Source organism: Thermobia domestica, chromosome 7 (assembly GCF_964235325.1).
Source record: "Thermobia domestica chromosome 7, izTheDome1.hap1.1, whole genome shotgun sequence".
Classification (NCBI taxonomy): Eukaryota; Metazoa; Arthropoda; class Insecta; order Zygentoma; family Lepismatidae; genus Thermobia; species Thermobia domestica.
Window position 1 is genome coordinate 125,431,591 of NC_137460.1, and position 72,089 is coordinate 125,503,679.

General features: G+C 34.8%; 1 protein-coding gene across 3 annotated transcripts; it reads left to right on the plus strand.

Annotated features, from left to right (window-relative positions):
• Window positions 1-13,003: 13,003 nt before the first annotated feature.
• On the plus strand, window positions 13,004-41,190 carry LOC145690389 (uncharacterized). Of its 3 annotated transcripts, none has more exons than XM_081765227.1 (2): window positions 13,004-13,157; window positions 40,567-41,190. In XM_081765227.1, the coding sequence occupies exon 2, from the start codon at window positions 40,586-40,588 to the stop codon at window positions 40,952-40,954; it is 369 nt and encodes a 122-aa protein (XP_081621353.1). In that variant the 5' UTR covers window positions 13,004-13,157; window positions 40,567-40,585; the 3' UTR covers window positions 40,955-41,190. The 3 variants fall into 3 exon arrangements, with proteins under 3 accessions (XP_081621353.1, XP_081621350.1, XP_081621351.1); XM_081765224.1 differs by having other exon boundaries at window positions 13,007-13,157; window positions 40,444-41,190; XM_081765225.1 differs by having other exon boundaries at window positions 13,095-13,113; window positions 40,444-41,190.
• The last annotated feature ends 30,899 nt before the right edge of the window (window positions 41,191-72,089 follow it).

Genomic DNA, 72,089 nt, shown 5'->3' on the forward strand with positions numbered 1-72,089 from the left:
AGATGAAGAAATGAATAATATCTTAAAATATCGTGAAATGAATAATATCGTGATCTTAGTGTACAACAAAAGTGGGAATTATATCAACAAGCTTTGCATCGTTATTTACAGTATACATCTTTTTCTTCAGATAAACCTATTACTTTACCTATCATTCAGGAAGAAGAAGAAGAAAAATTATCATTAAGTTCCAAACAAGATAGCAATACTTCTATTTTACCATTTGTATCAGACATTTTACAATCAGTACCGAAAACACTTCGTAGGAACACAGATCTATTATTAAAACAGTTGACAAGTTCTGATAAAATTCAGTGAGATAAGTGAGGCATTGTACGTATTCAAGGAAAAACAATACCAGGTTCAAATATTATAGATTTATTAAATGATGTTGTTCGTACAAGAAAATATTCAAGAAATCCTTTAGGTATTCATGAATTTAAAATTTTATTAGATCTTAATGTTCCTAAAGAATTTATTGGAACACCTTTTAGCACACCAGCATCAAAAGTGAATAGTAGTAGTAGACAACGGATTCGAAAAGTAAGAAAATCTACTAGTTCTGCAGTAGTTACTAATTTATTTAAACAGTGTAGAGAATATAGTATGTAAAAATGACAAAATTATCAAAAATATATTATGATTATTCAAATTCTGATTCTTTATCAAGTATACAAACATTACAAGGCAAAACAAAGTTATCTAAAAAGAAAATTGGTTAGCTTCTCAAGATGCTTACACATTACATGCACCAGCTCGTAAAGTTTTTGAACGTAAGAAGTATTATGTTAGTGCAGCAAATGAAACAATACAAATGGATTTAGCAGATATGCAAAATATTGCAAAGTATAATAATAATTATAAATATATATTATGTTGTATTGATATTTTTCACGTTATGCATATTGTGTTCCGTTAAAAACAAAGAAAGGTCCTGAAATGGTAAAAGCAATAACAAATATTTTTTAAAATTTCAATGTACCCGTGTTTAACGTACAAACAGATTTAGACGGTGAATTTTATAATCGTCATGTAAAACAATTGTTTAAAGAATATGAAATTAATCATTATAGTGTTCATTCCGAAATTAAATGCGCGTTAGTAGAACGTTTTATACGTACATTAAAAGAAAGATTGTATCCTTATTTTACTGCAAAGAATACTTATCGTTATATTAATGTATTAGATCAAATTGTAAAAAAATTATAATCATTCATACCATTCAAGTATTAAAATGGCACCTGCACAAGTAAATGATTCCAATGTGAATCAAGTGTGGGAAAAATTATACGGAAATAAAAAGAATAAAAAGAATATAACATGTAAATTTAGTCCGGGTGATTATGTACGTGTTAGTAAGTATAAACATATATTAGAAAAAGGATATTTACCTAAATGGTCACAAGAAATATTTATTGTTGACAAACGTATTAAGTCAGATCCTGTCACTTACAAATTAAAAGATTGGAACGGTGAAGAAATTAATGAATATTTTATGCACAAGAATTACAAAAAGTAATTATACATTCAAAGAAAACATATCTCATTGAAAAAGTATTAAAACGTAAAAAAGGGTGGATGTATGTAAAATGGTTAGAATATCCATCAAGTATGAATTCGTGGATTAGATCAGATTCTATTCACTCTGCAAAATGAATTCGAACTTTACACACGACTTTTACGTTACTCTTCCTTCAAATTCAAGTAGCAATCTTTTTGATAATAATACAACATCATCATTTCGAGGTAAATTGGCACAACCTATTGATTTAAGTGATGGGGAATGGGCTGTTGCATTAACACAAATTAATATTCCGTGGAGTTTTTACAATGTTGGTGAAAATGAAGAAATTATAGTTACTAGTGTTATCGATGATAAAGTTGAACGCTACCATGTTCCAATAACACCTGGATATTATTCATCAATTGAATCGATTCTACAATTAATTCCTGAAAATGTTCGTATGTTACACTATTTACAAAATAAAAATCAAGTTGTTATTAAACATTCTTTAAAATTAGAAGATCAATGTATGATTGCTGTTACACCAGGATTAGAACAGATTTTTGGATTTATTAATGAAAATACGCTTGATGTTAAAAATGTTATATACACAAAAGTTAAAAACGTTGATTTAATATTAGCATGTGCAAAATTTCCATGTGATTTAGATTATAATATTCCCAATACAATTAATGTTTGCAGTGATATTGTAAAACAACAACAAAATATAGGTCTATTAGTTCGAAAACTTAGTGTATATAATGTACAACACGATCATGTAAAATCTTTTGTGTTTCACACACCACATTATGTTAAAGTTGAAAAGAAATATTTTGATACAATAGAAGTAAACTTAAAAGATGAACACGGATTAAAATTACCATTTCGTTTTTGGAACTTCAAACCTAACACTTCACTTTAAATTAAAAGGATTTCTGAAAGTATTGATGATAGTTTTTACATTACATTAGTTTCAAATGCTAGTGCAGATGTATATCCCACAAATAGTCCAACACATTTTATTAATCAATTAAAAAATAATATTCGTTTATCAGAATCCGATTGGCATGTAGGATTAAGTGAAGTACATATTCCATTAACATGTTATAATGTTACCGCAGGTGAAAACGTTATATGGTACAAATTTAAAAATGCAGAACTTATGAAAAGTAAAATTCTTGTTGGATATTATCCATCCATTCATCATTTACTAGAAGAATTAAACGCAATATCGAGTTTTATAAAATTTAGTTTTTCAAATGTTGTACTTGTTGAATGTGATGAACATGTAGAATCAGTTACATTGTCGCCTACATGAGCTTTACAATTAGGTTTTTCTGAAAAATCAGATCTTGTAAAAGAATCTCACGGATTCAAACAACCATACATAGATATCGGATATCCACATCAAATTTTTATTTATACAGATATTATACAATATCAATTTTAGGTGATACAAAAGCACCATTATTACGTATAGCAACAATCTCTGATATTAAATACGGAAAAGTTCAAACAATTACATTGGAAGATATTCATTATATGCCACTTGCGAAATTTTGTTTAACACAATTGAAATATTACTAAAAGATCATTAGGGCGAAATTTGCCATTTCGTTCTGGGATACTGACCGTAACACTACATTTTAAACGGTCTCCTGCATCTTTTAAATAATAATAATAATAGTAAAAATGAGAGCAAGACGTGTTACTTATCATTATGGGCGCCGAATACCATATTTTTCTGGACCTGTATATCAAAGGGGACATGGTATAGGTAGTTTCTTTAAAGGATTATTTCGTTTTGCTTTACCATTTCTTAAACAAGGTGCAAAAACTGTAGGACGTCAAGCATTACAAACCGGTATGCAAGTTGCGGGTGATGTATTAGAAAATCGACCATTTAAAGAATCGGTTCGTGCACGTGTAAAAGAAGCTGGTAATAGTTTAAAGACAAAAGCAATTAATTAAGTTGGGCAGTTGCTAACTGGTAACGGGAAGAGACGGTCACGCAAGAGGAAAGCTCCGGCAATTGTAAAGTTCGGACCACCAACAAAACGTAAACATATACACGACATCTTTTCATAATGGCGCTCCTAAATTCAAGTAGTTTTGAATGTTGTACCAATGAATTTGATTTCTTTTCTATACCAATGACACAAACAGCTATTGAAGCAACTACAAATGCTGAATATCGTCCTATTTCCACATTAATCTCAGAAGGACCTATTGAATTTGTTATTCCTGGAGAAACAGGTGAATTTATTCATCCCGCATATCTATATCTTTATGTACGTTGTAAAATTACTAAAGCTGATGGTACAACTTTAGATAATGATGATATTGTTGCACCCCTAAATAATTTCTTACATTCTTTATTTAGTCAAATTGATATTTCGTTAAATGTAAAAATTAATTAGTTCTTCATCAGGAACTTATCCTTATCGTGCATACATTGAAACATTATTAAGTTATTCTTATGATGCTTCTCAAACACATTTAGCATGTGCCATGTGGCATAAGGATACTGCAAAAAATTTTAATAAATTAGATAATACAAATGGTGGTTTTCAAAAACGTGCTAATATGGTGAAAAATAGTAAATCTTTTGAAATGTATGGACGTCTTCATACTGATATTGTAAGTTTAGATCGTATGCTTCCTAACAAAGTAAGTTTGCGTGTAAAACTACACTGTAGTAAAGATAATTTTTGCTTAATATCTCCTGAAAATACAAGTTATAAAGTTGCACTTGAGGAAATTATTCTTCATGTACGACGTATTGATGTAGCTGCAGATTTAGCTATGCAATTAAATACACGAATGGGTTCGGAAACAGCCAAGTTACCTCTGACGAGAGTGGAAACAAGATCTTATACTATAACTGCACAAGTAAAGTCTTACAGCATTGATAATCTTTTCCTGGGTAATGTTCCTAAAGGCCTGATTATTGGTTTCATCTCCAACACAGCCTTCAATGGGAAATCACATCTTAATCCTTTTGAATTTCGAAACTTTAACGTTAACGAACTGCAATTACAAGTCGGTTCAAAATCATTTCCTCCCAACCCCCTCACTCCTGATTTTAATAATAATTTATACCTTTTAAGTTACTATACTTTGATTTCAGGTACTGGTATATATTATCAAAATTATTCACATACTGTTACTCTTGATGAGTATCCAAACGGATATGCTCTGTATGCTTTTATTCTATCTCCAACAGGAACTTTAGATGATAACACGTGGGATGTAGTACGCGATTCCCCTGTAAATTTAAAAGTATCATTTTCAGAAACTTTAACTGAGCCTGTTACATGCATTGTGTACGCACAATTCGATTCTTTAGCACAAGTAGAGAAAGACAGAAATATTTATACTGATAACACCTTCTAACTTATTCAGTTGAGTACAATGCGGGTTGTTGTTCACTTCTCGGCGTATCATGATAACGAAAATGACTTTATTATAAAAGAGCTAGCCATTGTAAATCCTGACGTTCCCTTTTTTCAAAATTGGGTTTTTTAAACCATCATTTCCTTTAGATAAGTTAGCTGAGCCAATCGTAAGTACAAACAAATATCTAGGTGAAAATGTGTATGGCATTACCTGGCACGAAGGGGATGTAGAATATTCACATCTTAAGGAAATACTTCAAACAAATTGTTCAAATACTACAACCATATACACATACGGAATAAACAGAAAGTGTTTTCTTCAAGAAATTCTTCAAAGAGAAGTTACAAATTTGGAAGAAATAAACTGTCCAAAGTATACTGCATTAAGTTTTCACGTTCATCGGTGTACACATAATAAGCATCGTTTCGGACAATATAGGTGTACTGTTCATGAAGTATTACTGTATAGTGAATATGTGAAAGTGTGTGATTATGTGTTACATGTGAATAACAATCATAATTACATACCTACTTCAATTAAAAATAATAATAATGATCTTCATCATGTATAGTGACGAATTATTAAAGGTGTTACTAAGTGATAAAGTGACTGGTGCAAGTGTTACTGGAATTTACCCTATTGACAAACTTCCTGTAACGGTAAAACCACTTGCGGCACGTGTGATTAATCTTGATACATCTGATTCTGCTGGTTCCCACAGGGTTGCAGTGTACATCAATGAGAAAAAGCATGGCTTCTACTTTGATAGTCTTGCTATGAACATTCCCAAGGAAATAAAAAACTTTTTGTCGAAAAATACTAAAATGTACTTTACAAATATTCAACAATATCAACATGATAATTCTGTGTTATGTGGCTTTTTGTCTTATATTTTCTCCATCATATTATTCGCACTCAATCATTTGAAAAGTGTTTAAAGTTGTTTAACAAGAAAAATTTAAAAAAGAATGATGATATCGTTTATAAACATGTAAACAAATTTTTAAAAAGAAAACACAAATATTTTTTATTATTTTCTTATTTTTATTTTTTTTAATTTACAATATTTTTTTAAACTTACACCCATGCATTTTATTTACAATTTCTCATTACAATCTTGATAATGCATTAGTTAATGCTGCTGATCTTTCATATTTCCACCAATAATTCAACTGTAGTGCATTACGATATGCACATCCTGATTTCTTTACAATAGTTGTGTAAAAAGAACAATACTCATTAAATGTATTTCCATCTAATTCATTTAATGAAGGACAATGTTTTGTTTCTAAATCAATGACATTATCTAATGCAAATATTCTTTTAATCCAAAGAGATTTCTCTAAACCTTTACAATAAAAGGTTGAATTCTTTGCGCATAATTGATAGAAGAGGTTTCGTATGCATGATACAGTATATCCAGTTTTGCTATTCCATTTCAATCCATGCAAATTTAATGTTAACCAGTCAATTTGTTTTTGACATCCTAGTGATAATAAATTATATTCTACTGGTGATTTTACCAAGCAATGGAAATTTACTGTATAATCGCATGCAGTTAAACAAAACTCACGAATAATAAATTCGTTATCAGACATTTTAAAACTTTGAATATCGATAATATACTAATTTACACATGGAGAAATTTCATTTGTATGAAAAATAAATAACGGAATTATCTGTCCAACAAATTCTGTATTTTGTAAAAGATCACAAGTTTTATGCATAAAGCATAGAAATGAGATTTCACTATGTTCTTGTTCAAACACTTCAAAGAGTTCACTAAGAGTTTTATCACGAGATAAATACTTCACGGCAAATGATCCAGTATTATGAAAATGTTTACATTCATGAGGAAGATGTAACTTGCATTCCACGCATTCCATTGGATTATTGTTGTGTAAGTATACTTTTATAGTTTTTAATACACAGTCCACATTAATGTTTTCACCAGTACATAGCACACAAGAAACACTAGCACTATTCGAATACATTTTTTTTCAATCTGAAATATTCGCTTTCCGTTTGTCTTTTCTTATGAAAATCTCTAGTAATTCCGGTAAATAGTCTGTATCACTTAATAATTCCACATAGGCATCATAAAATCTTTCTCTTGTTAATAGTCCAATAATATGCGTGTTTCTATACAAATAAAACACATCATCTTCAACACTAGGACTTGCTATAATACTCCAAGCACGGGTTTCCAATAATTCTGGACGCTTAGTCATACAATCATGAGCAAAATCATGATTAGATCCTGCCGTACATCCCTCACATATTAGTGTTTCATTAAAATTCCATTTTTCAATAGCCTTCTTTATACATTCGCGATCCACTTTTTCACTATTACAACAATCTAAAGCCCAAAATCATGATGTTCTTGATAATACAACTGGAGATGTTGGTGGCGTTGGTGAAACTGTTAGCACCGGTGAATCTATTGCGTCAAAATCAAATTCTTCATCTGACGTGATTCGTATATTTCGGTTTCAGCATCAGGTATTTCTTCAATATTGCTATTGCAAAGATCCTTCTTCTCATACGACTGCATGATATATCTTTATATATTTTGTCTCTTATAACCTGTATTTAAAGTATTTTCACAACCGCAAGGTAATCACGTGTTCAGCATTCCCAACATTAAAGTTCTTTTCTATTCTTAAATACCATACGGACATGTTTCAACATGCTCACCTACCACGTCCCCAATCTTTCTTTTAACAATGTCTTTTGTTTACCTACCGCGGCACCAAACTTATTTCTATTAGTTTTTGTCTCCAGCCTGTGACGTTTATCTTCCACGTCCCCAATCTTTCTTTCTTTTGTGTTTTTCACCGACAATGTCTTTTGTTCATCTACCGCGGCACCAAAGTTATTTCTATTAGTCTGTCTCCAACCTGTGATGTTTATCTTACACGTCCGCAATCTTTCTTTTGTTCACCTACCGCGGCACCAAAGTTATTTGTATTAGTCTGGCGGTATTTTGTAATGTTTACCAAACGTGTCAACGGTCTTCCTTTGTATTTGAATTCAAGTTTTACAACGCCCTGCAAGCACATATCATCACTTCTACCTAACCGGTTTTCCAAAAGCGCGCGAAAAGTTCAGTTCATGTCTTAAGTTCACCAGCAAAAGACGTACGGAAACCACGCAGTGTATATGTACCAGCATAGGGTATGGTACCATAGTATACGTATTCCGTACACGAACTTTTACCACGCTCACCGAGTATGCTATGCATGCGATCCGTCAAATTAAAAAGTCCCGCATGAATAAATATTTCCCTCCCATCATACAACGTTCACCTCCGAAGCTTGGGGTCCCGGGTTCATTCTCAGTACGTACCACATAAACTTTTACACACTGTAAGTGTTCTGAGCTTCTAATAAAATGGTTTCCTCCCAAAATATGTTGCTACGACTAATTTATTAGGAGAATATAAAATAAGAAGCGAAGCAATATAAAAACCGACATAATGGTGGGACTCAAATATTTCATTTTTCCAAATTATATATATATATATATATATATATATATATATATCAATGTGAGTTTCTATTAGTCAAACCCATTTGTATAATACAAGATTCGAACACCGGTATTCATCTCATTCTGAGTATCTACTAGTCAAAAAAAAACATCTGTATAATATGAGATTCAACACGGGTCTTCATCTCATTCTGAGTTTCTATTAGTCAAAATCATCTGTATAATACGAGATTCGAACACGGGTCTTCATCTCATTGTCAATAATGTAAATATATTTAATATTATTATTAATTTAATCACTGATACGGAAGTAAGTGATAGAGAATAACGTTTCATCACATCAACAGATTTAATTCAAATTCAAATTTAAATTTCCATTATTATTTTTAAAAATATCCAGCATACATTCTGTACAGTCACGTATACAGACTCGAAAAAGAGGACACGACCTTTCCAACAATACACACATGTAATCACAGCTAAAAAAAAGTATACAGCCTCGAAAAAGAGGACACGACATGTCATCAACCACTAATGACCTAACTGACCGTCTGCCAACACATCCATTAAAGGATACAGAGTTTTCTAAATTAATTTTGGAACATAACGGTACCTGGAGAGAAGTAGCTCCTCTTCTACTCTCTGCGAGACCCATCTTGATGTTGTCCTCCCATCTGCTCCTAGGTCTTCCTAATGGTCGTTTTCCAATTGCTCTTCCAGTCAAGACTTTGAAAGCGTTTCTACTTTCTTCCATTCTAGCTACATGACCTGCCTACCTAAGCCTCCTAGACTTGACGACCCCAACAATGTTGAGTAAACCGTATAACTTATGTAGTTCCTCGTTATGAAGTTTCCGCCATTCCCCATTCAAGTTCCTCTTGGGTCCGAATATTCGTCTCAGGATCTTGTTCTCAAATACTTTCAGTCTCTGTTCTTCCTTCAGAGTAACCGACCATGTTTCGCAACCAAACAGAACAGTACTCATGATTAAAGTTTTGTATATTTTAAGTTTCCAATTCCTCGACAGAATTCGCGACTACAAGAGATTTTGAACCGATTAGTAACACGAATTCCCTGCTTTTAGTCGACATTTAATTTCTACGTGAATATGATTTTCCTCTGTTAATATTGATCCTAGATATTCGAAAGTATCCACTTTATCAAATGTATTATTTAATATTTTAACGCATCCATAATTTCCTGTATTACAGTTCCGACGTACTTCCATGTATTTAGTTTTCTCTGCATTTACTTCTAAACCCATGTCCCTGCAAGCGTTTAATAGAATTTCTGCATTTCTTTCTGTTGTTTTCCTATCATCCCCTATTAAATTTACATCAGCATATGCCATAACCTGGTGAATACCATTCAACTTTAAGCCCTGGTTGCTATCTTTGATTTTCCTTATAGCGTATTCCAGAACAAAGTTAAATAATAATAGCGACGACGCATTTCCTTGTTTCAGGCCATTTTCGACGTGAAAGCTCGTGGACAAAAATTTTCTACCCGGACTTTACTTTGGGATTCATTTACACATATCTTAATTAATCTAATTAGGTTTGTCGGTATTCCAAGTTCTGTAAGAACGTTGTTGTTGATTCAAGTGTTTAATCACTTCAGCCTGTATTTTATTCAATTTTGATCCTAAATCATAAATTCTCCGTGTGAGGTACACATTTGACAATTTTGCAATCGTAGCGCACATGACTACCGAGCTGGTGCACTTACCTATTTTACCCATAATGGTCTACGATAAGACAAGAACCTTGTCAGCGTTGCCATACTCGGTACAATTGCTCCAAATTCAGCTCTTTTTCTCATTCATTGGCCTGTTGGTACCACGCTGTTATTTTCACCCCCTTCTGAGGAAAAGTTTGTACAATTCTATCTAATTCAGCACCATTTAACAAATACTTATCATATTTTCAAAAGTGTCACTAAGACTTTTCCTAAATTTCACGTACTCATACTGTTGTTGGACTCCTAAAAAAATACTGTTGAACATCATTCTGTGACATTGCATCGTATAACGCTACGAACTTTGTGTGGAAAATTTGTCGTAATTCGAACTATACCGGGAAACAAATAATGCAAGGTGCAAGGATCCGCTCCGCGCATGAAGGAGACGAGAAAGAAGCGGTATGCTGGAAATTTTAGCTTAAAAAGGGCACCTACACGTTGAATCAAGTCTTGAATATCCTGAAGAAGACCAACGGTTTACTTTGAAATATAGGCGCTTTTGATTTTCTTACAATACACACCGAAAATGACAACTGTTTTCGCTTTTAATTTGCGGTCTCTGTTATACTTCCTACGTGCGAAAAAAAAAAGTTTCATCTACTTCCACGGTTATTCGGGGTCCCTCTATTCTGGTTTTTAAAAAGAGCACTTTCTTGATTTCGACGCTTGATAGAGGGGGAGTTGTAGAACCATCTTTTTTGGCTTCATGTTATAGATCCATGTATTACACTGGTATAAAATAATGAATTCAGCCCTTTTTCTTTCAATTTGGTACTATTTTTTAGCCCACTGTCAACACTGCAGTGTTGTCAATCGTAGCGGTATTCCGCTACTCGTAGCGACTTTTCGTTGCACTGGCGACAAAGCGGCGACAGACGAAAAATGTAGCAAGTTTTGAAAACCTATTTTAAAACTTCTAATTTTCTCTCATAACTTGAAAGAAGTGAAAAAATTAGGTCAGAAAACATTTATTTCTTCCTAAAATGTCTAATATATTTTCTAGATGGTAAATACCCAAATTTCAATAAACGGGATTGTCCCGTTTTCGAGAACAATGTTGGTAGGCCTAAGAGGAGAGGAGGATTCCACAAGTATTCATGCCTGCTCCTGCTCCTGCTGACTTCATTCAAAATAGGAACTGTAATTGAGTCATAAGATTCATCTTTCATTATTGTAAATGGCAGCCAGCATCTACATTAAGCCATATAATCAACGATATCTTTAGAGTTGGATAATTTAAACCATAAGTTATTTAGGTAAAATTTTATCATGTTGAAGTAATGGAAAGCACTATGCAAACAAATACGTACGCAGGAGTGAGGGTACGAGGATGAGAGATAACCCGGAATTCCAACTTCTATGTAAATTTCATGAGTATTTTACAAGGATAATATACAATTTAAATTCAGGTTGAATTTAGACTAATTGGATTTCTACGAGGGTCACTACGAAAGTTTTAAGATGCGAAATAACTTACATACTTAAAATCAATTAAACACTTACATTTCTTCAAAGTATTCACCATTACACTCTACACACTTTTGCATCCTCGAAAACCACATTTGGAAGCAGTGCTACCAGTCTTTTTCTTCAAGTGTTGAAAGTTCATTTTCGAAAGCCACTACAGCTTCTTCAGGGCTGCAAAATCTCTTCCCACGCATACGATCTTTGATCCCGGGAAACTGAAAAAAAATCACACGGGGCCAGGTTAGGGCTATACGGCAGATGAGTCATAAGTTTGACCTCCGTAGATTCTAAAAACTGAATTGTGGTGTTGGCCGCGTGTGCGGACGCGTTGTCATAATGAAGCAGGATCCCACGCAATCCACTTCTTAGACGCCGTTCCCCGAAGCTTCTGGAACAATTTCGTTAGGAAAACAGTGGTGTACCACTGAGCAGTAACAATCCTTTGTTCTTCAAGTGGAACAGTTGCAACATGGCCAGATTTGGAGAAGAAAGTTGCGACCACCTTCTCCCCCACACTTGGCGGTCGCTTCACTTTCATAGGTGAATTTTCGTCTGGAAAGATCCAAACTGTAGACTGGCGTTTATTTGAGGGTCAAATTGATAGATCCAAGTCTCATCACCAGTAACATGTCAGAGACGCGTCGAGAATTGCCTCCATCAAATCTTGCAAGCATTTCTTTACACTATTCCACACGCATGCGCTTCTGCTGTTCAGTCTAAGTGTGAAGCACCAAACAAGATATAACCTTCCTGAGCCGAAGATGATCACGAAGAATTTTTGTTCCTACTGGCGATCCGATGTTCACTGTAGATTCAATGTCCTTGAAAGTTCTTCGAGGATTTTCTCCATTCATTTGTTCCACAGCTGCAATGTTTTCATCTGACAGAGCTGTTGCCCAACGTCCAGCTCTCTCTTCATCTTTAAGCGATGTCCGGCCTCTTCTGAATTCACCAAACCACCGGAAAATTGTAACACGGGAAGGAGCAAAGTCCCCAAATGTCCCCTACAAACGGCTAAAGCTTTGTATCTCGTTCGAAAAACTTTTGAAATCGTAAAGGATCATTGCCCGAAAATGTTCTCTTTCGAGCTCCATTCTAGACAGCCGAACACTGCTCACATCAACAAACAAGTGAAGGCGATAAGGCCGGCCGATAAGCGCAGCGAGTTGAAACTTGCTTCGCTTCTTCGCTCTGGATACCACTACCAGACGCAATTGCTGGAATTCAAATACTGTGCCACAACAATGCGTATCTCAAAACTTTCGTAGTGACTCTCGTATTAACAGCGATTTTTTTTTTTTTTTTTTACCATTAGTGTTTAATTTTAAAGTAGCGGAAAATAGCGGAATTTCATTAAGGGTAGCGGAACGTGGCAGAATTTAGACGGCATAGTAGCGAGTTTTCGAGTTGGGGTCCTGGCAACACTGCAACACTGAACCTTGGTGCACTTTTAAATCATGGCGTGCAAGAAGGTAGTAGGGATTTCATGTCTTTTCGACGATATACTTAAGGTGCTGGTCATGTTTTAGCAGAACATATTTTGGAAATTTTACAGGTAAAATTCAACACTGCATGAAAAGACAAATGGTCCAGTTTTACTATATTGATCCATAGATTGTAAAATGTAGCGAAACAATTTGGGAAGTCTTTACCCATTTTATGGACGACATTTTCATCTTCTTTGCGCGTGGATACTGCTTACTGTTGCACTACGTATAAAAATGATTTCATTTCATTTAGAAGTTGTAATAGAACACACAAGAAACTCAGATCATGTTGTATTCACACTCCAACATGACGTGTGAATACACCATGTTCTGCCTTATGTGTTCCATTACCACTTCTACATCAAATAAAATCATTTTTATACGTAGTGCAACAGTAAGAAGCATCCACGTGCACGTGACATGCGATATGTGTTTCAAATCCCCCACACATACTCATACACTACGTACAAGGGCACATTATATTCTTCGCTTACGGTACAAAAAAAACGTTCCTAGAAAAGCACCTTTAAGTACAAGGGCAAATTTCAAGAATGCAATTAAAATAAGGGAGGGAGTACCAAGCGAGAACGCGCGCACAATAACTACAAGGGCTATATTATTTTTTTAATCAAGAAATATAAAGCACTGTAAAAGATAATGCGTAGAATGACCTACTCAGCAGCATACAAGTGCTTACCGGGCAAATGACGGTTTTTAATATAATATTCAACACGTTACAAGCATGAAACCATAGCAAATGCTATTGAAATTTTCATTATCCCCAACCCAAATGTTGTCACTACCCTCTGTTACCCGTATACCCACGCTGACGCGCCTGCTCCCTCTGGGCGCACCCCCCTCAGTCCGCTCGGGCCCCCCTGCTGCGCTCCTGCTCTGACTCGGTTAGATGGCATTCGTTATTTTAGTGGCCACCTAGCACAGGTTGGTTTGTGCTTTTCAACTAGTTTTTATGCCCCTAATGTAAAGTAACGTCCTCTCACGTAACTTAATGTAATCGAAAAAAATACAACCGAATGCAGTACGTTTTGGTGCTTTTTTTTACTTTTCAAACTGGTCAGGGGATATTGCACAAATGCCTTAACTAGCATAAAAGACCTCAAAGTACCAATATACAAACACAGATAAACATCGTAGTTTTTAAAAAATTTCAGTTACACCACGTGGTTATATAACGAGCACACATTCAATTTCCTTTCCCTAAAAAAAACCGCGTCCCTAAAACATTTCTAACACAATTTACCTCAGAAAAGGACAGCATGTTCCTCAAAAAAAAAAATCCTATCTTCTTTTCTCCCTTAATCATTATTTGCACAACAGCACACTCACATATGCTCTGCTCCTCAACGTGAAGCATGCCCTTAACTAGTATAAAGCAGCCATCTTCTAGTCGTCTTTTCCTTATGCTACTGCCGCCACCTACATCAACATTGACCGCCAAACATGTCCATGGTCCGCTTTGGGCGCTGCCAAATCGCAAGCAAAGCACGTATCTATCGTATGCATGGAAATTCGTCTAATTCACACCCAAATTCAAATGAGCGATCGAGATGTAGCCTTTCCTAAAGAATACGTCAATCAACTGTCTTCAAAACCTCGGGCACAAAATTGCCATATTCTACAGAAGTTTTTAGCGGATGACTTGCTTTAGGAATACATTAAAAAGTTGAAGAAAAAAAAAACAAGATTGATACAAGAGGCCGAAGACGAAGTTAAATTAATTCAGAAGACAAAAAAAAAAAAAAAAAAAAAAAAAACAACGGGGTAAAACACTATTACCCATTTTAAGAGAGGGATAGAATTAATCAGTACAACTGTTTACAATCAGTGTGACATTTGAAGAATCGTTACGGATTTGTCAATATATGTAGGCTATATTATATGTAATTAGATATGTAATTTTAAGAGTAGTAATTTGTGACTCCTGTTGGTTACTTACCGAACAGCAGATTGTGTACAGTGAATATTTTAAAAGAGATTTGGGAAGACATCGTTTTTATTGCACCAGAAAACAGCCTTTCAAAGTAGAGATACGGTAAATGCTAATGAAGATAAATACTGTTATTAGTTTCTCAGTGTTACGAAATTTTATGTTTCGATAAAGAAAACGTCACGAAATTTCGTTTTGGAATTTTAGTAGACACCTTCCACAGTATTTTGCACTATTTCCACTTATACTAATACCCACCTTCGCTGACCCACTATCTCCCTACAGATGCAATTCTTGCGTACGCTCAGACAACCTACTGCGCTCCTGCTCGGACTCTGTTATATAAGTTTCGTGCTTTTTAATGGCCACCTACCACAGTTGGTTAGAATTTTTGCACAATACTTCTTATCGCGTACGTACACTGAAGTCTACCTAATGTAAATCTATACATAACCTAGCATAAACAAACATTAACGAAATCGTATGGGTGTTTTTTTTTTTTTTTTTTTTTAAAAAAAAACAGGATTTTGGTCGAAATCTAGGCAGACGACCAGCTTCGAGATAAATGTCCTCCTTTCCATGCATGTTTTGGCACACGACTCGAAATAATTGTTGAAAAATTATAGTTTATTCACTAATTTTCTTCTTACTGTTCTCCAACAGACTTGTCCTGTAAGACATAGCATTACCTCATTTAGCACAAATAAAATTCAAAAGGACCACTAGAAGTAATTGCCGAAAACTTTTACGATATGTGAAGTAATACGACGACCTTTGTATGCCATAAAAACTACTGTGCGAAAAACAAACCACCCTCTGATAGACGGACACTGCAAAACACGAATGTTCTCTAACCGAGTCGGGGCATCGCACAGCTAGTAACGGTTTGTTCACACGCCAGAATTAATTAGAATACATGTGTAGGTTTAGTAATCTAAATTTGTGGCAAACGTTTTACAACGGTTAAAATAAGTGAGTGCATGTAAATGCAGATTGTGTTAGATACTATTTTTCAATGTCGGAGCATTTCTGCTCATTGTACAGTGGCTGTATTTTTTGTGTTTAAAACTGTTCCATTACTAGTTGAAAATCATTGCAAATGCTATAGAAACTCTATCACTGCGAAGACCCTCACTATTTGTACTTACCATCTTATTTACCGTCGTCGATACACCTGCTCCTTCCAGATACAACTCCCACACCAAGTTCGTTCTGCCCTTACTCGGTTAGATGGCATTTGTTCTTATTTTGTAGCCACCTGGCTTAGTTCGGTTTATGTTCGCTGCAATGACATCGTTTTCATGGATCTATTTATATTTCCAGACGTTGTATTTATACCCAAATCTTGAAAGACTGTAACTTTTTTTACAACATGCTGTTAAACTACTACTATGCTAAGTTGTATTGTCGTATTGCCCATCGGAAATCTTACGGAGAGCAAAAGGAAAGAGTTATTATTTTTCAACATGTATCCCAAATGTTGTTCCTTAACTTCACCTGTTCGTTATAAGGTTGGCCTAACTTTCAGAACTATATCCCAGTAATATGGTATAAATAACGCCTTCGTGCTTCCTTTCGTCAACTGCACAAAGGACAGCTCTTCTGCCGTGATTGGTATCTCATGTTGTGTGTTCTTATTTATATTCATGAAATTCTCACAGGATTCCTACTGCCTTAGCAAATTTTGATTTTAGGAGGGCTGAAGAGCGTGATAATTATAGCATGAGAATGAATGCTAAAAGAATAAACTAACTGTGCTATATCCCTACTAAAAAGTTCGAATTATATTTCACTGAGTCGACAGAAACGGAGCAGAAAATGGGGGCGGTTGTAGGCGCCAGCTCCGTTAGCAACGGTTTAGAGTTTCATTCAGATGGAACTCGTTGCGGTGGAATGTTATCTCATTGCGGAGGGACTATATCGAGGAAATATATTTTTAGGTGTTTAATTTTATGTAGCCAAAACCAGCTTCTGCCCATGGTACTCGTATCGGTGCTTCGCTTGAATGGCCGCGCTATTTTTCTAGGCGATTTGTAGCCTTTCGACTGTTAAGTGTGTTCATTACAAGCTGGCGTTAATTAACGGAGTAAGTGCAGCGATTGTTACATGCACAAGTAAGAGTATTTGAAAAGAGTTCACATAACGAAAATTCAGGCCTTGCGTGTAGCACAGCTTTACTGCACCTATATGAACACTTTCTACACAGATTTCACGTAAATATGATATATTAAAAGCGCGCTTACAATTTTCTATTTTTACCTTATAATGCATGTGCCACGAATTGATTGCTTATACAATCATGTTGTGAAATCAAGTAACGTATTCCTTATACTTTATAACTTTATGATCCATAAGATGGATCGGAATATCGTGCAGTTTTATTATACGGTTCCATAATATACGTAGTAGTAGTAGTAGGAGTAGTACTGTGAGTAGTAGAAACGGGTTAGAAGCCCAGCACGGGTTGGTTGAGATCTGTCCTCGAGATAAAATGGACAATTAAAGACTTGCACAAATTTTTCCGTGCACTATACAATCTATGGATCCGTATAGTAAAACTGCACCCAGAACATATCTGAGAAACTGCTTATTATTATTATTAAATGAGTGATTTGAGTGTAGGATCGCATCGTGTCTGTAGGTTTTGTAGGTATTCTTTGTTTCCACTCCTATTGTCATCCCACCAGATTTTTCAAATTATTCCAGTTTCATTAATGATCTGCCTACCTTAGGCTAACTGATATAAAGGTATGATGACAAACTAATAATTTTGCTTATATGAGGATTCCCTGCTGCTCAGATTATGTACAGGTCGTCATGATTAAAATAAAATTTTCTCTCACCTGTTTGGCTATACATTTCCACTATTCAAACTATTCTACACCAGGGTTGGCTGGTTTAAGCCAAAAGACGAAAAATGTTCGTAACAGTGTAAGTGTTCATAAAATTTTGATGAACACACATTTGTGGGTTATCATGTTTCACTCCCGTATATTATTCGTATTCAGGCCAAAATTCCCTATTTATTACTCAAAGAGATTATGCTACAAAGTAACATTTTTATGTTTCTGAATGTTTCCTTTGTGATATTTTTTTTTTTTTTTTTTTTTTTTTACAGTTTGTTATTGTTGTTATGCAATTGCAATCAAAGAAAAATTCTAAATAATATTTCGTTTTAATTATGTTTACCATTGATAAAATACAGCGAAATCGTTTTTTTTTTTTTTTTTTTTTTTTTTTTTTTTTTTTTTTTTTTAGGGGGTCAGACAAACCCTACAAGAGGCATTTATTAAAACCAGAAGTATATTTTGCATCTATTTATGTATAAGTGGGTCAGAGCCAAAGTGGACTTAAATAATCCGTATCTTTATTCACTTTTCTTACTGATATCGAAATTAAGCCGTCGTGTTTCTTTAACTTGGAGTAATAAAAGTCATACTGAACAAAACTTGGACTAAATTAGTTCTTTTGTACTCTGCAGTATTTTCAAATTGTCCATATGTAATTCTGCATAATGGTTTCACTTGTGCAACTGTTCATCTTTTTGTCTTTCTGAAATAATTCTTGACAATTATATTAAGCGCCTTGGATTCCGCTTTAAGCTTATGTGACCCAGCATAAGCCGATTGTTGTATAATAACACCAAGGCGAAAAAAACTTATTTCTGTTCATATATGATATAAATATATATACAGCAAATTACACAAAAAAAAAACGTTTTTTATTTTTTCAATAAAAACCGTGGTTTTTGCCAACCCTATTTACACTATTATTTTCGTGGCACTTGTGCAAATAATTGCATACAGGATAAAGATAAGCGTGAACTTGATGCACTATAAAAACGATTCTTCATGAGGAAACACCAACAGTACAATAAAGTAAAGGACGCTAAGTTATCTTGGGGCTGGTATATTGTATTTAAAGGTATTTTAATGTAGATGTTGCTATGATAAAGAGTTTGCATAGTACTTGTCATGGTTAGATACTAGAAATATTGTTTAATTAAAATGCATTTTTTATACTGCGCGGAAATCCTCCGTTGACGGGAAATAACATCAAATATATTTCTCTTTTATATGCACTCACTCACTTTAACAGTCTGGTAACACCTGTAATGGCTTCAGGCTAGTAATAGTGCACTTGTAAATATAATATAGCTGTATTATCGTGTGCAGAAACACTCCGCCGATGTAAAGTGATACCTAATATAGCCTTCTTTCATATATAGGCCTTCATTTTAGCCTTAAAGTGGCAACTTTTGCGACAGTTTCCTCCCAACCTGCACCTCTATTCGAACGTAGCTTCATACAAATAAATATATATTTAAATCCAAGTGTCCAAATGACTCACATATTTCATTGTATAAGAACCAGAGGAACGTAAGTCCATTTGCGAAAGTTTACAGGCGAAAGAACAAAAATATTACTTTCTCCGAAAGGTGTGTTTCTAATATGATGTTAATTGATATATTTACAACAGATAATCGACAAGGAGAACAGATGGCGTCACGTTCCACTTACACCAAGTGAGGCTTTCAAAATTATATCCAAACATAAAGAACACGAAAACCACATTTTTGGTTTTACGTTCCTCTCGTTCTCGTGTGACGATTTGTAGCTTCACTTTTCTATGAGGAATAGATGTATATGAGAGGAGCCACTCTAAATGTAGCTATAAAAATTTCGTAGCGAAACTCTTAATATATTAAAATATCTTAGTCTTGTAACCGATTCGTGTTCGAGGTCTCTGTTCGGGTACACATTTATTTGTAACCACCCGGGTGTCGAGTCGCTGTTGGGGTTGACATGTATTTGTAAACAATTTGAGGTCCAGTCTCTGGTCGTGGTCCTGCCAGTAAGTATTCTGCTGAGACCTGAACTTACCTGGATAGGACGATGAAAGACCTCTCCAAGAAAGGGTTACAAATTGTTCCCAAATCGCTCGTAGGTCTCAATGATGATACAAGCATTAGGCGCCGAGGGGTTCGGATGTCTCGTCCCAAAAACCTCACGGACGATCAGACGGTCATCCAGACCATACCGCACACAAACATCATTCACACAAACAACGAAAATACACTGGATTAAGTAACAATATACTTATTTATTAGAATATTATTACATTAAAAAAAAATATCGAAGACAAATGAATACAACACTTAACACAGAATATGTATAATAACTTTCATCACTAAAATCGCACTTTGCCTTTTTAATACGCTGTAGCCCTTTATATATATATATATGTGAGATTATTATTCAGATTTCACTGCAAATGCCTCTCTTACACCATTGATGCACTTGGGGGATTAGCACTGGAGGAAAAGATGCCAGGATAATCCCACGTAGAAATCCAGTCGCTGCGCCAAACGTTCCTGAAGCGTAAAGTCTTCAGTAAATTTAAAAAGAAAGTCTCCAAGGTAGAATGCTGATGTTGGAGGGCGCGTGTATAACTTTTTGGCGCACAAGGTTTATGAACCTGGGACTTCACTAGTTTGGGCTAGCCGTAAGAAAACGTCCTTCACCGGCTAATAGCTTATGTCCCTTAACACAAAATCATACCTGATTCCCGACGCAACGTGCGTGGTTACGGCTTCTATACCTAGAGTCAAACTCTCTGAGCTCAAAAGTTCTACATACGAGCTGCAATGGTTGACTGAAGAGTGTTGGCAGTTCATTCCAAAAACTACTCAATTTAAATCACCTGCATACACATGCAAACAGAATACGGGAAAGCATTTATGTTAACTTTAGTCCACTGGCTACGATGCACGAGACACTGCGATAACTCTGGCGTGTGAAAGTACAGATAAGAAGCTGCAAAACTATGAGGTTGGTGCCATTCGGTCACTTGAATGCCGGTTCTGGTCTAGTTTGCTCTAATCTACTGCAATATTTCCATAAGCGGTTAAAGAAAGCACTTAATTCAGTTCCAAATAACTGCATAATATATACTGTGCATATAATAAGTCAGAGACAAACACTGACAAGGTTCTTGGCTCACTGAAATTTTCTCACCAAAAGTAATGTTTTAAATATATATATATATATATATATATATATATATATATATATATATATAAGCAATGAGACTTCTTTGTCCAGTTGCGTGGGAAGAAAGCAATTCCCACCGAAGAAAGAACTTATTTGCCTCCCAGAATAAAGTATAACTTAAAAATAATAATCACTGTTTTTATGAAATATACAGAGCGTCCACAAAAAATACTTCTATAACCTGGAAGCGGTTATAGTCTATTCGCAACTTTCCACATTTCTAAGCATACATGGTAACGGAAATTAAAATTGTATTAACAAGGCTTTTTGTATTAAATGTTTTAAATTTTAAGTGTAATTGCTCTAGTACTTATAAACTAATGTTATAGATTTTGACATTGTGATTGTAGATCCTTTGAAGCTTTAAAATCGGACGGAAATTATTTCTATATCGTTGAATCTGAGAGATTTATGTTAGTTTTTGAAGTGAAATCTGAATGTCCGACGATTTTCTTACGACAGATTTGAACTGGGTACTACCCATTGCCTTTGTATTTCCTTTTTCTTATTCTGTAGAAGTATTTTTTAAGTATATAAAGCAACAAAGAAAAGATCATGGCAAAATTGTATATAGAAAGCAATGGAGTAAAAGCTACAAAATTGATTATTATTATTTTCAAAACTGGTTGGGCGATTTGTTCATAATATTAAAACAAACAAAAAAAGGCAAAAACACATTGTGTAGCTTTAATTAACACGAAAACTACTAGTGTGAAATTTGTCGAGTTTAATGTTATTTATCTAGTCTTTTGTTTTAGAATGTTTGTATACTTATAGAATTTGCATAATTAAGTCCTAAGCTACAGGTAAACAATTTAATTACATTTTAACAAAAATGCTTTAGCAGTGGCTAGTAACAAATGTAACATACAGAGAATCATGAAACATATTAAAGCAGTCTCTTGTTCTGAGATATTTAAATTTTGTAGTTATGCTTCAATTTGGAAGAATAGGTTCTGATTAACAAACTTGTATTAGTATAAATCCTAGCCGCTAGCGTTGTTAAGGCGTGTAGTGCCAAAGGTGGTGAGTTTCGAAATTATTGCGTTTCTTGGTTTTGAAGTTGGATTAAAGGCGTCAGTTGTTAACAAGAATAAAACCGGTCAAGAAAAAAAAGTTTAAAGTTCCTATAAGTGTTATATATTTATTGGATGCCTACAGGTTGTCGTGAAGATTGTTGTAAAATATCTGGTGAGTTAAGTATTACTATATATATTATATCAAAGAGATTAATGCTCATTATATATAAGGTTGAAATTGATACGTAAGGCGAGCTTATATTGTAGGTCAAATGGTAATAGGATTAATTTATTGTACTCTGTCGTTGATGAGCCACATATATGGCTAATATTCATATGTGTATTTGATTCTGTTTAGATATTGATTTCAGTCAATTCACATGTTGTTAGAATTGTTCCTATCAAGTTCGGATATTTTTATCTTGCCTTTATCTTGTTACAAAAGATTTGCATATTTAGTTAATTACCATTATTTATAGATGGTTCAACTATCCCTATTTCGCTTAACTGAATTAAATGTGGGGAATATTATGCATTCTTGACCGGTAACAGTGGGGCTATTCTTATTACGGTCAACTTCATGTTACACAAGATTCTTGTTAGCAACTCATTTCGTTTAACGGGTAGCTTTTCGATTTAAGAAACTCACCAGTAGCAATAACTTGTAAAAGAGAGAATTGTGAATAGAGAGGATATAATAATAATAATAATAATAATAATAAAGAAATTAAGAGTCCGGTATATGTGGGCAGATGTGTGTAAAAGTATATACTTATTTCTCTTGCTGTAAAATTTATTGTTAATAGCGTGGCATAATGGATTCTGGCCGACCACAATTACATTTAAATCGTTTTGAAAATGGTGATCATGGAATGGTAGTAAATAGGAATTGGGATATGTCCTTCACAGATAATTTCGGATTGTGTGATTCTAGTAATCATGAAACCCAAGGTAACCCGTCTGTTTGGTCAAGTACAGACACCTGTAGCGATACGATTCGGTCGACGACCTTGAGTGCTGTAGATAATTTGCTGTTTAGTAGTGGTGTTCTGGAAGGTCATGCTCTATGCGTTCGCTTCATGATGGTCCACCTGCTTGTTCTTCAAATCAAGTAAATAAGAGATTACATAATAGCAGACCTAGCAACGTTAGTAAAGGTGTAGATGGATTAACTGCTGATGACCAGGACATACCATTTAATACGTGTTTTGATAAAATAACAGTAAATGCTGCATGTCGTAGTTTTTCTGAATATATAAGTAAAATTCCGAATTGTAATGGTTTAAATGATAGACAGTTATTTTCGTTTATGTTGGCTGTATACGAGGGTCACTACGAAAGTTTTGAGATGTGAAATAACTTACATACTTAAAATCAATTTAACACTTACGTTTTCTCAAAAGTATTCACCATTACACTATACACACTTTTGCATCCTCGAAAATCACTTTGGGAAGCAGTATTGCCAGTCTTTTTCTTCAAGTGTTGAAAGTTCATTTTCGTAAGCCACTACAGCTTTTTCAGGGCTGAAAATCTCTTCGCACGCACGCGATCTTTGATCGTGGGGAACAAAAAAAAATTACACGGGGCCAGGTCAGGGCTATACGGCGGATGAGTCATAAGTTTGACCTCCGTAGATTCTAAAAACTGAATTGTGATGTTGGCCGTATGTGCGGACTCGTTGTTATGATGAAGCAGGATCCCACGCAATCCAGTTCTTGGACGCCATTCCCAAAGCTTCTGGAACACTTTATTCAGGCAAACAATGATATACCACTGAGCAGTAACAGTCCTTTGTTCTTCAAGTGGAACAGTTGCAACATGACCAGATTTGGAAAAGAAAGTTGCGATCATCATCTTCCCCACACTTCGCGGTTGCTTTACTTTCGTAGGTGGATTTTCGTCTGGAAAGATCCAAACTGTAGACTGGCGTTTATTTTCGGGGTCAAATCGATAGATCCAAATCTCATCACCAGTAACAATATCAAACTCATCGAGAATCGCCTCCATCAAATCTTGCAATCATTTCTTCACACCATTCCACACGCATGCGCTTCTGCTGTTCAGTCAAAGTGTGAGGCAACCTTCCTGAGCCGAAGATGATCATGATGAATTTTTGTTACTACTGGCGATCCAATGGTCACTGTAGATTCAATGTCCTTGAAAGTTGTTTGAGGATTTTCTCGAATCATTTGTTCCACAGCGGCAATGTTTTCATCTGACACAGCTGTTGTCGGACGTCCAGCTCTCTCTTCATCTTTAAGCGATGTCCGGCCTCTTCTGAATTCACCAAACCCCCGAAAAATTGTAGCACAGGGAGGAGCAAGGTCCCCAAATGGCCTCTGCAAACGGTCAAGGCTTTGTGTCTCGTTAAAACCACTTTTGAAATCTTAAAGGATCATTGGCTGAAAATGTTCCCTTTCGAGTTCCCTTCTAGACAGCCGAATACTGCTCACATTAACAAACAAGTGAAAGCGATACGGCCACGCCGATAAGCGAGGCGAGTTGAAACTTGCTTCGCTTTTTTGCTCTGGATATCACTACCGAACGCAATTCTTGGAATTCAAATACTGTGCCACAAGAATGCGTATCTCAAAACTTCCGTAGTGACCCTCGTGTAGGGTTACTAAGTTAGGATTATTTTTTATAGAATGTGTATTAATAGCAGCTCTTGGTAAAACGTCAGGCGTACTTCGTAATGAATTATTGCATTTGTTTTCCTTAACGCATGATTGGATTAAAATCTGCTCTTCGTTGCTTGCGAAATTTATAACACATTTATGAAAAAGGGAAATAATAAGGTCGTTTATAGAACGAATACAGCATCCAAATGAAAATACAGTATCATTTGTAAATGACATTATTTGTATGGGTATTGATAGTTACATTATTTGTATGGGTGTTAAAGATAATACTGGTATTGTAGATAATGTAATGAACGGACTTAGACCTCATATTAGATATGAATTGTTTAAATACGAATATCCTGCAAGTTTAGGAGTGGTGTTAAGAGAAGTTAAAAAATACGACGTTTTTCACGAAATCAGTTGGTTTATGTTTCTCTGGTTCTTAATACTCAACCTTGGGAGAAGAAAAAAATAGACTTATTTTTGCGGAGATGATCATCGCATTGCCCAGTGCCGAGTACGAACAAAGACAGTGGCGATAAATACGAGAATAAACAGTGAGCTTCAACGCGAGATGCCTCTTGTGTCGAATAGTAGGGAACAAACTGGTAATAAAAATTATGTACCACAAGACGCAAGGAAAAAAGTCAGAAATTCCGTTGTTGCTTTAAGTACGCAAGAGTAACCTGTACAACATAAACAAATAATAGCTACATTTGTGCGTGCATATTTTTTGGGAAAGCATTACTTTGGGAGAATTGTCAAGTGTTTATTTCTGTGATGAATAAAGCATGTTTTGAATAGTGGAATAGTACGTTACGTCAGACAATTGAACTAATTCAAGAAATTTCCCGTGGTAGTGTTGTTGAAGAGGGTTACCTTACATTCTTGTGTGATCTTGCCTATTCGGTTTCATAGCAAGGTTTATGAATTAAGCTGCTTCCAAAAGTGGTTTTCGAGGATGCAAAAGTGTGTACAGTGTAATGGTGAGTACTTTGAATAAATGTTAGTGTTAAATTGATTTTAAGTATGTAAGTTATTTCACATCTCAAAACTTTCGTAGTGACCGTTGTATACAGCCAACATAAACGAAAATAACTGTCTATCATTTAAACTATTACAATTCGGAATTTTATTTATATAGTCAAAAAAACTACGGCATGCAGCATTTACTGTTATTTTATCAAAACACGTATTAAATGGTATGAACTGCTGATCAGCTGTTAATCCTTCTACACCTTTACTAACGTTGCTAGGTCTATAATTATGTAATCTCTTATCTACCTGATTTGTAGAACAATCAGGTGGACTATCATGAAACGAACGCATTGAGCCTTGACCTTCCAGAACACCACTAATAAACAGCACATCTACAGCACTCAAGGTAGTCGACCGAATCGTATCGTGTCTGCACTTGACCAAACAAACGGGTATATAAAACTTGGTGCTGCCATATCAGATTCCCATGCTAGCGGTTCACATACCACTGGTGAAGAAAAGAGATTTTAAATTCACGTGTAAATGCAGTAAATGGAATAGTATGTTGCTTTAAAAAGGCACTAGTGTAAGTACGAAAAGGAGCAACATAGATATTCTGACTTTTTCAAGCATCATCATCTACTAAAATTAATATTAATGTAGAAAGCCGCAACCTATAAATAACAAACTACCAGAGTTAAAGAATTACTCCAATCAGATACATGTACTTCTAAAATATTTCTAGTGCCTCTTATTTAACTAGAAACATTATATACTTGCCATCGAAAAATTAAGAATACGCACGGTCAAAAGTAATGAGTAGAAATATTCCCTAATGCGAGAAAATTGTGCATTTTATAGTCCAGTGAAAACAGCGTTTGAGGTAGACATTTAATAAGAAAAGATGAAACCTGATGGAATATGTTGTACGTACCGGTCTTATTACCCTGCAAAAAAGGTCCCAAAAAGTCCAGTTGCGGGTTTTCCGCTATTTTGAATATTCTGCCATGTTGGATTTCTCGCATGCACTTAGTTTATGCCACATGACTTCTAAACTAACTTAACGGAGATCATTTTATTATAATTTAATGTTATAAGCAATGTAACAAGTTATTCTAATTCTTTTCCTACTAGCTATTTTGGATAATTTTAGGATAAAGTGAAGAATTGTGATCTGTATTAGGGGACATATTCTTTTCATTGCCTCATACAACTTAACAGATTACAAATATATGGAAAAAATGCTCGAATAAAAATTGCTGGATATTTCATAAGCTTTAAAACGATGTGTATATATATTTTCACTATGTGCAATGTCAGAGATGCGCAATGAAGCTTTAAACGTCATCGGATTGCAGACAATTCCTGCAGAAACATACGAAGGAATCATTTAACATGTAGGAAAAAATATTTAGTGATTTCAAATGGTTTCTCAGTGCAATTTCCGGCAAGTATCAACAGGTTTGGAAGTTCGGCTAGTTTTAATAAATAGTTCGGAAACACTGGCGTCACAAGCGGGTGCAAAAGAACCATGAAAGTAAACTTTCGAAATATCTTTCGGTAAGTATATGTCCGTTGAAATTAGTGTTTGAGATAAACGATTTAAGATGATATGTGTTGAAACATGTTTTACTGATGTCGTTATCCTGCAAATAATCCAGTTGCAGGTTTTCCAACTTTTCAGTGCAATTACAACAAAAATCGATCAAACGTTATGATTTTTTTAAACAATGTTATACCTGTTAGAATACGTTTTATCTATTGATATTATACTAAAACAGTCCAAAAAGTTTAGTTGCTGGTTTCTCGCCGTTTCTAATAAACAGTCCAGCATTTTGACATTGTCTCTAGCACAGCTTTCGCGTATAACTTCTCAATCAATTAACGTAAAGTATCTTCTCTTTTTTTTTTTTTTTTTTTTTTTCATGTTTCTAATATTATAAGTTATATACTAAGTTATCACTTTTCTCCGAGTTACCAAAAGTTCAGTGTATTTTAAATCTTTATCTACTAATGGTTGGAAATATAACTTTAGAAAAAAGTGAAAATGGTGATGTAAACAAGGGATTAATTATTAAAATTCAAGGGAAATATACTTACCGGAATTATTTGAGAAGCATTTTCTATCCGATTTACAGGGAGTACCATCATATCCAGTTTCATGATTTCATCTAATTCACTAAGTGGTCGTCAGTACGTACTAAGTTTTATAATTGTTTTTATATTTTTCTGCGCATCTTGTAATCTCATACTTTAAAGTATTGTAGTCATAAATAAAAAGACAATATATATGTCACCCTAGAAGACATTGCTATGATAAATAGACTTATCAGTGTACTTTTAGACTATATTTTTCGATGGCATTTTTGTGCTGAAGGTCTACAGTTTTCGTTAACTTCCTCCTCAAAGAATTTGGTCTGGCGATAGATTCACCATCACTTCCTCCATCTGCATTTTCAGTGAAAGTAGTTCTATTATGACATCCGTGTCCACTAAATGGATCTCCAATACCTCTCTGCGGCCAACATATAAAGGTTATAAACCCTCCAAAATCCTTGAACTGGATCACTGAACTGAACTTATCACTGAGTATCCATCTTACAAGCTACGTTTACACGTATGATATATTTAGAAAACTAGCTCACGTTAGTGCAAGCTCCAAAGCGAGCGAGAATAAAGCGTTTTGCAGAGGTTCAGTTTTACAGAGTACCGAAAGAGCACGTATGCATACTATTGGAAAGTCAATGAGATTTGAAATAGAATACAACATATATAATAAATCTCAGTAGATCTGGCACTTCTTCGCACTGGAAGAATTAAGTTTATGGAAATCTTTGAATGTAAAGAAATAGGTGAAATATACAGTACAACTGCAAGCAACGAATGGATTCACGAGCCAGCCGACATGTCCATTCTTCGAAAGGAGGAAGAACAAGAACAATAGAGAAGAATTCAAAGATGTTGGCATAAAAATAAGCAACTTGTGTGACGTGAAAAACAGTTAGGTTACCTGCATCATAGGATTTACGATCCAATTCTTATAATTCCTGCATAAATTTTGAACTAATCCCCTGGAGTCGATGGTCGAAACAAATCGACTTTATATGCAATCAGACTTAACGAATATCTATTTCTGTACAAAATTTTCTGGCTCTAATTAATCTCCATGTCAAAATCTGATGACTAACACATTAAAACACGTACACACACATTCTTTTATATGTATATTAATAACTATAGGTTTATATAGTTTCTTTATGTTTTCGGGTTAAGTAATATTAGCTTGTTTGTGTTGTTCCGGTTTGTGAATGTTGAAGCCAACTTCGATGCACCTTTTCAGATTTTATTAGATTTCCTTATTCTAAGCTCATGTAAAATTTCAATGATTTGGTTGGATTGGAATTTAGCTTTCCCTTTAGTACAAATGATGAAAGAGACGTTGACCTACAAGTTAAAATGGGGTGCGAAGCACATCAGTTCCTGTGCGGAAATGAACTCCGACCATCCGAACCGTAATCAGTAATCTTCTTTCTTGAAAGTTCACGAAAATTCATAATCATCTAAGCAAAATCCGAAGTTAGGCAAAAGATGTCGAATCATTAATATAATAATATATGATACGCTACTCATTCCACTAGCAGTTACATTTTAAGAAAAGAGGGGCGTGCGTTCCTCGCAATAAAATTCATTACTCGTTTATTTATTTATTTATTTATTTTTCATTGTCAGGCAAAAAAATTATTTACTGGTATTAATAGCTTACTTAATGCTGTTGTTTTTGTCGCCATTAGCTTCCATCAACTCACATGTAATTCTCAGTTCTCACTCTCCCATCCAATACATAATACTGTGCACAGGTAAACAATGATGCGGTTAATAAACTTCATAGGGTGTGCATTCTTGCACTAAAGCACTGGAATTCCCACTGTTATAAATGAAAATTGAAAACAGAACATCTTTTTAATGTAGATAAGCAAAACGATACAAAATACTGGAAGTGTGGTATTTTCTGAAAACACCTTAAACTCATTTTAGTTTCTTAATTTCCCGTTTAAAATTATTGGGTTTCAGAGGAAGCTCAAGGCTTTAACTTAGGAATTCTGGGTGTTGCCTGTAACTTAATTACGTTACGATAGATTAACAGTTCGTACTTTGTAACTCCCAGAATTAATCAACCTCTCCAATGATGTCATACGCATGTTTCAGTATCTATAGGCTAAGCTAACTTACCATACCCTCAAATACCTGCGCGAAAATTACCATATTTCCTAGGATATATATTTGACACAACTAACTGAAATACAATTATAAGATATTGTATGATAAAAAAAAAGCAAGAAAATTTGAGCAAGCAGAAGAAATTCGGAAATTTTTCAGTGAGACATATATTTTTTTTAAGAACATATATTTTTTTTAAGAACATATATTGGGATTCAGCCTCCAACAAGAAATTTACCACGAAAAATACATATGCTAGTATATAAATTTCCAAGTATGAATTCAATGTGATTAGTCGGTAGAAATGCACAAGCAAATATTTTCGAAACCTGAAACATTAAGAAAATATCACTAGAAAGTTATATTCCAATTACCGTAGACATTTTTCAACCTATTTGTCCTTAGAATGAATTAGGGTTTTAAATGATACAGATGTGTCATGACCCATATATTTGTAATTTTTATTGAAGAAAACCTATTTTTATGTATTTGGTCACATGTATTAGGATACTCAAGTGAAAGTGCGTTGAAAAAAACTACACGTGGTAGGATATATATTTGCCAATTTTCACTGAGGTCCGATTAATATGTATGGAAATGAAAACTTTTTTTAGAACCAAGAATTTCTGGAGCTAATATCATACACGAGGAGATTATGATAGGGAGGGGGATGTTCGTAAGTCCTAACCGGAGTAAGTTCTAAAAATTGGTCACAAGTCCTGTTCGAAGTCTTCTTCAGTTTAGGATTTCCGCTGCTTAGGACTTCGTAACATTTTGGATTTGCACTTCTTTCATTTACATACTATCGTTCTAATTTTTGCCAGCATAGCACAGAACTGAAAGTGCAGAAGTTGAAACAATGCTGATACGAACGTAGTTAATCAACAGCATTAGCTATGCGTATTAATAGTACTAAAATTATTTTCCAGTTATATCTGAATTATATAAAATAGCTTAATTTATTGAAAAAATGGATTAAGACAGTTTGTTTTCTACATACATGTTAGTTTCAAATATAAACTCTGTCTATGAAATGAAATCAGACTTCGTAAAAAGGTAGTACGGTACTTTATGTACGGTATTGTAATTACTGTATGTACTGTAAAACCAATGTATGTAAAAAAGAACATACCGTACAGTATTTTTAAGCCTAGATGGTATTTTCTTGGTAATTTTCGAAAATCCGAACTCCCTGTTTTCCCAATTTGTTCGGTTTTTACTTTCTACTGTATATAGCGTTTATATGTATAATTGAACAACACAAAACACTTGAGTTTACTACGTAAAACTAGGCCTAAAGTTTGAAATTGTACAGGAAAAAGATGATGAGTCGAATGGACTGACATCATTGTGTGTTACAGAAAAGGCTCATCATTTTAAGAGTTAAGATTTTCCTCTCATCTCAAGAGTTCAACATGTGTGTGTCTCTTTACTTATTGGTGTTTTCAGTGTACTTGAAATGAGATCTTCCTACAAAGGTGCTGAGGAACGATAGAAGCTAGATAGGACTCTCCACAATTAATAAATAGTACATGTTTTCCACAATGCAAATATGACCTCCAGTTGGTTTAGTACGGAACGAGAATTTCCTTTCTCTGATAAAAAGAAAATGCGTATTTCTGATGTAGCAGATCATTGGCAAACAAAGCGGTACTATGAAATATATCCGTTCTTGGTAAGGCATTGACTACCTCTTTACGAAGTCTGATTTCATTTCATAGACAGATTTTATATTTAAAACTAACATGTATATAGAAAACAAACTGTCTTCATCCATTTTTTAAACAAAGTTAGCTATTTTATATAATTCATATATAACTGGAAAAATAATTTTAGTACTATTAATACGTATAACTAATGCTGTTGAATTAACTACGTTCGTATCAGCATTGTTTCAACTTCTGCACTTTGACAGTTCTGTGCTATGCTGGCAAAAATCAGAACGATAGTATGTAAATGAAACAAGCGCAAATCCAAAATATTACAGTCCTAAAAAGCGGGAATCCTAAACTGAAGAAGACTTCGAATAGGACTTGTGACCATATTTTTAGAACTTACTCCGGTTAGGACTTACGAACGTTCCCCCTCCCTATCATGATCTCCTTGTGTATGATATTAGCTCCAGAAATTCTGGGTTCTAAAAACGTTTTCATTTCCATACATATTAATCGGACCTTAGTGAAAATTGGCAAATATATATCCTACCACGTGTAGTATTTTTCAACCCACTTTCACGTGAGTATCCTAATACATGTGACCAAATACATAAAAATAGGTTTTCTTCAATAAAAATTCCAAATATATGGGTCATGACACATTTGTATCATTTAAAACCCTAATTCATTCTAAGGACAGATATGTTGAAACAATATGTCTACGGTAGCCTTTGGCGTGGAAGACCCGGGTTCTATTCCCGGCGGGAGCTCATGTAGTTCCGATTCCACGTTAATAAGTAGTTCAACGTCTCATATAGCCTCGCTGCTGAAAGGGACGCTAAACAAAAATCAATTCAACAATATGTCTACGGTAATTGGAATATAACTTTCTAGTGATATTTCCTCAACGTTTTAGGTTTCGAAAATATTTGCTTCTGCATTTCTACCTACAAATCATATTGAAATCATACTTGGAAATATATATACTAGCAATGCATTTTTCGTGATACATTTCTTGTTGGCAGCTGAAACCCAATACATGTTCTTAAAAAATATATATATATATCTTACTGAAAAATTTCCGAATTTCTTCTGCTTGCTTAAATTTTCTTCCTTTTTTTTATCATACAGTATCTTATAATTGTATTTCAGTTAGATGTATCAAATATATATCCTAGGAAATATAGTAATTTTCGCGCAGGTATGTGAGGGTATGGTAAGGGTGCTTAGCCTATAGATACTGAAACATGCGTATGACATCATTGGAGAGCTTGATTAATTCTGGGTGTTATAAAGTACGAACTGTTAATCTATCATAACGTAATTAAGTTACAGGCAACACCCAGAATTCCTAAGTTAAAGCCTTGAGTTTCCTCTAAAACCCAATAATTTTAAACGGGAAATTAAGAAACTAAAATGAGTTTATCAAACCGTTTTCAGAAAATACCACACTTCCAGTATTTTGTATCGCTGTGCTTATCTCCATTTAAAAGATGTTCTGTTCTCAATTTTCATTTATAACAGTGGGAATTCCAGTGCTTTAGTGCAAGAATGCACACTCTATGAAGTCTATTAACCGCATCATTGTTTACCTGTGCACAGTATTATGTATTGGATGGGAGAGTGAGAATTGAGAATTACATGTGAGTAGCTGGAATCTAATTGCTACAAAGGCAACAGCATTAAGTAAAGCATTGGAACCATTAAGTAATTTTTCTTCCTGACAATGAAAAGAACACAAGTAATGAACTTTTATTGCTAAAAACGTACGCCCATCTTTCCGTAAAATGTAACTGCTAGTGGAATGAGAAGCGTACCATATATTATTCTATTAATGATTCGACATCTTTTGCCTAACTTCGGATTTTGCTTAGATGATTATGAACTGACGTAAATTTTTTCATGAAGGAAGATTACTCATTACAGTTCGGATGGTCGGAATTTATTTCCGCACAGGAACTGATGTGCTTCATACCCCATTTTAAGTTGTAGGTCAACGTCTCTTTCATCATTTGTACTAAAGGGAAGGCCAAATTTCAATCCAACCAAATCATTGAAATTTTACAAGAGCTTAGAATAAGGAAATCTACTAAAATCTTAAAAAGGTGCATCGAAGTTGGCTTCAACATTCACAAACCGGAACAACACAAACATAAGCTAATATTACTAACCCGAAAACATGAAGAAACTATATTAACCTATAGTTACTAATATACATATAAAAGAATGTGTGTGTACGTGTTTTAATGTGTTAGTCATCGGATTTCCACGTGGAGATTAATTAGAGCCAGAAAATTTTGTACAGAAATAGATATTCGTTAAGTCTGATTGCATACAAAGTCGATTTGTTTCGACCTTCGACTCCAGGGGATTAGTTCAAAATCTATGCAGGAATTATAAGAACTGGATCGTAAATCCTGTTATGTAGGTAACCCAACCGTTTTTCATGTCACACAAGTTGCTTATTTTTATGCCAACATCTTTGAATTCTTCTCTATTGTTCTTGTTCTTCCTCCTTTCGAAGAATGGACATGTCGGCTGGCTCGTGAACCCATTCGTTGCTTGTAGATGTACTGTATATTTCACCAATTTCTTTACATTCAAAGATTTCCATAAACTTAATTCTTCCAGTGCGAACAATTGCCAGATCTGCCTCCATTTATTGAATATGTTGTATTCTATTTCAAATCTCATTGACTTTCCAATAGTATGCATACGTGCTCTCTCGGTACTCTGTAGAACACTGTATTCTCGCTCGCTTTGGGGCTTGCACTAACGTGAGCTAATTTTTTAAATATATTATATGTGTAAACATAGCTTGTAAGATGGATACTCAGTGATAAGCTTCAAGGTTTTTGGAGGGTTTATAACCTTTATATGGTGGCCGCAGAGAGGTATTGGAGATCCGTTTAGAAATATTAATCTAGAAATGAGAATTCTCTATTAATAGTCCAGTATAATTACAGCATAAATTGACCAAACCTTCACATTTAAAATCTAAAGCTCAAACCTGTTGGAATATCTAGTACGTGTCTGTCTCAGTACACTGCTTAAAATCCAAAAAAAATATCCCACTGCGGGTTTTCCGCGATTTTGAATAGTGCTCTGCCATGTAGGATTTCTCGCATGCATTTAGTTTATGCCACAACTTTTAAACTAATTAACGTACAAGGTTCATTCTTTCTTCATTATATTTATACTATTACAGGCAATGTAACAAGTTATAACCTCTTTTCTTCGAGTAACCATTTTTGCATAATTTTATGATAAAACGAAAAATTGTGATCTGTGATCATACAACTTAACGGAATAGCAAAATGAAAGAAATGTTTGAATTAAATTTATTGGAAATTTTGTAAGTTTTAAAACGATGTATATATTGTCTGGGATGCACAACGAGGCTTCAAACGTCATCGCATTGCGCACAATTTCTGTAAAAATATATGCAGGACTCATTTAACTTGAATGAGAAGTTATTTAGTGATTTTAGACTGTTTTTCATTAGAATTTCCGGTATCTATCAACAGGTTTGGAAGTGCGGCGTTGTAATAAATAGTTAATAAACAATGGTATCACCAGAGGGCAAAAGAACCCTGAAAGTAGACTTGCGCACTATTTTTCTGTATGTATGTGCCCATTGAAATTAGTGTTTGAGATAAAAGTTTTAAAAAGATGAAATCTACTGAAATATGTTTCACTGATGTTATCATCCTGCAAAAAATCGAGTTGTTGGTTTTCCAACTTCTTGAATAAATAATCCTAGGCGAGTGCGTTTACGACAAAAATTGATCAAACATAAATATATATAAATATTTTTTAAGAAAAAAAGGTTTAAAGTTAGAATATGTTATATGTATTGATATTACAGTCCCAAATCTCTAGTTGGTGGTTTTCCGCCATCTTGAAATTTTCCTCACCGCTTAGTTTTTTCTAACTTTATAACGATATATATTTTGTCACTATACATAAAGTCTGAGCTGCACAATGCAACTTCCGACGTCACCGGATTCCGCGCAGTTCCTTGAAGTGAATAAGAAACATAAAATGTAGCAGGATGTTTAATTGTGGAGTAGTTCCACATGTTTGTTTCAGCATCATTCTTCCAACGAGACCTTATCAGGAATTGTGCTCATACATTACTGGAGTTGTCGCTGATCAAGCAATAAACTGACGAAACTCTTCATGCTGGATTGGAATCCTTTGAAAGTAATGTCGAAAAGCCGTTCGGTGAAGTTCATGAGAGTGAGGCCACTCACTGGTGACCAAAGTATTAAGTTAATAATGCTGTAGTTGTTATCAAAGCAAATCAGCTGTTTCATCAAATATTGTGTATAGTGAGAAGCGATGAGAAACTTCTAAGGTACGTATAGTATGAACTGGCTGCTAAGCTCTCACCGCTTCCTGATGATATCTCTGCGAAAAGGAAAACGTCATCGTTAATCTCAGTTTTCGATGTCCCAGTTCCAAGTGAAAGAGATTTACCTTCCAATCCATGATTGACGACGGTTATATCTTACACAAAGTTGTGTGGATACGTCCAGCAACGTACGGACAAATATGTAACCAATACGTGAGTTATATCACAAAACACTATGGTAAATATCATGTATTTGATTCTTATAATGATGGACCAAGCGTAAAGAACATAAAACACTGAAAAGAGTAAAGAAACGATCAATACGCGTAATCATTGAGCATAACATCCACATTTTTTAGCAACATAGTAGCGCTAGCAACATTTGAAACTTGCATGTTTAAGCCTGCCTCGATACCACCACGTAAGATATACAGCAGTACCAAATTTCAAGGAGATTGTGAGATGTGGTGAGCTGCATTTTATTTCTGCATGGCTTCACTGGATGTGATACAAGTTCTGTCCCATACAATAAAGAGAAGAAAGTTGCGTGCAAAGTACTGGGAGAAAATGAAGAACTACGTCGAGAAATGGATAATTTCAGCAACCCAACATCATCTGCTGCTAATGTGTCAGCTGCTGGAGAAAGAATATTCTTAGCGTTACATAGATTTGCAGAGAAAGAGAACCTGGATTGTGCAAGATTCTACATGTAAAAAAGTATTGTATCCAAGCAAGCATTAGTGATAGTTTCAACTTTCAACCAACAGCAGCTTCTGCATCCCAGCATATGTGTGTTCTATCAAGTTCAGCAGTGGAGAAATCAAGAGCTCCAACTGGACACGGCTGGAGAATTTGTGGTGATTGCTTTCTTCCTGTAACAACACTTTAACAACTTACTCCAGAATATTTCTTAAAGCTTATAGCATGCAACTACAAGACGAACTGCAAGAAAACAATTGTGGGTGCAAAACAAGGTGGCTAGATTGTACATTATTTTGTGGGAGGAGTAGTGGACACGGATGTGATAAAAGGACTACTATAACTGAAAAAGCAGATGGAGGAAGTGATGATGAGACTACCACCAGACCAATCTCTATGAGGAGGAAGTTAACGAAAACAGTGGACCTTCAACACAAAAATGCCATCGAAAAATATAGTCTAAAAGTACACTGGCAAGTCCATTTATCATAGCAATGTTTTCTACGGTGCCATATATATATATATTGTCTTTTTATTTATGACTACAATATTTTAATGTATAACAGATTACAAGATGCACAGAAGAATCTAAACCCAATTATAAAACTTAGTACGTATGGACGACCACTTAGTGAAATAGTGAAAATCATGAAACAGGATATGATGGTATTTCCTGTAAATCTGATAGAAAATGCTTCTCAAATAATTCCGGTAAGTATATTTCCCTTGATTTTTAATAATTAATCCCTTGTTTACATCACCATTTTCACTTTTTTCTAAAGTTATATTTCCAACCATTAGCAGATAAAGATTTAAAATACACTGAACTTTTGGTAACTCGGAGAAAAGTGATAACTTCGTATATAACCTATAATATTAGAAGCATAGTAGAGAAAAAAAGATATTCTACGTTAATTGATTTAAGAGTTATACGACGAAAGCTATGTCAAAATGGTGGACTGCGTATTAAAAATGACGAGAAACCAGCAACTAAAGTTTTGGGGTTGTTTTAGTATAATATCAATAGATAAAACGTATTCTAACAGGCTTAACATTGTTTAAAAAATCTTAATTTTTACTCGATTTTTGTTGTGAATGCACTGAAAAGTTGTAAAACCTGCAACTGGATTATTTGCAGGATAACGACGTCAGTAAAACATGTTTCAACACATATCATCATTTTAAATCCTTTATCTCAAACACTAATTTCAACGGACATATACTTACCGAAAGATATTTCGAAAGTTTACTTCCATGGTTCTTTTGCACCCGCTTGTGACGCCAGTGTTTCCGAACTATTTATTAAAACTAGCCGAACTTCCAAACCTGTTGATACTTGCCGGAAATTGCACTGAGAAACCATTTGAAATCACTAAATATTTTTTCCTACATGTTAAATGATTCCTTCGTATGTTTCTGCAGGAATTGTCTGCAATCCGATGACGTTTAAAGCTTCATTGCGCATCTCTGACATTGCACATAGTAAAATATATACACATCGTTTTAAAGCTTGCCAATAACTTTTATTCGAGCGTTTTTTTTTTTTTTTTTCATCAGCTAAGTCGCATGAGGCAATGAAAAGAATATGTCCCTTAATACAGATCACAATTCTTCACTTTATTCTAAAATTATCCAAAATGGTTACTTGGAGAAGAGTTATAATAACTTGTTATATTGCCTTACGTTAAATTAGTTAAGAAGTTATGTGGCATAAACTGAGTGCATGCGAGAAATCCAACATGGCAGAATATTTATTCAAAATAGCGGAAAACCCGCAACTGGATTTTTTGCGACCTTTTTTTTTTCAGGGTAATAAGACCGGTACGTACAACATATTCCATCAGGTTTCATCTTTTCGTTTTAAAGGTCTACCTCAAACGCTGTTTTCACTGGACTATAAAATGCACATTTTTTTTCGCATTATGGAATATTTCTACTCATTACTTTTGACGGTGCGTATTCTTAATGTTTCGAATGGCAAGTATATAATGTTTCTAGTCAAATAAGAAGCACTAGAAGTATTTTAGAAGTACATATATTTGATTGCAGTAATTCTTTAACTCTGGTAGTTTTTCATTTACAGGTTTTGGCTTTCTACATTAATGTTAATTTTAGTAGATGATGATGCTTGTAAAAGTGAGACCATCTATGTTGCTTCTCTACGTACTTACACTAATGCTTTTTTAAAGCAACATGATATTTTATCTACAACATTTACACGTCATTTTAAAATCTCTTTTCTTCATCAGTGGTGTGTGAAACGCTAACATGGGAATCTCATATGCCAGCACCAAGTTTTATATACCAAGATTCAACTTCGTAAGTAATGATTTGTGAAGAAAAATAGAACTCTTTCACCTCATTAGAATGCTATTTACAAAGTCATTCTAATCCTGTACTTATTTTCGTGACAAAAGGAGTAATTTATCTTCTGATGGCTATAATTTCATAATTACTCAATTGTAATTGATTTATAAACAGACAAATGTTGATAATGGCACTACTATTTCTTTTCTTTGTTTGAGGAGTTTTTATGAGGTTTCTTTACACCAAAATTTATGGAAATAGTTGGAGATAGTACAGAGCACCGAAATGCTTGTAACTCTCGAAATGTATCATATTTGCACATTATTTAATTCAAAACACGCAGCAGAATGACAAACTTCCTTTAATTTCTATCGCCCTTATCGTTCAGAACTGATGTTAAATTTCATATGTAACATATAATATAGACGATTTCCTATAATTTCATTTAGAATTTCCTTTAATTTTATTTCAGCATATTTGTAACAGACAGATTTTATTTAAACATCCCTTATTGCTGGTATCCTGTATGGGCCCGAATATAAACACTTCTAAAATATTACGATGCCTCTGGTCGCGAATTAAAATATAATACGACATTGCGTCATATTGTGCGGACAATTTCTATACCATGCTGTGCAAATGTACACTCATGTCCAAAATTATTGTTGCATGTCTATAAATATATTGTAGGAATATAATTTGATAGCGAGTTCTCCTAGTATTTCTTACAATGTTAGTATGTGTATAATCGGCAGAGACATATATATGGTAAATTTCATGTCAAAATAGCACTAAATAAGAACAATAAAACAAAAATAAAACTTTCTTGTCCATTTAGAAACGTTTTGTGTTACTCGTTCTAATTTTCGTCTTTATATTTTTTTTATGAAATTTACTACAAATATACATTTTCCGATTATACACATAGTATCAGTATTTAAAGTACCCTGGAAAATCGTTATCATATTATATTCTTACAAGAAGACAGTTATAGATATGCGACAATCATTTTGGACATGAGAGTACATGTAACATGATCCAGAGAATAATAACTCTTGTATGTTATTAACAATGTGCTGACTTTCCACTTTAAATAACGACAAAACAACGCGTTTTTAGATTACGAAATTTACTGTACAAACGTATATCAATATTCATTTCTACTGAAGTGCATCTGCTGATTCGTCGCTACAATAAACAATCGTGTAGACAAGAAAGTCTCATTAAACGTAGGATAAAATAAAATGTTCCTGCCGTATTACGCTTCCTTAAATATACTGATGAATGATTACAAATTTTCGTTCTCCTGTCTGCATATTAGTGTATTATTTTCTTTTCCCTTTGTTCGAATTTTATGGTACGCCTTATTTGTAGGAATAACTTATATTCGAGTTAATCTGATACTTAAATTTAGTCTTTATAAGAGCCTACGTTCTTTTATTATGAATTATCCTTCTGTCATGCCGTTTTTCCAACTGATTTTTTTTTTCAAGGAAATGGTTTATTGACAGCTGACTTCAAGATTTGAAGCGTATAGCATAAAAAAATATGAAAACGTGAATTCATGTAGATTATTACTAAATATGTTACGAGTTACTAGAAAAATCTAATTTCAGCTCACAAGATAAATCCATAATGGAGAATGAAACTGTTTTCGTGAAATCTAGAGATGTCTTCAAATTGGAAACTGATAGTGATATTAAGAAAGAACCAGTGAAATTAATGGAGTTTGTTATACCTATGTTTGAAGAAAAGGAAGAATACAAATTACAAGAATTAATGGAAGGTCGTACGATAAAACATGAAAGCGATGAAAGTCCACCGACTATCAAGACGACAATTTGTATACCCGAACCTGTACCTCCCGGGAAAGTAGTATCAACCTGTAATGATAGTTTGAAGAAAGAACTTTCTGGTATGAAGTTATGTGAAAAATATTTGAGAGATTCTTACGGAATAGAAGATAAAGTCTGTGTTATTGATGGTCATCCACTTGAAAGGTAATACACATCTTCTCTTAACTATCTGAACAATATATCAGCTTGTCTCAAAACTGTTGACCCTTTCAAGGACAAAGTAGATAAAAATTTATTGCTATTTGAAAGTAACATCATTGAAACCAAATATGTATCATTTTATTTGATAACCTAGCCTTTTTCCAGTAACAGAATAAACCCGTCGATACAGAATGTCTTAGTTGTTTCTGGTATACAAAAAAATAAATAAATAAATAAATAAATAAATTAGAAAAGTTGTATTTACGTGCTTCGTTTGAAATTAATTTAACACCATTCTGAGAATTCTGCAGAACCCGAAACAAATAATATTCTAAGACTTCCCAGACAAATTTTCCAAATTTTGACCTGTCCTTAAAGATTTATGCGGTCTCACCTTATTAGCATGGTATACTACAACCTGTCTGTAGACAAGTTATGCCAGGTTTTTTTTTTTTTTTTGTGTGTGTGTGTGTAAATAATTGCTAGCTGCACTGAACACATTATAGAAAGTACATGTCCGACTGTAGCTCGTGATATACCGTATATTCGAAGCGAGAATCCATAGTATCACCTTCCTGGGAGTCAGTGTGTTTTACCTAAAGACTAGTGTGTCTCACTTCGACCAATAACTTTTTCGCACATTGTCGTAACTAGGCCACTCTTCATTAGTCTTAGTTAACCGCTTCAGGAACGCCTGTGTACGTTATACTTAAATTCGCAGATAGCTTGATGGAATAAATGTTTGAGTTAATCGTGTTGTGCCTAAGCGTTCAGGTTTTTTCTAGCTTTCATTAAAATGATTTAACATTGGTAGTTAATATTTTAAGTTTTTGTTGTCTTGTTTGATTTTCACCAGAATATCATCCACTTTTACTGTGATTGGTCGCTCACTGCAGTATCATGATGGACATCGAAATTTCCAGATCGAAAGCGACTGAACAGTCTTTTGGCTACTGCTTTGATAGTTTTGTTATCCCATAAACAGGACAAATTTCTTCACAGCGTTAGCGAAGCATTGTTGGCTTTTTCGAAATGAAATTAAAAAATGTAGCTGAATTTTTCGAAAGTTAACTCAGCTTCACAGCGCAATACCTACCGCTAGATTATAAGAATGCTAGCATTACTTTATGCACATCTGGGCTGGTGCGGTGGCTCAGTGGTAGAGCATTCCCTCCGGTACTTGGGTTCCCTGGTTAGATCCCAGCTCGTGCCGTGTAGTCTTTGTTCTGGACAAACCGAGCTCGTGGGTTTTCTCGAGGTTCTCCCACTTTCTTCATTTCACCATTTCATTCATTTCTCTTATCATCGTCTCCTTTAACCTTACCGGCATAATCGTGAGTCGTAACATGTAAAGATTTCATTTTTTATGCATATCTTCTAGTTTTAGGCTTCTTATCTGTTGTGACAAATATACGCTGAGACTTGGGTCATAAACGACATTGGTCCACTAAAAACTCTGGTTTAGGCCATATATATTGTTACTATATATATATAAAACAATAGTTATACCTATAGTGCACCTTTCTAGTTTAATGCTATACGGTATTTGCTTGTAAGAAGACCGTGATAGACGATAAAGTAAATACTAGCTTGCAAAACCAAGAAGAAATAATAAATCCTGGGAATCCATAGAAAGTGATGATTTCTCTTCACATGGGTAGACATCGAATTATGATTTCAGTATTCCAAAAATGAAATAGTTTTATTTAATTTGGTTTCTATAGTTTTAATTATCATCAATGTATTCTATTAAACCGTGTCTTAAGACGTCTGATCAGAAAATAAAACTGGACGATATTTATTTAATCCTAACTGATTTAGTTCGGAAATCAACGGGCTGCTTTCCTTTAGGAGGTTAAAAGTCTAAAACTTAAGAAAGCACGCAAGAACTATTCTTAAACATCTAGCTTTAAAATCGTGGAAGTATAGCTAGAATTGTTATCTGCAGCACATGAATTCTCATTACAGATTCAACATAACTGCTCTACGCCATCATTTTGCGTGTCTTTAAATAATTTTAACATGTGTTCTTTTTACTTTGTATTGCAGCAAATTCTTAAGGCAATATTGCTGACTCGGTACTTGAAATACGAAATTTAATGAAAAGTGACAAGTATGGACTAGACGTAGGAAATTCAAGATATGTCTGACACTACATTATGCGAACGCAAGGGACAATGGAAATGCATTGCGTAAAACTGTAGGAAGCCATAAGTCGAAAGTACTATAATATTGTTCCCATGGCTCTTTAGCAAACTCTCATGGTATACTGCGGTTTCGTGTAAAATACTAATTTTGATTCAATAGTTAATGGGGCATAATTTTCATTCCCCAATGGATAATTTTGTGTCAGTCATCTTTAAGGTTCAGAATTTAGTGTGTTCCTTTATTAGATAAAGCATTCCACCAAATAATATAATTCTTCTACATTGGAAATTTGTTACACCCAAAAAGGGATTAACTAGCTTATAGGTAAGTACTCGACATCTCTCTTTTATTTCTGTAAATCTTACTAAATTAGAAGCCTTACCAGGTATAAGCGTCTGGTTTTCAGAAATATAAGTATCGCATCTTTGCTAATGCTCACTTTTAAAGTCTTCAGTCTTTTTCATTCACTCACTATACATTCAACGTAAATATTTTGTGATTATGAAAAACATTCTCTAGTTGACAAATGTCCAGCGATGTTTGAACACGCTAATTTTTAGGATCTAGGATCTTTTATGTATATTACATTGTATAGAGATTTCATTAATGTAAGAGGGTGTTTTTGTATTTAAGATTTGTTCAAATGGTTTTGGTATTGACCAAAAACATTTAGTTTCAAACCTACCTGTCCCATAGATGAAAGTTTCGTGCGTAGCTAAATACAAATTAATAGTGTAAGTTCACTAATAAGTTACAAAATTTATCAGACGTAAATAAAAATAATAATTTTATACTTTAATACAATATTTGGTAGCGAGCTCCTCCGTGGCTAAGCGGTTAGCGTACGCGTCTTTCGCGTGGGAGACCCGGGTTCGATTCCCGGCGGGAGCTCATGTGGTTCGGATTCCACGTTAATCAGTAGGTCCACGTCTCATATAGCCTCGCTGCTGAAAGGGACGCTAAACTAAATTCAACTCAACAATATTTGGTAATTCGACTTTAAATGCAACTTTGACAATATTCTGTTAAAAAAATAATTCTTCATTGTAAACTATAGATCTAAGTATAATAGTGTTAATAATTTACTGACTCAATTCTAATGATCCTTCCGTACATGCTGTTTTAAATAATACTTCTAGTACCGGTCCATTTTCCAGAGGGCAAAGGCTCAAATTATTTTCTTATGCAAATTTTCGCATAGTCGTGACAACTTTACAGTAGAATGTATTCTATTTCACAATTACCTGAAGATGTGGATCGGAAAATAATTTAAGATTCTGTCGTAAGAAAGATTGAACGCAAGTACAATTGAAATATTTGCTAAAAGAAATACGTTCGAACGAGCATTACAAGTGAGTCAGTGTATTATTAATATATTGTAAATCTGTTTAATATGCTTAACAAATTACTGTTACAATCCTTAACTTACTGTCTTTGTTATCATTTAACTTTTCCCTTTCATTAGATGCAATGCAAAATGTGAAAAAGACATTATTTATAATAAACACGCAGAAGAATATAGTGCAGCAGAAGTCTGTGTGTATACTTCTGCTGAAACTCCCATGTTGAAGACATCTGCAAAACTATTCTTTCAGAAAGACCACGTAAGTTTCAGAAAAGCCAACCCATACTGTGAAATCTGTTCCAAGTCTTTTAGAAAAAAAGCAAATTTGAAACAACATTTGTTAATCCATGCAGGCGTAAAACCATATTCTTGTATGGAGTGTGGTAAATCATTTACTGATAAAGGGAATATGATCAGACATCAATTAGGACATAGAGATGTAAAGCCCTTCTCGTGTATGGAATGTGGTAGGTCATTTTCTCGGAGATCGTACTTAAAAAGTCATCTATTACAACATAAAAATATAAAACCTTATTCATGTTCAACATGTACTAAATCATTTGCAGATAAAGGTAACCTGAAACGTCACATTTTATTAATTCATTGTGACAAAATGTCGCTTAAAAGTTCTAAAATTCGTAAACGGTATTTTTGTAATACATGTGGAAAAACTTATTCGGAGAAAACAAAACATATGTTAATTCATCGTGCAGAAAAATTTACTTGTGAAATATGTGGTGCCTCATTTAGTTATCGACGTTCCATTCAAAGCCATGTAATAACTCATGAACTCGTAAAACCTTATTCATGTGAGGAATGTGGAAGGTCTTATAGTGACAAAAGTTACCTGAAAAAGCATTTATTAACTCATTCAGACCAAAAACCATATTCATGTGACAAATGTGGTAAAAGTTTTAGCCTGAAATATGTATTACAGGCACACGTACTTACACATTTAAGCATAAAACCTTTTCCTTGTGCAGAATGTGACAAATCCTTTGTAAGTGGCAGCTTACTGAACTTTCATTTAAAAGCTCATAAAAAATCAAATATAGATGGTTTTAACGTAAACTCTGGATCACTTACTAATAAAGCCACTCTTAGGTCTCGGTTTTTAGTATTAAGAGGTAGAAAAGTATTCTGTTGTGATTATTGCGGAAAATCGTTTGGAGACAAGAAATACCTAAGTAGCCATATGTCAAATCATACTGGTGTCAAACCTTATTCCTGTAATGAGTGTGGCAGGTCATTTAGTTCTAAGCTTCAGGTTAGGATGCATATCCTAATGCATACTAATCCTAATCAATACATATGTGAAAAATGTGGTAAATCCTTTACCCACAAAAATAGTTTGAAAAGGCATTTGCGGGTTCACGAAGCTTAACCCTTAGCCACCGAGATACAAAATATATGACATGTTCCCAAGGTCCGGTATGTGATATCGGTGTGTTTGTATTTCCATCATTTTGTTACTAAAATTCCTGTGGACCCTTTTACGTTTACTTCATATATACTGTCTTGGCAAACTTCTATAAGAGCTAGATTAGCAGAAATTTTTAACTTAAGGCCTCTAAATAATATTTAAGTTTAATGGAGGTAAAAGAGTAACATTTTACATGTACTTATCTAATCATTACATTAATAGGAAAGATCAAATGTTTTCTTCTGTGTTTTACTTTTATTTAAGAGTACGAGTGTAACATGGTATTATTATTTTACAAAACATGTTTCGAAAATACAGGATCCAGGAGCTCATGGAAGTATATTTTTTCATGTCTTCGTTTGGTAGGAAGTGTACATATGAAGAAAGAAATTTGATTCCACGAATAACGAAAATAATAGGAGACAATTGTAACAAAATAAAACATAGGCCTACATAAAACACCATCTCTTATCACTAATATGCTGTCGGGGCATGTTTTTTTTTTCACTAGGCGTACATGATTCAGTAATGTGTTACCTGCATGCATTTGTTGCAAATTTTCTTCGTGCATTCGTGACACTGGCTTCATGCACTCAACACAAACATGAAATTTCTTACGTTTCTTTTTTGGATCACACAAATGGCAGGTCTTCTTTAGTCTTTCTCCTAGATCTGTTACGGAAGCAACAGGAGCTGTGACCTGAAGGACTTCCTATACAAGCTCTTAGTTCAGTTGTTAAGTGGAAGTCTTCAATTCGACTTTCCAAATGAGGCTTAACGGGAGATTTCGCCAGTTTCTTCATGAAAGCAGATCTTGTTAATGCTTCATTGTCGCGATAGCTGTAGTAGAGAGCATAAGAGTTGACAGTACTGATGTCCAAGATCCGGAAGAAAATTATCGTCGGGTTCTTCTGCTGCTACAGAAATTGGTGCATTTTTCATTCAGACTATCAACGCCATCTTTGTTTTCGTTGTAAAATATGTTTCAGGTTACCCTATCACAGCACAGGTCTCGGGTGTATTATGCATTGTCGATATTAGAATAATACTCCTTCCTTTCTTAGGCACATATGATACAAGAGTCTTCTCGTGGGTGAACCCATAGATTGAGCTTCCTACTGGACGTCGTCTATCATGTTTAAACTGTGAAGGAATTTGACGCTTCGATTGACGCATTGTACAATCCGCTGCAAAAAACCTGCAATATGAGGATGTAAGTTTATTGTGAAACTACGCCTAACAGCACTGGGAATGAACATAACGTCTAAGTGGAACGAATCACGCCAGGATAAACCTTGGTCTTCTCCCGTGCACACTTATTTTGGAGCAAAAGACTTCATCATTTCACAATAAACTTATATGCTCATGTTGCAGGTTTTTTGCCGCGGATTGTACCAACAAACGTAAGTTCTCGGTTAAGTAAGACATCAGCAACCTCAATTGAAATATACCAATTATCAGTCGTAATGTTCCAGTTTGTGTTCACTATTTCCCTTGTGAGACGGATGACACACTGGGTCGGCAGAGAGTATTGTTTATCAGCTGGTGGAAGTGTAGCTCCATCACTGTTTGTACCGACATAAATATATCCATCGTAGAAGTAATGAGTTTTTGAGTCGACAAGAACCTGAAGTTTCAGACCGTATTTGCAGGGCTTCTTCAGCATTTAAACCTTAAATCTACATCAGCATCTCATCCACTGTAGCTAGCCCACCAATTGTGTACACTTCCTGACAGTTTTTTACAAATTTTTCGAAAATTTCAGATATTCGTGAATACGCATGTGTCGGTCTGACCGGTTATCAGAGCGTAGGCTGAAAAGTAAATTTTCAAAACGATTTATACTCATGACACAACGAAAAATGTCGCGACCTGTTTCATCTGTTGCCCAAATTGTTCTTGTACTCTCATTGTTGGACTTGAAGAGGGCTGAGTAAATAAATAAACCAATCAAAGCCTTCATTTCTATCAAATCAACATCGCGCATGTCGGTTAAGTCTGGGCTTTCGTATCTTTCCATCGTAGCTTAAGGTTAGTAAATTCAATAATTCGTTTCAGCATGTCATCACCACATAGTAGTCTGCAGCAGTCTATTGATTGTACTTTTGTACCAAGAGCACGAGCATGCTTTGTTAAACCTGGCAGTTGAACTGTAATGTTATGTCGTTGGGTTCGAGTGTTTCTACTGTGGAATGAGTCGGCTGACCACCTAAATCCACTTTTCCGAAGTAAAATTGCCCGCTACTGTTTCTTTCATTATATGATACTTCCTCTTCTGAAATCTCTTCACTCTGATCTGTGCTGTGTCGTGTTCACTTTCAATAGCAAAACATTTCTGGGTCTTCAGTGTCACTGAGATCTTCATCTAGCTACTCACTAGCAACAGACTCATACTGCGGGTCCGCAGTACTCACTCTGGCAACCAAAGTCATAACAACAATATAAATAGCGATCAGAAGCTATGAAAAAAAGTGTCACGTGCACCATGAGGTCCGGTATCTGATACCACTTATTCAAACAATGCTCTCCTCACGGCAGCTAACTAACAACTAAGCGCGGTTGTGAGCACTGTTGGTGGTGAATGAAAGGTATGATCTGTCAGGAAAGTAAATGTACACCTATTTTTGAGTCTGGCATTCCTGTGCTCCATCCGTGGAGAGTATGAGAATTAAATCAATCAAATGTTTACTGAGGGGCAAAAAGAAAAGCTTAATCTGAATAAGACATTGCAGAGGGGCACAAGCTGTGAATACGAATAGTGCATTGTGTAAATAAAGGACGACACCGAAAGAGAAAGCCAGAAACAGCTGTTAAACTTACAAAAAAAGAGTAAAAATTGTCGAAGTGGGAACATAAAACATTAATACAACAAATACGCTGACAACTAAACGGTCACCATGCCATGATCTTGGTGTAGTGGCTAAGGTGCTGGCTTACAAATGCAAAGGACGCAAGTTCGAATCCTCGGCAAGGACATTTTTAAAAATTTTTGTTAACAATACATACAACTCATGAGAGATGGTAAAAGAGGTCGTATTTAGTTTTTCGTAGCAATTATTATTGGTAATGTTTAGTACTGATAATACTTCTTGTCTTTGCGTATTGCTTTTGTTCTTGTCTTCATTTCGAAAGATAAGAATATCCGAACAAATGCCACCAAAATTCCTCATATTTTGAATGTAAACGCCATTTGCAATTAGTAAAGAATAAAAATTGAACGTTCCGAAGTAGCTGCAAAAAGTAAAAGGAAAAACATGGAAGTCGACCATACTCATGGTTACTAAAAATACAATTTCTACATGCCTTACACCTCCCGACCACGTTTCTACGTTAGCAAGTAAGAGGTTTGTGTTTAGGTTAGGTTGGTCAATACGTTTTGCAAAGGGGCCCGGTTTAGCTCTGACGCACCACAGGTGCGAGAAGGGAGAAAAACACTTTTTCTCTCTCCCTCTGTGTGTCTACTTATCTATCTATTTGTATATATATATAACGCTATTTGTGAATGCCATAACCACCCTAATTTTCAGCGGATTGAGACGAAACTTGGCACAAACATTAATTGTTGAAATATCTTGAGGAGTTCGTTAACCAGAATAATCAGATGTAAATGTTCAAAATGGTGGCCCTTCAAACTCTTAAAAAGTTCCAAGGGAACCAAATTTCGCCCATAAATAGGTATTCAGAAAGTTTGAATAAATTTTCCTCTTTTACTGAAATATTTGTGTGCAGAAACTTATTGAAATATTGGACCCGATTAATCGCCTAAAGAAGGTTCACGCCCTTTCGCTACTGTCAGGGTTTTTTTTTTTTTTTTTTTTTTTTTGCAGGAGGGGGTTATTTTCCTATCGGAACAAGATGATTGTTACTGATGATATGGAATTGCACATTGAAAGTGAAGTAACTTGTGTAACGTGTTATTTAAAAGAATTATATAATAAATGTGCATTCTTCTAACACAGAGAACTGTAAATCATGTATTTCGAGTTCGGGAGCCTGAATAACGAGGAGTGTTATTTGATTTGCTTTTTAGTAACACATTGCATTGCAAATAAAGGTAGGCACCATTAGTGGTAAGTAAAATAATAATAATAATAATAATAATAATAATAATAATAATAATAGGTGTTGTTTGTGGCAAGGTAATATCTTAATCAATTCTTCTTCAAACGTAATGATTGTAACGCCATATCTCCCTTACAAACAAAATATTAGAAATTTATATCGAGAGAACGAGAAACTGTAGAGCGATGGGAGCAACGTTGGACAGTATGCACTCATAGTACTCAGAAAAGTAAGCGATTTCAATGCAAAATGAACGAAGAGTCATTGTCATGGGTAGTCATGTGGCCACGGCAGAGCCCTCTTTAGGCAAAGTGTCAATAACTTATATCGAGAGGTGATACTGGGATGGGACCAACTTTGGACACCGTGGACCCATAAAGCGCATCGAAAAAATGGGGGGGGGCGCCAGCCAGCCTTACTTATTTCCACATAATCATATAAAATTATGTTGTCGAAATACACACACGAGTTAGCTACTAATATTTCATATTATTATTATTATTATTATCGACAGCGTCTTTTCATTACGTGTGCGTGTTTGACATGAAGCCAAAGAGAAGATCCATCATTTGTAGAAATAATAATAGTCAGTTACTTTAACTGTGAACGACAGCGAAAAATACGAAAAGAGTGGACTACCTGTAGAGTAAAGAAGCAAAATTTTCTCTCAAATGGATAAAAAATCAAGCCGAGATTAATTCGAACTCGCATGGACGGCGCGAAAAGCCAGTGCTTTGTCCACTTTTTTTTTAACTGACTCACTGAACGTGTTTCAGTAACTTACTTATTGCTAATTTTACTTGCTTCACTCGTTTAACTTGCTTTTTCTAATAACTTATAACGACAGAGACACGAACACAGAAACATCGAGAACAGTTAAAAATCATAGATGCTCTCCCGCCGGGAATCGAACCCGGAACTCCATAGACCAAAGGCGCACGTGCTAGCGACTAGACCGGCGGGAATGGTACCACTCTCTCCCTGTGTCGTTAGGGATTACGACCACTGTCTTGCCAGCTATCACTTCTGTGGGTTGTATACTATGATCACATGTTTCTTCTCTGCTGCAAGAGTAAAACCTACATTATATGTAATACATGGGGTATTTAGACCTACATGCTCTTCATATAATGTAATAAAAGGGTCATGCTGGGAATAAGAAAAAGAACATTCCTTGGACAAAACGGAAACTATTTATCCTCAGAAATATTTATCTACGAGGCATGCGCAGTAGTATATTTCAGAATAGTTACTGTTTTGTTCAGTAAACGAAGAAAGGGGTATAAAAAAGCAAATATGTCGCGTCAACGAGATCGACCAGATTTGACAGGGGCGGAAGCAGATGTATAGTAATACAACAACTTCGCTCAGTTGATACGAGCCGAGCCGGTTGATATCACTACCCGAGTTGGTCTTCTGCTTGGGCTCAAGAATTCGACCGTGCAGGTCTCAGCCTTAATTTTAAGAACTACAGTATAATTTTAAGTACTACAAGAAAAATACCTTTGACTCGACTCGGATTGAACTCGAGTCGAGTCGAATTTTGGCTCGACTCCTGCTCATCCCTATTCGTATTTGTATTTTGTTTCCACTTCAACAATTACTACTCTTTTTTTTTTCTTCGTTTACCTATTGTCTCTGGATTTCTCTGTCGGTGTCGTCCTTTATTAACACCATGCACTATTCTTATTCCCAGCTTGTGACCCGCTTCAATGTCTTATTCAGTTTAGGCTTTTCTCCTTACGTTGTGATTGATTTAATTCTCACTTTCCGCGCACGACCGATGAAAATGTTTTATTATTATTATTATTATTATTATTATTATTATTATTATTATTATTATAGAGCTCCTCCGTGGCTAAGCGGTTAGCGTACGCGCCTTTGGCGTGGGAGACCCGGGTTCGATTCCCGGCGGGAGCTCATGTGGTTCGGATTCCACGTTAATCAGTAGGTCCACGTCTCATATAGCCTCGCTGCTGAAAGGGACGCTAAACTAAAATCAACTCAACTTATTATTATTATTATTATTATTATTATTATTATACTATTGAACTTGCACGGCGAAATTACTGTATAATACGATATCATTTCAGTAATTTTATTCCATTGTATGTTATTTAATTTATTAATGGGCACTAAATTGTCTCCAGATCAACGAATAAATTAACTACGGCATGCACTTTGGTGGAAATATCATTACATGAACATGTTTGGAACGAACCAATAATCTTATTGCAATGATATTTCCACCAAAGTGCATGCCGTAGTTAATTTATTCGTTGATCTGGAGACAATTTAGTGCCCATTAATAAACTAAATAACATACAATGGAGTAAAATTACAGAAATGATATCGTATTATACAGTAATTTCGCCGTGCAAGTTCAATAGTATAATAATAATAATAATAATAATAATAAAACATTTTCATCGGTCGTGCGCGGAAAGTGAGAATTAAATCAATCACATGTGAAGTCAATGTAAGAAGAAAAGCCTAAACTGAATAAGACATTGAAGCGGGTCACAAGCTGGGAATAAGAATAGTGCACGGTGTAAATAAAGGACGACACCGAAAGAGAAATCCAGAAACAGCAGGTAAAAGGAGAAAAAAGAGTAGACATTGTTGAAGTGGAAACATAAAATACAAACACGAATAGGGATGAGCACAAGTCGAGCCAAAATTCAATTCAACTCGAGTACAATTTGAGTCGAGTCAAAGGTAATTTTCTTGAATTGAGTTCCGAGCCAAGTCGCTGTTTTCGAGGTCTAGTTTCGAGTTGAGTTGAGTTTGATAATGGCTCTCTCGCTCGTTTTAACTCGTTTTGAAATATTGGCCTGATCAGACTGGAAAGCAAAAGCCATGAGAAATGTAAGCAGTAATGTGGAATACTTTTAGTGTTGCTCACGACAGAGGTGCGTCTCATCTCGTAATTTTAGTGCATCTCGTGGGGCAATTTTAGTGTATCTCGTCTCGTCTAGATAACGAGAAGACAAGAGTTTATTATTATTATTATTATTATTATTATTATTATTATTATTACGAGACAGCCTCAAATGTCGTAATCACCAATATAAGTATATACTGTAGTTCTTAAAATCAAGGCTGAGATGTGCACGGTCGAATTCTTGAGCCCAAGCAGAAGACCAACTCGGGTAGTGATATCAACCGGCTCGGCTCGTATCAACTGAGCGAACAGCTCGAGTCGGCTCGGTTGGGATGAGCCGATGACCCGAGCCGGCTTAGTTGGAACAAGCTATCGACTCAGCTCAATTGAGCCGATGGCTCGAGCTTTCTCGGTTGGGATGGGTCACCTACTCGGCTCATGTGAACCGGTTCGAGCCAGCTAAGTTGAAACTAGTTCATCAGCACGTTTCGACTCAGCTCAACTAAGCCGATGACTCAAATCGGCTCGGTGTGGTGAGCTGTTGGCTCGGCTCACTTCTCGATTCGGTTCGATATTGAATGAGCTGTAAGCCGAGCCGTTGAGAAGCCCAAACCCGGTCCCAGCTGTTTTGAATATGTTTGGATGAAGCCTATAACTTTTAACAATTTTTTGCTCGAGCCCGAATACTTGCCCCTTCGGATCTCAAACCCAGAACGTGACCGATGTCCTTGCCTCCTGAAGACTTCCAGACGACCGAGATCGACAGTCAATTAGCTTTTACTATTCAGATACAAACCGTATATCTTTTAAAGATTATACATGGAGTTGATATAATAATAATAATAATAATAATAGTTTTAAACTTGCCCTGAAATTTGGCAAAACTTACTTAAAAGTAGAGATTTCGGAGAAAGGGTTCCGTACCTTCAAGACACACCTCTGCAACTACCAACATTTTAAACTAGAACCTTTTATTGAAGTTTCATGTAGAAAGTATGTTTTGAGGAAAATAACTGTAATAAATATAACTGAATATCACGCGACAGTAAGGCATATAATAAACTAATTTTTAGAATATGCAGAGGTAAATATAAAAGCTTTGCTACAAAAATACCTCCACAGAGCATAATTCAATGAGCTCTGAAATACAATGTAACGAAATAGCCTATGAGATTCAATCTACAGAGCAATTGTTACTTAAAGAATGGACATACACTATTTCGAGAATCGAGACAAGACGGGAAATGTTTACGATACTTTTCGTCTCGTCTCGATTCTCATCTCCAAAGAGAGACGAAAATTTTGATTTAGCCCTGACCCGTCTCGAATGTAAAATGTTAATTCTCATGTTATTTTATTTGTTTTAGAAACGAGATGAGAAACTCCTCTTCTCGTGAGCAACATTAAACCAAACCGAAATATTCTTTCCAAATGTCACGTTTCTCCTTGTAATGGTATGACCTGAGCGATAATTTAGCTTCTAGCTTTTAATCTTCTACGAGATAATAATAATTATTATTATTACTATTATTATTCCTGAAGATTTGATAGTTCAAGTATTGAAACATCCGAGTATTCAAATATCTGAATATAATAAAACGTATGTTATTGCTGATCAATCGCCATCAAAAATTCTAAAGTAAGAAAAAAAATTGCAACGTGCATTCGCAGAAGCACCTTGACCACTGAACCGCGATCGCTACGCGGTAAACGATCCGTCTTTAGTCTGGTTACGTTAGGTTTCTTTGTCTCCGCTTGCAAACTTGTATGTTATATTTTTCGATTCAAAATGACTTTCGTATTTCTTTTATGAAGTCGGCAAAATTTATATTAATAACTTGAATTTTTCTTAAACCACTGGTTCACAAGTTCGTTCTTTCTCCACACGAAACTACAAATATGACAGATTGAATTCTCATACTCCCCATTTCTTTCAAAGCAGTCGCCATTACCTGGTCAAAGACTTATTTCCGCCACGGATTCATATTAACCAAAATAAATTCATTTTTCGGAAGCGGAACTTTCACTTTCCGGATTTCGAAAAATTATGGAATTCAGTTATACTCCGGAATTCAGGAGAATTTCAGAACTCGGAAAGAATCCGGAATTTAGAAAATTCCGGAATTGAGAAAAACTCCGACTTTCGAAAAAATCCGGATTTTCCGAATTCCGGAATGTTAACGAAATCAGAAATTTCTAAATTCCGGATTTTTCCCAATTCCGAAATTATTACAAAATTGGAATTTTCCGAATTCCGGAATTTGTCCGGCTTTACTTTCGGGAGTCCGAAAACTAATAATTCCGGAACGGGCTATCCCTAGTTTATACACAACCTTTCAGAACACTAAGCTAGTAGCTGTCTACAAACAAACAAGTAATGTAAAGCATGTTGTATACTGCAATACGTCATGTATTAAAATCCGACACCACGACCCTTTTATTACATTATATGAAGAGCATGTAGGTCTAAATACCTCATGTATTACATATAATGTAGGTTTTACTCTTCCAGCAAAGAAGAAACATGTGATCATAGTATACAACCCACAGAAGTGATAGCTTGCAATACAATGGTCGTAATTCCTAAAGACACAGAGAGTGAGCAGTGCCCTGCCCGCTGGTCTAGTGGCTAGCACGTGCGCCTTTGGTGTATGGTGTCCCGGGTTCGATTCCCGGCGGGAGAGCATCTATGATTTTTAACTGTCCTCGATGTTTCTGTGTTCGTGTCCCTGTCGTTATAAGTTATTAGAAAAAGCAAGTTAAACGAGTGAAGTAAGTAAAATTAGCAATAAGTAAGTTACTGAAACACGTTCGGTGAGTCAGTTTAAAAAAAAAAGTGGATAATGAACAGGCTGTTCGCACCGTCCATGCAATTTCGAATCTATCTCGGCTTGATCTTTTATCCAATTCAGAGAAAGTATTGTTTCTTTTCGCTAAGGTCACTCTTTTCGTATGTTTCGCCGTCGTTCACAATTAAAGTAACTGGCTATTCTTATTCTTTCTACGAATGATGGATCTTCTCTTTGGCTTCATGTCAAACATGCACACGTAATGAAAAGACGCTGTAGATAATAATAATAATAATAATAATAATAACATAATAATAATAAGAAGAAGAAGAAGAAAAAGAATATGAAATATTAGTAGCTAACTCGTGTGTGTGTTTCGACAATATAATTTTATATTATTATGTGGAAATAAGTAAGGCTGGCTGGCGCCCGCCTCCCTAATAATTTAAATGCGCCTTATGGGTCCACGGTGTCCAACGTTGGTCCCATCCCAGTATCACCTCCTGTTTTCTCGATATAAGCTATCGACATTTTTCCTAAAGAGGGCTCTGCCGTGGCCCCATGAGTACCCATGACAATGACTCTTCGTTCATTTTGCATTGAAATCGCTTACTTTTCTGAGTACTATGAGTGCATACTATCCAACGTTGGTCCCATCGCTCTACAGTTTCCCGTTCTCTCGATATAAATTGCTAATATTTTGTTTGTAAGGGAGATATGGCGTTACAATCATTACGTTTGAAGAAGAACTGAGGAAGATATTGCCTTGCCACAAACAACACCTATTATTATTATTATTATTATTATTATTATTATTATTATTGTTGTTTTACTTACCACTAATGTTGCCTACCTTTATTTGCAATGCAATGTGTTACTAAAAAGCAAATCAAATAACACTCCTCGTTATTCAGGCTCCCGAACTCGAAATACATGAGTTCTCTGTTAGAGGAATGCACATTTATTATATTATTCTTTTAAATAACACGTTACACAAGTTACTTCACTTTCAATGTGTAATTTCATATCATCAGTAACAATCATCTTGTTCCAATAGGAAGATAACCCCCTCCTGCAAAAAAAAAAAAAAAAAACCCTGACCGTAGCGAAAGGGCGTGAACCTTCTTTAGGCGATTAATCGGGTCCAATATTTCAATAAGTTTCTGCACACAAATATTTCAGTAAAAGAGGAAAATTTATTCAAACTTTCTGAATACCTATTTATGGGCGAAATTTGGTTCCCTTGGAACTTTTTAAGAGTTTGAAGGGCCACCATTTTGAACATTTTCATCTGATTATTCTGGTTAACGAACTCATCAAGATATTTCAACAATTAATGTTTGTGCCAAGTTTCGTCTCAATCCGCTGAAAATTAGGGTGGTTATGGCATTCACAAATAGCGTTATATATATATACAAATAGATAGATAAGTAGACACACAGAGGGAGAGAGAAAAAGTGTTTTTCTCCCTTCTCGCACCTGTGGTGCGTCAGAGCTAAACCGGGCCCCTTTGCAAAACGTATTGACCAACCTAACCTAAACACAAACCTCTTACTTGCTAACGTAGAAACGTGGTCGGGAGGTGTAAGGCATGTAGAAATTGTATTTTTAGTAACCATGAGTATGGTCGACTTCCATGTTTTTCCTTTTACTTTTTGCAGCTACTTCGGAACGTTCAATTTTTATTCTTTACTAATTGCAAATGGCGTTTACATTCAAAATATGAGGAATTTTGGTGGCATTTGTTCGGATATTCTTATCTTTCGAAATGAAGACAAGAACAAAAGCAATACGCAAAGACAAGAAGTATTATCAGTACTAAACATTACCAATAATAATTGCTACGAAAAACTAAATACGACCTCTTTTACCATCTCTCATGAGTTGTATGTATTATTAACAAAAATTTTTAAAAATGTCCTTGCCGAGGATTCGAACTTGCGTCCTTTGCACTTGTAAGCCAGCACCTTAACCACTACACCAAGATCATGGCATGGTGACCGTTTAGTTGTCGGTGTATTTGTTGTATTTGTGTTTTATGTTCCCACTTCGACAATTTTTACTCTTTTTTTGTAAGTTTAACAGCTGTTTCTGGCTTTCTCTTTCGGTGTCGTCCTTTATTTACACAATGCACTATTCGTATTCACAGCTTGTGCCCCTCTGCAATGTCTTATTCAGATTAAGCTTTTCTTTTTGCCCCTCAGTAAACATTTGATTGATTTAATTCTCATACTCTCCACGGATGGAGCACAGGAATGCCAGACTCGAAAAATAGGTGTACATTTACTTTCCTGACAGATCATACCTAGGCACATGAAACCCACAAACAATTAGTTATTAAAAGACGCCACTTCAAAATATAGTAGCGGTATCACATAACGAATCTCGGTAGTAACGGGTTTAAATCCTGCGATGGTGGATGAAAAATTCTATATTTATAAAAAGATGTTTTGAAAAGCATCTAATACCCTCATAAGATCACCGTATGCTGGTAAAATGTAACAGTGACAGAAATTAATGTTGTTCAAGCCTGTTGCTTCTCATAGCGATGACAAATTCCCATGTAAAATATTCCACTTAAAGATGAAGGTCAATAATTAATAGTTCGTTGATTAAACAAGTAAGATCACGATGTGCGTGAACACCGAACAGAAGAAAATTTACTGGATAAAAGTGATCTTTAATATGGAATCCTAATATTCATGTAGAAAAAAAAATGAAATTACAAAACAACATAAATTCAAATCTATTATTCTATATTTTCTGTGCTAAGTTCTTATCTGTACTATTCAGTAATTTGGTAAAATGTAATCAAGTACATATACATGTAATGAATTCTTGTCATTGCGTCGGTCATGTCTTTGTATGAAATAAAGTACACTTCTGGTCGTAGAAACCTAGACGGCGAAAAGTGACTAAGTTTGTGAAAGAATATTTCTGATTTTTACGCTCATCAGATCTGTGCTTACAAAGAAATCCATTTTCCTTCTATTCTGCTACAGATAATATGACCATTTGGCTCAAAAATATTGAGTATGTGTTAATTGCCCCATATGAAACAATCACAAAATATGACGAGGAAAAAATGAAATCTGGCTCACTGGGTGACAGAATTCATGCTTCTCGGGGTGTAGTTCGTCAGCGTAATAAGATTCACAGGTGGACAATTTCTATAGTGAAGTCTCCTTTTTGTAGTGGTTAGTGTAACAAAGTTGAGTGCAGAACGTGATTTTCGCATAGGTTCGAATCCTGTGTACGGAAAATCATGTTATTTCTATCAAAGAGTATGAGTTCTGTTGCAAAGAATATGGATGTAAGAAAATTATAAATATATCCCAACTATGTAATATAGTACATCATATATATTAAACCAAATCATAAATTTTTCTCCTATTATCTCTAATGTATATTCTTCAGCGGAAAGTGACAGAAAGTGTTCATCTAGTACTTCAGTATTTCTCGTGAAAGGAATCATCTAAAAAATAAACGGTCATAAATTATATCAATAGTTTCAACAGCAACCAATGAGAATAATCTGGTTGGTCTGTAGTAAATATCTGCTGTGATTCAAATGCGAAAATACATTTATCTGGTAAAGAATATTCCGATTGCAATAGATTCTAAGGTACTGTAACAAAATCATTGTAGTAACACATTTGAATTATAAACACCAAAAAATATCATAGTGAATTAAAGAAAATAATCAGGCAGGGAAGAGAATGGTAAATTTGGTTGCTATTATAATTTTTTTTTACTATTATACAATTTAATCAACTGGTTAACATAGCGTGTTGCCACGCGACAGATGAGCGTTGGAATCTTATCGTCTACATTTTTTTTTTCGTTTGATTTTGCTATTGGATTAAAACATTGTTAAGGAACAGTTGAAAACTTCGTACGCATGCAAGATTTAACCAACAATTAACAGCAAGCAAATAGTGTCAAGGTAAAGTAATACCTAGAGATTAGATGCAAAGTGTGAAGGAAATATGAAAATCGAAAGTCAAATGTATGGAAATACAAGTACATATATATCACAGTCAAAGGGGTATAATTGTGTAAAAGCTGTTTATATGTTCTCAATTACTATGTTGCATATCCGCGATACTGTATGTGTTCTAACTTTCTTACAATAGTACAAGTATATTTCTTGCCAATTAAGTGCTATCTGTTTGGATTTCCATATTTGTGTTTGGTGCAAAATCGTTAAATATAAAGGTTATGCTGATGTATTATGAATGAAATTGAAATGTAAAACTTGATACAGAAAGTCGTAATTAAACATATTTTGAAATGTTGTGATTACATTAGGAAAATATTTTTTCAGAAAACGTTCTTTCATTGACTGACTATGTGACAGTCAGCAAAATATATGTATAGCTTCTTTGCTCTTGTGATAGACACGTGGAATTTTTTTCGCATAATTTTGTTATTTTCATTATTTTTGTATTCTCCTTTCTGTTTCTATATTTCACAAGATTTTTTTTTAATGAATGTTAATCACATCTTTAATAGCTACATTGCTAGGTAAATAATTTTCTTGTTCAAATATCCTCACTGCAAAATATTTCGCATTCAAAATAACCAAAAAATGGTCGAGTTTAGAACAAACAGTCGAATACTCTGCTCAACACACGGAAGAAGCTCCGGCAAAGCATCAAACCTTGAAAACAAAAACGGTAACTACTTATCCACGACAAACAGTGAACATCTGCCAGTAAATAAATATAATCTTGTATAGAAGTGCGCGAACGTAACACAAATCTCAATTGAGGTCAAGGTAAAGGAGTAAAGAAGCTCTTAAAAGAGCTTTTTAGGTTTGGTTAGAAACTTATTCCAAGTTTTATACAAGGATATCTTGTGTAGTCCCCATTAACTTCTATTACGGCTCCTAATCAAATTGGTAAAGAGTTAACTAAGCTGATGACATAACGATGTCTCTATCCAACTTTTCACACATTAAGAATTAGCTTCCAAAAATCATCAGTTCTCTTTGGTGTATTATCAGGCTAATTTTCTTGTATCGTTCTCGTAACATCTGCCCATAGATTTTCCATTGGATTCAACTCAGATTCTTTAGGAACCTAGTGGACTAATTCAACATTAGGTTCCTGTTGAAACCAAGCTTCAACCAAATGAAAATCGTGAACTGAGCTACGGTGTTCAACTTCTACTATGCCGTCTCCATAACCATTTCCTACAACTGGGAGCTTCCTATCTGCAAAATATCCAGTACGTCCGGTTATTCAATCAATCCTCTATGTGGCTTAACTCACCTACTCCATCGTTATATACATATTTGGATCGGATTCCGCGTTAATCAGTACGTCCTTTCTGATAGAGGCTCGCTGCTGAAAGAGATGCTAAACTCAAATCAACTACATCCTTACATAACCACCTTCAGCAATGAACAGTCACACATCAGAACCTTGCAACAGAAAGTGCAAACTCGAAACTTCAGTTTTTTTTTTTTTTTTGTTTTGTTTTGTTTTGTTTTGTTTTTTCCTTACATCAGACAAATCTGGACAACACAGATACTGCGTTTTGTCTGGTTCGCCCTTAGTATTCTCACACCTTTTAAAGTGAGTAGTACTATCTTGCATGCTAAAGATTCGCCCTTGCTATATTGAAGTACTTGCAAAACTCTTCCAGCTTGATTTCCCAACACCTCGATTTCGGGATTCGCCCTTTCTCTTTCAAAATCCTTGTGTCCCATTCGGTTCTTGCAAACGATGCACCGCAGTTTATAGCGTATCTTTACAGGTCTATAAATAAGTCATGGATCATCATTGGATGATGCAAATATTATTCTGGTCTCTAAGTAAAAATCTATCCCAGTTACGATTAATATTTGCCTTAGCAAATTCTAGTGGGTTGACTATGGATATCTGTCAACTGCTCCTTACGTACAGCTCGATAGGCCTGAAGACTGGAATCTTTGAGGCATCGTCGAACAGTACGGAAGGAACATGGGAAACAAGATTCTAAAAATAATTTCCGAAAAGTCAAAAGGTTCTGACAGCTGATATTAATCAAGGCCAGATCTCGTTCCTGGATTGAGACCCTTTGAGGGCCACTGCCAGGTTTTCTAGGCACGTTACCTGTTTCTCTGCTTCATCCACGAAGTGTATTCTGTATCACGGGAACACTAAGTTGTTTATCAGCTTCACTTACATTCACATTAGCGTATACAACCAGAGCAGTTAATTGCTCGCCAATCGTTTAACCACGATGTTCCATAGTGTAGGCTTGTCTGACTAGTAAACTTTCCAAAGATGTTCTTTTCTTACGAACTAAGTATGCGTGGTGAATCATCTGCTAGCAGTTCTCTCTCAGAGCACAAAGGAGCGCTATCGAATTCGTAAATGATTGGGACCGACTGCTTGAAGGCTTTGCTTTAAAAAATTTATTAGATTGGTTCTTATTATAGAATTCAAAAAACTGGAAACAGATATTTGCAATTATCATGTTATGACGTATTTTGTAAATCATCATTGTTATTTATCGGTTATGCAGTATTGATTGGTATTTTCTTAGTAGGCAACTTCTGAGCTGCAAAGAAAAGTTACACTCTAACCAGTTGATCAACATGTTCGAAACAGTTTCCGTGACGGTTTATTAATAATAAAATATAAATATCCAGAAGTATTACAAACGTAAAATGAAAACCATTTTTCAATCAGTAATACGTTCAAGCTCTAAATATTACAATTGTGTTAAACTTAGGCAAAAAGAGATTAAATAGAAATTAGAATGGTTGGTTTCGGGCAAACAGAATACCTCTTGTTACTGAGGCGAGATTTAACAGTTCACTTGCATCAAATTCCCCAAGGGATAGTTTAAAATAATAACGTGTCTATTGCTGTGAATCTATGCATGTATTGAACTTCGTTTTTCTTGGATGGGTGGAGTTTAGTACACTTTTTCAGCACCGAGATTATATAAATGTAGACCTAGTTTTAGGTAAGATAAAAACGGAACGACTGTAATGGGTTCAAATTTCAACTTCATGCTAGGAATTAAACTCAGAACCTCATGCAGCAAAGACGCAACTCAAAGCTATTATAACAGTGGAAAGGTGTGACAGAAGATGTATTATTTAATAACGTGTTACGATTATTTTCTGAGAACGAGTGAGCCTTCTAAATAGTATTTAGACGTATTATGTATTTCATCGTGTACAAGGCAAAATCCAAATAATATGTATTTATTAATTTAAAATGATAAACTATATTATATCTCATACTATAAAAGTATTCTTTTCCATTATTATGTTTCAAGAACATGACTTTCAAATTCCGGTTCCTACTTATATTTTCAGACCAAAGAATGTAAACAAATAATTCGTTGCGATAACAGAATTGTAGTTTAAAATTAGAATCTATAATCCATTCTTTAAAAAAATATATATATTTCAATAATTGTGTTAGCACTGTGCTTTAGCACGTTTCTCCTTCGTTAGCAACAATATTGACAACCTTTCATTGTCAACAAAATTGAGCGCTAACCAATTTTGCTACATTCTGAGGTAGGCGAATCTTTTGCATTGAAACATGTGTTGCCAGTGTAAATTATACCGTTATGAAATGTTTTTATTGTCCTCTGCGAATCTTTAGAAATAACCGTAAATATATTTTTTTCATAATTTTATTCAGAAAAAAATGTATTCCTTAGAGTGGGTTCACACTTTCGACCTTCAGTGTATCGCTTGATTCATTTCCATCAATCACACACCACTATTTTCTTCGATGAATATCATTCTCTTGTTAGCTCAGGTAGATATAGTACGAATAAGGCTTGCAATCCGTCAAAATTTTTCTTTAATTACTTTATATACTTATATGCAAATCTATTCTTGAATAGAATTATTCAGATTCTGCAGATAATGCATATAATTATTTTATGAGAGAAAAACAATGTTAAAATGTTATTCCGATGGAATGGAAAAAGTGGGAAATTATTAATAACACCAAATTCATGGAGGAGAATACATTGCATTAGGAAGTGCAACACAAAACTAATTTTAAAATATTTAACTTCCACGTAAGTCCCACGTGACTTACATCCAACTTTCTGTATGAGCCACAAATAAAAAAAAATTACAAAAATACAAGTAAATCTACTGGACCGTTTTCAGAAAACATTTCCTCGGCATCCCGTCAGTTTATTCAATTAAGATAACTCACGTACCCACATGCTCAAGAAAAATGTGCGTATACTGTAACTCACGAATTTTCGCATTTTTTCCATTTTCCTTGTGTGTATGGGTAAAATTCAGTTATTAGTAAGTGGAGATAATAGAAAGTAATCCATCAAAGGAGATGTACTAAATGTACTAAATGTTCCAAAAATGTACTAAAATAATAAAAATATAAGCAAAAAACAAAGATATACTCGGTTTTATGTATACTGGCAATCCTGCTTTCGTGGGATTTTTGCAGTAGCAGAGCACAATTACGTAGGAAATTTCAATTTTCAATTGGTGAAGTTGGATCAACGAACTGAAAGTGGAGTAAAATATTGTATCTATTGGTTTTAACCTAGGGTCTAGATTGTTTGCCATATATGAATTAGCTTCTGTAACATACGAACATGTCGTACGGAAATATAAAAACAAACAGGAAAGCTCTTGACGTTGGAAGTGATACGCACCATGGCGAAGAGCTTTTATTTGCTTAAAAAAAGGGAGCAATTACGAAGTAGTCTTCGTGGTTAGGTGGGTAGAGTGGCGGACTAGTATTTTGACACCAAACCGAATCCCATCCCATACTTTTTTACAAAACATTATAGGAAGTATATGATTGTCATGCAAATAATAACAGAAACAATACAATAACGTAATAAGTTATTGACAGTGTCCTTTAGTCAAAGTATTTACTCAGGATTAAGTACTATTGTTAACGACTGTTTTCAGTTTATGCTCCCCTCCCCTCGCCGATTTGCACAGCAAACGAAATTCAGCTCACATGTATGTGTCACAAACAAAAAACATACGAGACCTGAAGCCTTATAGTTACAGCGAATGAAGTAGAAGAGCTTCTTGTCATGAAAAAGCAGAAAGAAAGAAAAAGCCTACTGTTAAATTATTGTGCTTGTGTGTGTGTGTGTGTTCCTATTTAGAGTATTGACTTTCTCTCTCTCTCTCTCCATATCCACAAGTGTGCAAGAAATGCAATCATAAGTCTGTGTAAGGAACAAAGAATGTTTTCTGTGAACAAAACTATATTATACAGGTCTAGGTGCGTAGAACACGAATGCTTCCAAAAAATAGCATAAGTATGAACGATAATCACACCATTCTAAATTATACAGTAGAATGAAAAAACTGATATTAAATGATAGACAGGCATAAGCTTTTCTTTCTAGCATGACAACACATTAAAAGTAACTCATAATTTTTTGGGGATTACAAATTATTGCCATACGTGTCGGTTTAGCCCTATTCGTTTTCACATTCGAGCGACGAAAGAAAAATTGTGAATTAGGACGGTGATAGTAATAAAAATCAAATTCGAGATTTCAATGAATTCAAGTTTCATGGCAACTGCATATCAAAAAATGAATTTTTGATGTCTGTCTATCTGTCGGTTCGTCACGCTTTTACATGCACTCAAATAAAAGTCACACTGTTCAACATATCGTGACCGAATTCTAGACATAAGGGGCCTTATGCAGAGTTGTTCTGATGCATGATAGGTGCCATACTAAAGGGTTCGACTAACATATGTTTCTTGCAGTAGTCAGGCTTTTAGTATGACACTAATCATTCGTCAAACCGACTGTGCATAAGGCGGGAGGTTTTTATAACATTCTATCGTTACGATTTTTCCTCCGACACCTTAAAATAAGGGTAATTTACTGAAGGATGAAAATTTAAAATAACTATATATTCTCAAGAACAGCTGTAACGATTTGATTTACTTTTTATAAATATATATTTTATTAACAACTCTCCACCGTAGTATGAACCATTGCTCTGAAAACAATATATAAGGTGTATTTTCTGTATGGGATGCGTTTTTTCGAACAATTTTTTCAATCATATTTCATAAATAAATGTATCATTAATAACCTAACAATATGACACAACTCCTTCGTCATGTAAACATTCTGATGAGGTCGTTTATTTTTAGAATGAGCTTTGCTATTAATGCGTCAGGCAACTTTTGTTCATATTTCGTAAAGAAATGTTTCATTAATAATCTAATATACTGCATAACTCGCTTGTCCTGAAAACATTCTCAACAGGTGATATTTTTTTATAATTTTCTTAGTAATAATTAGATACCGGATGTTTAGGCATTAAAAACCTGGAAAATAAGCACGCAAATAGGCTCTTAAAATTTAAAAATTCGGCAGTAAAATGGGCACTAAAATGCGACTCCAAGTAACGAAGATAAATACTGAATACAATTAAAAATAAATTCGTCATAGATAGTGTTCCAAGAATATAGAAACATACCTGCTTTCTAATGTTTTCTTTTACTATATATATAAAGACGAATTGACATGAATTCCATATATGTTTGGTAAATACTTTATCAACACTTTATCACTACACATAACAGTCCAAAATTTTACAGCACTTTATCGGTTAGTACACATAGCAATCCTAAGTTTACGGCTTCTTATCACTACAAACAACACTTATATTTTTCGGAAGAGGCAAAATTCTTGAAATACTAAATTATATATTTTCCCAATAAAGTTTTATTTTGAAGAAAATGCATAGAATAGACATTATTAGGCACTAAAGCAATTATTTAAGCAGGAATAGACAAAATATGTCAAATAAAATTGACTTAAATTGAAACTATAACTCCAGATATAAACTTTAAAACGTTATTTTTAATCATATCTTACAGATTAAAGAATAGATATTTTGCCTAACATCCGGTCTCTAGTAATAACTCAGACGAATTTGTTCTAATTTCAGTAATAAATATTTCAGTAGTAACCTTACAATATGGCATAACTCGCTTGTCCAGAAAAGAAAAATCTAAAAGAAGTGGTTTAGTTTCTAAGTTTTCCAAATCCCAATATTTTCGCATTTTCGAAATAAATGTTTCAGTAATAGCTGCAAATTCGAGAGAGAAAATTTAGTGTGTTTCGTACCTATCCTATCTTAAATATATTTTTAATTGTTACACCTAATCACAAATTGAAACTTTTTTTTAATGTGCCTTGTTGTGGCCAAATAAAGGGCATTGGTCCTAGATTTGATTCCCGGTGAGAGCTAATGTATTTTCATCCATCGTTAAGGTATAGGTGACAAGTCGGTGCAAAGGAAAAGTGTTTGAATAAGCCTAACCAAGCTAATCAATAATACAAAAGGTGTTCGAAAAGTTTTGATAGTGGTCTCTAATTCTTTTTATTTGTTGCAGAAGGAGAATGAAATCTTTTCTGAACATACTTGGAACATTTAGCTATAAGTTGGCATATAAAAGTATTTTCTTTTATTTACAGGTGAGCCATAATGGACAGTGAAGTAGATGTCAAGTTGCGACAACGGTCGGTGGTGGAGTTCCTCTTCAACACCGGCGATGACTCTGCCACATCGATTCACAGGAAGTTGCTTCCTGGATCGCAGCAGTATCCAGCGGTGGTTGCAGAGGTTTAACAGAAGGTGATATTCTCTCTACTGGAGAATCCACTATGCGGTAGACCATCGACGGTAGTGAGTGATGTGAATAACGAAACCATTAATCAAATCATCCAAAATGACAGATGTGTGACGACACGACAGCTTGCTGAAATGACTGGTTTGTCATTGGGTAGTGTGGTATCAGTGGTACAGTCACTAGGGTACAGAAAAATTTGTGCATGTTGGGTGCATAGATTATTGACAAGAGAAATGAAAACGATGAGGAAGGATGTGTGCGAGGGTCTCATGACGACCTTTACTGAAGAGTGGAAACCGGTACGTGACGTTTGGCGCCGCCGTTTGGGCGCGAGTTAAATTAAAAAGTGGTTGTGTCAGGCGCTGAATACTAAGTTCGAATCAAGATATCACAGTGTCCACATTAGTGGAAGTCCTTGAAATATACTGAATTTTGTTTTACATACTAGAAATACTGGAATTTGAAAACTCTAAAAAACTTAATTATCAATTAAATTTTGTAAATTTAAGTTTCAACCAAAGTTAAGTGTGCTTTTTATTTGATAACTGTTCAGTCCAAAAGTAACTAGACTAGACTAGATATGATTGACTACATTACATACGTAGTGGGCCTATTCCATTAAAGAACTTAAAGCAGGCCTACTACTGTAGTTATGCAATCAGCTACTACTGTAGTTATGCAATCAGTGCGAATGTCAAACATTTTTAGTGGCTAAATGATCAATCTATGTACACTATTATTTTTCACTTTGAAAACACTCTCTTTTTTTTTCCTTTCACCACTTTCTGTAATGTAGATTAAATGTTCACTCTGGGACGAAAAGAAAGTGCGTTATTTTTTGATTTTTTATATTGGAATGTTAATTTTAAAAAAGCGGGATACTAGAAATACGGCATACTGCAGTTCCTAAACTCAATGTCTTCGACACCCTGTATTAACATCTTTCCCTCAACTCGAATGCGCGGAAATCTTTTATTGGTAGTTCCCTTATTGGACTTAAGGAAAGAGAAGAGTTTGGCAAACGTAATACGAAGGAAAACAAATTTTAATATTCATAAGTATGTAATTACTGTTTAAAAAAAAACACAAAAACTAAATCAATATGTTTCAATTAACATTAACATAATTATTAACAGTTTGTATTATTGCTTCATATCCTAGTTTTCTTATATAATACAAAAATTAGATCAACATGCGAACAAGCGAAAAATCAATCCATGACGACGTTATGGGCTAACACTCTTAAATACTCAATGAATTCAACATTACCAAAATTATTTACAATTTTTCTGATTGTCATCGACTTTATGTATTTCCATCTCTTTTTGGGTGGCTCTTCACCCCGCACCATTATTTCAAACACCAAATCTCTTTTCCTCTGCGTTCTCCTCAGAGCTTCGATGAGTCTCCAGATCGAAGGATGATCCATCTGCAACTCAGACTGCAACGCGCGGTGAGCAGCTTCTACCACATTGTTGGTCCTTGCTTGATCATTTTTGACCCTTTCATATACATTCCACATGTGAACAGGAAATATTGGAGATCTAGTTCCATTCCGATTTGGTCTGCCTAAAAGAAAAAAATCGATTAGTACAAAGTCATAAACAATTAGAATTACCAGTAATTACTCCAGAAAGCAGTTTTCAGTGGGAAATTTATGTGAAAATATTGAAGTTAGAAACTAAGAAATTGATTACTGTATCTAACTATGTATATTGTATGGGCGCACGACAGGATATTTCAGATTATTTAAATATTGGTTACTTATTCTCTCGTGTGGGAATAACGTAATTACAAATTACTTTCAAAATTAATTATTATGTATACATATATTGATTAATGTTTATTAATTAAATGAAAATCATATGTAAACCAAAGCTTTTGATTCGAATAACCAACATACTAAAAGCTGAAAAAAAAAGAAAAGGAATGAATTCATACCTAAATAATTGTCTTCAAACCAGTCAATTAGAGGTTGCAGTTCAGCAGGCACGTAGGCTGCTACTGTGTCAAAAGCTTCGTTTAGTGCATGAATAGGTACAAAAGCCAAAGACATTATAATTCTGGCCTTGTGAGCAAAGTCAGCATCGGTGTTGTATTGTGGCAGAAAAGATTCGGATCCTAACTTCTTTTTTAGATTTCTGGCGAGATGGAATAAACACCCAAATAACTGCGCATCTGGAAAGACTTCCTGCACTGCTTGAAATAGAGCTATTGATATGGACTGTGGCTGAAAGTTTGGCAATTTTCATTTTAAAGCTGAAAACAACTTCACATAGACACGACGTTGTTTATTCGGCAGTAAACAGTAAAAAATTGGTAGCACAAATCCATGCCGCTCTCCCATCACTACAAAAATTTGGGAAAACAACACAGGCGCTTGACGGAAGGTACCGTTCATGTAAAATGTTTTGCATTGTCCAAGCCAGTTTGAGAATGTCTCTCTTCTGAAGACAAGAATTCGATCTTCATCTCCCGTATTAATGAGTAAGAAGTTTTCGGAAGTTTCAGGGCTAGGGTGATAGAGCGTATATTCATGGGGAATAGTGAGTTCAGATAAGCTTCGTGGCTGAGGTGGGGCGGCGTGAACGTCTCTTCTTTTCCTTTGCACTAATTTTCTAAGGGCATCTACATTAGACATCTTCCCTAGGACAGAAACAGGAAGCTCCTGGATTTCATTTGTAATAATCTGAGATGGCAGTTCTATCGTTCTTTCTGCCCTGCGTTTAATTTCATTTCGAACTCTTGCAACAAAAATTCCCGAAACATCACTATCATAGTTGTGATCGTTTATTCTTCGTAGCACCTATGGAAAAAAATCAGCAGCAGTGCACAACGGTAAGAGCATTCAATACCTTTGAAGTAACAAGTCACTGGCTTGATACGTGCACTAACACACATAATAGACCCATTTTTTTCGAATAACACGTGTTCGAATTTTCAATAGTAATAATAATAAATCTTAAACGCAAGACTTGCAGCCAGGTTTTCAAAACTGCAACCTGGATTGGAGGCGTAAACCTGACAACGCTTTTTTTTTTTTGGAATATGTCAAAACTAGGCCTATATAGACGCAAACAAATTTGGTGTGTTTAAAATCCAGAATTTTAAAAATTTAAGGGTTTCCCATAGTTATACTGGGTCTGGGCATTCGTTTGTCAAAAGATACCCAAACGAGGCCTAAACAAATGCCACAAACGAAGAAAACAAAACGGACTATAGGCTTACTTTATCAGTAATAATGAATGGTTTAGGGAGCGTGCGACGGGAACAACCCACTTATTACTATTAATGGCCACACCAGGCCTAAGCAAACAAATTGTGTAAGCAAATTTTTAAAACTGAAATATGGACACCAAACTTGAAATTCCAAAATGTTAAAAATGTAGTAGGCGGATGCTCAGAATGCCCACGTTCTTACTTGGCCTGGACATTTGTCAAAAGGCGGCCATACTAGGAATAAACCAAAGCCACAAAAACGAAAGTACTTAGCTATTTTTTAAAATAAATATTACTTTTCAAAATATTAATAAGTTGAACATGCATTGCACATTTTTACATTCAACCGATATCGCAAAGTATTTCCATAAATATTACGAACGAATATAATTATTGTTTATTAATAGATTAGTTAATATTGCAATTCAAATATGAAGTTATGCCCTTGAACTATGTATAAATAACTTTTACTTACCTGCCCAGTTCTGGCGTCTGTGTGAACACGAGCTTTACACCTTTCCCCCTTTCTTTCACATCGCCAAATTTTTTTTGTTCCATCCACGCTGTCCTTGTCGAAAACATACTGAAACCCGTTGTCTACTAATTAAACCGTTTCCTTTTTGATAACATACATTCCCATACTTCACACTGAAATCAGACTGAGGAAACCACACTGACTAAACAAACACTAAAATCCTACACAAGCCGACTCAGATATATAGGGGGCCTCATTAAAAGTATCGAAAACTAAACAAAACAATTGAAGTATTTTGATTGGCTGTTTATCATAAACGTGTTCTGATTGGTCCTACAGAGCCAATTAAATCTTTCTTTGCTTTCTCGTCTTTCACAGCTTTTAGTTTGACGAGATGGTGCAGCAAATGCAAATTTTAAAAGATAAAACTACAGGATTTTTATTTAAATATTTTTTGTTTAATTTAGATGAATAAATAAGATAGAGATAGAAAATAGATAAATGAGGTGAGATAAAGATAGAAGTTTAGGAAATGTATATATATATATATATATATATATATATATATATATATATATATATATATATATTGACAACCTCTTCAGTTCGTGTCTTTGAAACGGGGATGAAATCGTTGAACTGAGAAGATTACCTTCCACTCACCATCTAGAATGAGTGGGTACGTTTCTGATTACTATGCGAGAGGTAAATACTTGAACCATGTCTTTATGGGAAATAACTTAAAAATGACAACTCAGATGTTAAATAGATATTTGACAGTTATATTTCTCATTACTTTGTGTTGCAGTATAAATGTGATGTTAAAATACGGATATCTAGAAAGTTTGCCAGAAAAGCAACGCATACCAAGCATTGAGCGGTTGATCACTGACACTGAGGTCACACATACCCTGGATTGTTGACTTTCGTTGGTGGTCTTCGGTGGTCCTCTGGGCTGGTCTCTGATGTGTAGATATCGCCAAGTTGATATCTTCCTGGTTTGTGTCTCTCTGGTTAAGACACGGTAATCATTGATAACGAGGTTTCGGTGAAGCTTTCTGACCAATGTCCTCTATCACTAACTCCAAAGTTAGTTTGATGAATGGAAACGATTTGAGACTCCAGTCTCGACTTCTTAATCTGATCTGTACTTCTAAGTCACATACGAACTTCTAA

Excerpts from the sequence above, each read along its gene's own strand:
- LOC145690389 (XM_081765227.1), top strand. The coding sequence starts at position 40,586 with ATGGAGAATGAAACTGTTTTCGTGAAATCTAGAGATGTCTTCAAATTG.